This window comes from Anomaloglossus baeobatrachus, chromosome 12 (assembly GCF_048569485.1).
Source record: "Anomaloglossus baeobatrachus isolate aAnoBae1 chromosome 12, aAnoBae1.hap1, whole genome shotgun sequence".
In the NCBI taxonomy this organism is placed as follows: Eukaryota; Metazoa; Chordata; class Amphibia; order Anura; family Aromobatidae; genus Anomaloglossus; species Anomaloglossus baeobatrachus.
In genome coordinates, this window is record NC_134364.1 from 62549790 (window position 1) to 62610737 (window position 60948).

Sequence of the window (60948 nt, forward strand, 5' to 3'; positions counted from 1 at the left end):
GACCCCTCCTCATTACAGAGATGCACATCACCTGATTTACTTAATTGGTAGTTGGCTCTCAAACCTATACAGCTTGGAGTAGGACGACATGTATAAAAAGTATCATGTGATCAAAATACTCATTTGCCTAATAATTCTGCACACAGTGTACAGCTGTGCTCCGCTGCAAGACATGCATGCCAATTTATCTGCCATCATTTACAACACTTTTGTGGAGTAAATTATGATTGTCAAAAGTGCTTGGCCATGTCGCCTCCCAGTTCAGCTCCGACCACTTTTGAAAGAGTGTCTGCAGTTGGCCAAGATTGATTTTAACACATGAAAAATATACTCAGCTCTGGCATAACTTAAGAGACCACTTCCAAATTTTCAGTTTTTCTGATTTCTCTCTTTATTTTTTTGAGTGAAATGTAAATTGTTCTTTTATTCTATAAACTACTGACATTTCTCTGAATTTTCAAGCAATACATTTTGTATTTATTTTCTGAAAATGAGAAATGGTCAAAATAACAAAAACATGCATTACTTTCAGACCTCAAATAATGCAAAGAAAACAAGTCCATAATCATTTACAAACAACAATACTAATGTTTTACCTCAGGAAGAGTTCAGAAATCAATATTTTGTGGAACAACCATGATTTTTAATCATAGCTTTCATGCGTCTTGGCTGCTTTCCACCAGTCTGTCACACTGCTTTTGGGTGACCTAATGCCACTCCTGGTGCAAAAATGTAAGCAGGCCTCCTTTCTTTGATGGCTTGTGACTATCCATCTTCCTCTTTGCTTACATGCCAAAGGATTTCAATGGGGTTCAGGTCTGGAGATTGGGCTTCCTTTTGCTTAGACATTGTTCCCCAACTTTGAGGAGTGTTTTTTTCCAGCAGGACAATGCGCCATGCCACACAACTAGGTCAATCAATGAGTGGATGAAGGACCGCCACATCAAAACCCTGCCATGGCCAGCCCAATCTCCGGACTGGAATCCCAATGAAAACCTCTGGAATGTAATCAAGAATGAAAAACTGCTTAAATATTTGCACCATGAGTGGAATAAGGTCACCCAAAAGCAGTGTGACAGACTGGTGGAAAGCAGGCAAGACGCATGAAAGCTGTGATTAAAAATCATGGTTATTACACAAAATATTGATTTCTGAACTCTTCCTGAGTTAAAACATTATTAGTTATAATATGCAGTAGCGGTTTCTGCATCAAACCATGCAATACCTTGTCACCGGATTTATAGGTCAGCTTCAGTCCTTCTTATGGAAACAATGGTAATGGGTGCACACAGACAAGGAAAGAGAAGATCCAAACTGATGTCCAGAAAGTAGAAATCTGCGGCAGACACCATCCAGTATTCTAAAGTGCTTTATTCCGTCATAAAGTGCAGTTAAAAATAGCGGTGAGAGAGACGGGTGCAGGCCCCCTTATGGACGACGGCCGTTTCACACTTCCTTGTGCTTCAACGGGTCACAAGGAAGTGCAAAACAGCCGTCCTCCACATAAAGCACTTTGGAATACTGGATGGTGTCTGCCGCAGATTTCTACTTCTTGGACATCAGTTTAAAACATTATTAGTATCATTGTTTCTAAAGGATTCCGAACTTGTTTTCTTTGCATTATTTGAGGTCTCTAAGCACTTTGCATTTTTCTGTTATTTTGACCATTTCTCATTTTCAGAAAATAAATACAACATTTTTGCTTGGAAATTCTGAGACATGTTGTCAGTAGTTTATATAATAAAAGAACAATTCATGTTCCACTCAAAAATATACCTATAAAGAGAAAAATCAGAGAAACTGAAAATTTGGAAGTGGTCTCTTAATTTTTGCCATAGCTGTATGTATGTGTATATTATATACATATATATATATATACACACTAGAAGGTGGCCCGATTCTACGCATCGGGTATTCTAGAATTTACGTATTGTGTAGTTCATGTATGATTTTTTTTATATATATATATATATAGATGTTGTTGTGTGTAGTTACCAAGTGTTTGTGTAGGGCGCTGTACATGTTCTGGGTGTTGTCTGGGTGTGGTGGGGGGTGAGAGCGGTGTTGTATGTGTGTTGCGTGTGTTGCGTTGTTTGTGGAGCGCTGTGTGTCTGTAGCGTTGTGTGTGTGTGTTGCGCGGTTTGTGTGGGTGTGGTGTGTTTTGGGGGAGGTATGTTTTGTGCAATGTGTGTGTTGCGCGGTATGTGCGTAAATTTATGTATGCCGCGGTGTTTGTGTGTTGGGTGTTGTGTGTGTGCGGCGTTGTCTGTGTGTGTGGGTGTCTGTGTATGGCGGTGTTTGTGGTTCCCAGTGTGTGTGTGGTGTGTTGTGTGTGTGTGTTGGGGGGAGGTGTGCACCTCTCATCGTGCTCCATCCCCCATGCGGCGCACCCCCCATCGTGCCCCATCCCCCATGCTACGCACCCCCCATCGTGCTCCATCCCCCATGCTGCCCACCCCCATCGTGCTCCATCCCCTATGCTGCGCATTCCCCATCGTGCTCCATCCCCGATGCTGCACACCCCCCATCGTGCTCCATCCCCCATGCTGCGCACTCCCCATCGTGCTCCATCCCCCATGCTGCGCACTCCCCATCGTGCTCCATCCTCCATGCTGCGCACTCCCCATCGTGCTCCATCCCCCATGCTGCGCACTCCCCATCGTGCTACATCCCCCATGCTGCGCACCCCCCATCGTGCTACATCCCCCATGCTCCGCACCCCCCATCGTGCTACATCCCCCATGCTGCGCACCCCATCGTGCTCCATCCCCTATGCTGCACATTCCCCATCGTCCTCCATCCCCGATGCTGCGCACCCCCATCGTGCTCCACCCCCATGCTGCGCACTCCCCATCGTGCTCCATCCCCCATGCTGCGCACTCCCCATCGTGCTCCATCCCCCATGCTGCGCACTCCCCATCGTGCTCTATCCTCCATGCTGCGCACTCCCCATCATGCTACATCCCCCATGCTGCGCACCCCCCATCGTGTTACATCCCCCATGCTGCGCACCCCATCGTGCTCCATCCCCCATGCTATAATAGTTCTCCTATTATACTCAGAGAGGAATATAATAGGAGGACTATAATAGGAGGAGTAGTCCTGGGGGGAGAGGAGTATAATGCCGGCTCCCTGCACATGTGTACCGGGAGCCGGTGTACGCTGGTAACTATGATACACATCGGGTAACTAAGGGACCTTAGTTACCCGATGTGTATAATGGTTACCAGCGTTCACCGGCTCCGTCAAGATCCCAGCATCGCAAGGTTATGTCTGGCGCTGCTGGGATGCTGGGATCGTGACGGAGCCTTTGTACACTGGTAACTATGATACACATCGGGTAACTAAGGGACCTTAGTTACTCGATGTGTATAATGGTTACCAGCGTTCACCGGCTCCGTCACGATCCCAGCATCGCAAGGGTATGTCTGGCGCTGCTGGGATCGTGACGGAGCCGGTGTACACTGGTAACTATGATACACATCGGGTAACTAAGGGACCTTAGTTACCCGATGTGTATAATGGTTACCAGCGTTCACCGGCTCCGTCAAGATCCCAGCATCGCAAGGTTATGTCTGGCGCTGCTGGGATAGTGACGGAGCCAGTGTACACTGGTAACTATGATACACATCGGGTAATTAAGGGACCTTAGTTACCCGATGTGTATAATGGTTACCAGCGTTCACCGGCTCCGTCACTATCCCAGCAGCGCAAGGTTATGTCTGGCGATGCGTGCGGAGGGCCGGGGCGAGTGGCCAATCCATGCGGAGGGCGGAGCCAGGCCGAGGCGAGCGACCAATCCGTGGGGGGCGGAGCCGAGGCGAGCGGCCAATCCATGCGGGGGGGCGGGGCCATGGCGAGCCCAGCGGCCAATCAGCTTTGTGTCACCATAACACAATTTTGGAGCAAGACAGACAGACAGACAGAATAAGGCAATTATATATATAGATATATATATTATATATATAATATATAAAGCTGAATGTGTGTGTGTGTGTGTGTGTGTGTGTGTATGTGTATGTCCGGGACTGGCATCCGCACCGTCGCAGCTACAGCCACAAACTTTTGCACACTCACACGTATGGACCCCGAGAGCGTCATAGGCTATGTGCACCGTCGCAGCTACAGCCACAAACTTTTGCACACTCACACGTATGGACCCCGAGAGCGTCATAGGCTATGTTTCGAGGGGAAATTTTAACCCCACGCTTAACAGTTATTTGCCAAAAAACCTGCCTCCATTAAAGCGAATGGAGCTGGGAGCCACAGTGCAGCCAGAACTTCAGAAGAATGGGCAGCCACGCCCTAATATGGAATGTTGGCGTGTCACAATGCAGCCAGGGAAAGAGAGACACAAACAGGGAAAGAGGCAGACACAGACAGAGTAAGAAACAGACATAGACAGGGTAAGAGACAGACACAAAGAGACAGACAAAGAGACAGACTGACAGGGAAAGAGACAGACAGGGAAAGAGAGGGAAAGAGACAGACAGGGAAAGTGACAGACAGGGAAAGAGATTGAGACAGACGGAGAAAGAGATAGACAGGGAAAGAGACAGACAGACAAAGAGATAGAGAGAGAGACAGAGAGATATATACAGAGGGGGAGACAGACAGAGAATGGGAGAGAAACAGAGAGACAGTTACTATCCCAGGCAGCGCCGGGTGCTATGTTGTGAGGCGAAATTTTAACCCCACGCGTTCCAATTTACCAATCAATTTTGCCCCTATCTACATAATGGGGAAAAAGTGAAACGAAAAGTGTTGGGGCAAATTGACAGCTGCCAGATGTGAACTAGGGGGACTTCAAGAATGAGAGCGATGGCGCCAAAGAGTATATACCGTACAGTTGCTAAGGTGGGGCCCCGACATGGGATACTCACCACACTCGGGGATATGAACACACACACACAATGCGCCACACACTACCACGTGCTTGAACACATATACCACCCTCAGCAGACATCTCACCACACATACACCAACCTCGCCACATAATCGCCCTAAACACACACAAGTCTGGTATTATCCTTCAAAAATAAAAATCTGATTAATAAGCAGCCAAACTACAAGAACAACAAATGTACCATATAGGAAATACGGCAGCTGTCAGTCACATGACCTGTCTATATGTGTATGTGTGAGCTAATATATACTGTCAGTGGGAGGGCTTTCTGTTGCCTGGAGATTTATCAGGCTGCCAATAGAAACCAATCACAGCTTAGCTTCTATTTAGCTACAGTTAATTAATCTGAGCTCTGATTGGTTAATATAGGCAATAATTTAATAATTACATTTCTATTTGTTTTGTGGTTTTTGTGTGCAGAATACATTTTTGTTAATACATTCTATTTTGTTAACAGCGGTTATTAACCCGAGCGAAGCCGGGTACTACAGCTAGTATATATATATATATATATATATATATAGTAGTCCAAAGCTTTGGACAAAAGAAAAATTGGGGACATTTCGAGGCATTGTATGCCAGAAAACTGGTGAAAACCGTTTGATTAGTTGGCCCCATACACTTTAAAGGGGTTGTCTTGGAACAATTAATAAGCTATTAGGATGAGTCATCAATATCAAATCGGTGCGGGTCCAGCACCCCCCACTGATCAGCTGTTTGCAGCTCTTGCTGGGGCCATATCTGCACAGTGTAGGAAATCAGAAAAGCACAAAAGTATAGCGCCCATTCTCAGGCACTACACATCCTCTCCCATTCACCCCAATAGGAGCTGAGCTGTAGGTACCCCAGAACAACCGTTATTCAAAGCATAGCGCTGTGCTGCTCCAGCTCTATACACTGTGCACTTCAGGCGGCCACAGCGGTTATGGAGCTGTGCTGTTCCAGCTCTATACACTGTATACTTACAGTGGTAATAAGTCTTATGAAGCTGTGCTGTTCCAATTCTATACATTGTGTACATCCGGCAGCCAGGATGCATATGAAGCTATTCTAATCCATCTCTATACTCCTTCAGTGGCAGTGGTGGGTTCCAGCTCTATACCCTGTATACTTCCGGCGGACACAGCAGGTAATTAGCGGTGCTGTTCCTACTGTATACACTATATACTTTTGTCAGCCATAGCACTTATGAATCGGTGCTGTTCCAGCTCTATAGATTGTGTACTTCCAGCGTCCACAGTGGGTATGGAGTTGTCCTGTTCTAGCTCTATACACTGTGTACTTCCAGCCCCCGCAGCGGGTATGGAGCTGTTCTGTTCCAGCTCTATACACTGTAGTTTAACCGCCCGCAGCGGGTATAGAGTTGTTCTGTTCCAACTTAATAGATTGTGTACTTCCAGTGCTTGCAGCGGGTATGGAGCTGTTCTGTTCCAGCTCTATACACTGTATACTTCCAGTGCTTGCAGCGGGTATGGAGTTGTGCTGTTCCAGCTCTACAGTGTGTTTACCCATATCCTGTCCACCACCATTAACTTGAGAACGGCGGCAGCTATAGGCATAGAAGTGGTGTCTAGGTATAGTAAAGTAGTCATGTGCTACGCAATGAAACCACCTATAGCGTCACCTGGTGGAAAACAACGGAGTTAGCATTTTTATCTCAAAAACGGAATGCGATAGAGGAAGAAAAAGTGAAATACAAAGTTGTAGGGCATGATCAATTCAATACGAATCGACACCTTGCATACAGAAATGCTATGATTAGAACGTGTAAAACTCACAAGGCTACGGACGTGAAGTGATACCTCATGGAGACCTTCCTACAAGTCATTGGGTATGGTGGCTGCATGGCGTGGCCTCCACACTCACCTGACCTGACCCCATTGGACTTCTTTCTGTGAGGTCACATCAAACAGCAGGTGTATGCGACCCCTCCACCAACATTGCAGGACCTACGACGAGGTATCACAGATGCTTGTGCAAACGTGTCACCTATCCATATTGCACAACGTGCAGCAAGATACAGTATGCTGTGCAGAGTCCAGATGTGCATTGCAGCTGACGGAGGCCACTTTGAGCATCAAAGTTAAATGAGCGCCATATGCGTGACCAGCATTCAATGTTTTGGGGGGGTCATGGGTTTCATATCATAGCATTTCTGTATGCAAGGTGTCGATTCGTATTGAATTGATCATGCCCTACAATTTTTTAATTCACTTTTTTTCTCTATCTCATTCAGTTTGAGATAAAAATGCTAACTGTTGTTTTCCACCAGGTGGCGCTATAGGTGGTTTCATTGCAGTGTGCATGGCTACAGTACAGCCCAAAAATTTGGACACACCTTCTCATCTCTAAGAGGAGACTTTGTGCAGCAGGCCTTCATGGTAAAATAGCTGCTAGGAAACCACTGCTAACGACAGGCAACAAGCAGAAGAGACTTGTTTGGGCTAAAGAACACAAGGAATGGACATTAGACCAGTGGAAATCTGTGCTTTGGTCTGATGAGTCCAAATTTGAGATCTTTGGATCCAACCACCGTGTCTTTGTAGAAAAGGTGAACGGATTGACTCTACATGCCTGGTTCCCACCGTGAAGCATGGAGGAGGAGGTGTGATGGTGTGGGGGTGCTTTGCTGGTGACACGGTTGGGGGTTTATTCAAAATTGAAGGCATACTAAACCAGCATGGCTACCACAGCGTCTTGCAGCGGCGTGCTATTCCATCTGGTTTGCATTTAGTTGGACCATCATTTATTTCTCAACAGGACAACAGGACAATGACACCAAACACACCTCCAGGCTGTGTAAGGGCTATTTGACTAAGGAGAGTAATGGGGTGCTACGCCAGACCTCGTCTCCACAGTCACCAGACCTGAACCCAATCGAGATGGTTTGGGATGAGATGGAACGCAGAGTGAAGGCAAAAGGGCCAACAAGTGCTAAGCATCTCTGGGAACTCCTTCAAGACTGTTGGAAGACCATTTCCGGTGACTACCTCTTGAAGCTCATCAAGAGAATGCCAAGAGTGTGCAAAGCAGTAATCAAAGCAAAAGGTGGCTGCTTTGAAGAACCTAGAGTATAAGACATATTTTCAGTTGTTTCACACCTTTTTAAGTATTTCATTCCACATGTTTTCATTCATAGTTTTGATGTCTTCAATGTGAATCTACAATTTTTAGAGTCATGAAAATAAAGAAAACTCTTTGAATGAGAAGGTGTGTCCAAACTTTGTCTTTACTATACTTTACTATACCTAGACACCACTTTTTTCTTATAGCTGCCGCTGTTCTCAAGTTAATGGCGGTGGACAGGATATGGGTGGACACACTGTATACTTCCTGCGCCTGCAGCGGGTATGGAGCTGTTCTGTTCCAGCTCTATACACTGTGTACTTCCAGCGCTCACAGCGGGTATGGAGCTGTTCTGTTCCAGCCCTATACACTGTGTACTTCCAGCGCTCGCAGCGGGTATGGAGTTGTGCTGTTCCAGCACTATACACTGTGTACTTCCAGCGCTCGTAGCAGGTATGGAGTTGTGCTGTTGCAGCTCAATACACTGTGTAATTCCAATGCTCGCAGCAGGTATGGAGCTGTTCTGTTCCAGCTCTATACACGGTGTACTTCCAGCGCTCGCAGCAGGTATGGAGTTGTGCTGTTCCAGCTCAATACACTGTGTAATTCCAGTGCTCGCAGCAGGTATGGAGTTGTGCTGTTCCAGCTCTATACACGGTGTACTTCCAGCGCTCGCAGCAGGCATGGAGTTGTGCTGTTCCAGCTCAATACACTGTGTAATTCCAGTGCTCGCAGCAGGTATGGAGCTGTTCTGTTCCAGGTCTATACACTGTGTACTTCCAGCGCTCACAGCAGGTATGGAGTTGTCCTGTTCCAGCTCTATACACTGTGTACTTCTGGTGGCTGCAGCGGGAGCTGCAAACAGCTGACCAGTGGCGGTTCTAGTGTCGGACGTCAACTGATCAGATATTGATGACTTAGGCTACTTTCACACTTGCGTTGTTTTCCTTCCGTCACAATCCGCCCTTTTGGAAAACAGCGGAATCCGTTAACGGATTCCGCTGTTTCCCATAGACTTGTATGGATGACGGATTGTGCCAAAAGGACCTGTGTTGCTTCCGCTGGGCAACGCTCCGTTGCTTCCGCCCAGCGGGAGGAACGCAGCATGTAACTTTTTTTGAGCAGCGGAATCCTCAGGATTTCACTGCGCATGCTCTCTCTTGCTCCCTGCACCCGTATCCAATGTAAATATCGGGTAACCAAGCAAAGTGCTTTGCCCGATATTTACCCTGGCCACGTGTGCAGGGAGACCGACACTTCCCCGCTCGGCTCCGCCCCCTCCCGCACTCCACTCCGCATGTGTATATATACACACACACACACACACCTGTCCTCAGCGCCATGGCTCCGCCCCCTCCCGCACTCCACTCCGCATGTATATACACATGCACATACACTCACCTTTCCTCAGCGCCATGGCCCCGCTCAGCTCCGCTCCCCGCACACATTCTTGGTAGCCGAGCAATCAGCTGATCACCCGGCAACCGGCTGCAGGGAGCGATCAGCTGATCACCCGGCGGCCGGCTACTGGGAGCGATCAGCTCATCACCCGGCGGCCGGCTACTGGGAGCGATCAGCTGATCACCCGGCGGCCGGCTGCAGGGAGCGATCAGCTGATCACCCGGCGGCCAGCTACTGGGAGCGATCAGATGATCACCCGGCGGCCGGCTACTGGGAGCGATCAGCTGATCACCCGGCGGCGGGCTGCAGGGAGCGATCAGCTGATCACCCGGCGGCCGGCTGCAGGGAGCGATCAGCTGATCACCCGGCGGCCGGCTACTGGGAGCGATCAGCTGATCACCCGGTGGCCGGCTACTGGGAGCGATCAGCTGATCGTTCACAAATAGTCTGCCGCCGGTAAAACTGTAAAAAAAAAAAATCAAAACGGATTCCGTTGTTTTGCAGCATCCGTTGTGCCACTATATGCAAAACATCCGTTGCATCTGTCACACAACGCAATGCAACGGATACCGTTCAACGCAAGTGTGAAACTAACCTTATCTTTAAAAAAGGAAATCTACCGTGTTTTTCCAAAAATAAGACACTGTCTTTTTTTTTTTTTGCCCCCAAAAAGGCACTAGGGCTTATTTTTGGAGGAGGTCTTATTCTTGGAGAAACACGGTTGGGAGTCAGTTTACCCCCCAAAAAAGCAGACCCCCCCACTTCCCAGGAGACTCATACCAGACCAGGACGTCTGCGTGGCTCCCAGGTCCTCCCTGTGATCTCCGGTCGGTGCTGCACACCGTCCTACCCTGCTGCTAGCTGACACGCTGACACACACAGCAGATCGCAGGCACACACAGCGGATCACACACACAGCAGATCACACACAACATATCACACACACACAAACACAGCAGATCACACACACACAGCAGATCGCAGATATACACAGCAGATCACACACAGCAGATCGCAGGCACACACAGCAGATCACAGATACACACAGCAGATCGCAGGCACACACAGCCGATCACAGATACACACATCCGATGACAGATACACACATCCGATCGCAGGCACACACAGCCGATCACAGATACACACAGCAGAACGCAGACACACACTCACATCACATCCAGCACTTACAGCCGCAGGGAATGAGAGCAAGTCACATGTCCGGCCGCAGGTCCTGTTCGTTGCGCTCCACTGCACTGCCTCTCAGGATTCTGCCGGCGACAAGAGGTGAGTGTGTATGCGATCCGATGTGTGTGCGATCCGATGTTTGTGTGTGTGATTTGATATTTGCGTGTGATCCGATGTTTGTGTGTGCGATCTGACTGTGTGTGTGATCCGATGTTTGTGTGTGAGATCTGGTGTGTGTGTGTGTGTGTGTGTGTGTGTGAGCTGATGTGTGCGGGCGTGTGATCACTGCAGGTCCTGCCGCTCAGTGTCAGGTGAGTGTAATTGTCAGGTGCTGCTGTGTATAATGAAGTGTCCTGTAGTATCTGTAACTTTTTTAGCTGCACGGACACTTCATCATTGAACCGGGACTAGGGCTTATTTTCGGGGGAGGGCTTATATTTAAGCCTTTCTCCGAAAATGCTGAAAATCCCTGCTAGGGCTTATTTTTGGGGGAGGTCTTATTTTTGGAAAAACACGGTATACACAAGCACTTAGCACCCCCTGAGGAAAGGATCGCTGAAACGCACGTCAGGGCATAGCGGTAGACTTTGGATCATTTACAGACCACATTGAAGGTAAAGTTTCCCTTACAATTTAATACATCCTTACACTTTATTGTTTTATATGGGTAATTATACTATATCTCCATCATATACAACATATCACTTGGATATTTAACTTTGCTGTATATGATAAATGGATATTTTATAGTGGTCCTTGTACTAAGCACTTTATTTTCCTAGTAAACCGCTGCTATAATTTATGGGACTTTTTCCTGCCTTTTACGTCTATGGATTTGTAATGAATATTTATTTTAATCATTTAATAAAAATAATAATTTTAATATCAACTTCATCATCATTTCCTTTATTTATTGAATCCTTATGGATTTATATCTAAAGGTTTTTTGATATTTATTAACCCCTTCAGCCCCCGGGCACTTTCCGTTTTTGCGTTTTTGTTTTTTGCTCCCCTTCTTCCGAGAGGCGTAACTTTTTTTATTTTTCCATCAATCTTGCCATATGAGGGCTTGTTTTTTGCGGGACGAGTTGTACTTTTAAATGAAACCATACGTTTTACCATATAGTGTACTGGAAAACGGCAAAAAAATTGCAAGTGCGGAAAAATTGCAAAAAAAGTGTGATCATACAATAGTTTTTTGGATATTTTATTCACTGTGTTCACTATATGGTAAAACTGAGGTATCTATGTGATGCCGCAGGTCGGTGCGAGTTTGTAGACACCAAACATGTATAGGTTTACTTGTATCTAAGGGGTTAAAAAAATTCACAAGCTTGTCCAAAAAACGTGGCGCACGTTTTGCGCCATATTCCAAAACCCGTAGCGTTCTCATTTTTCAGGATCTGAGGCTCAGTTATGGCTTATTTTTTGCGTCTCGACCTGATGTTTTTAACGGTACCATCTTTACGCAGATGCTACGTTTTGATCGCCTGTTATTGCATTTTGCGCAAAATTTGCGGCAACCAAAAAACGTAATTTTGGCGTTTGGAATTTGTTTGCCGCTACGCCGTTTACTGATCAGATTCATTGATTTTATATTTTGATAGATCGGGCATTTCTGAACTTGGCGATACCAAATATGTGTGTATTTTTTATTTTTTTAACCCTTTAATTTTCAATGGGGTGAAAGGGGGGTGATTTGAACTTTTAGGTTTTTTTATAAAACTTTTTTTTTTTATTTTACTAGTCCCCCTAGGGGGCTATTGCGATCAGCAATCCGATCGCTTTGCACTATCTGCAGATCTCAGCTACAGAGCTGAGAACTGCAGATTTGCTGCTTTACTTTCAATGCCGGCTGTATTCCGGCATTGAGAGGAAGTGAGTCATGTTAGCTACAGGCGTCATCACATGACCCTGTGCTACCATGGCAACCGCCGAAAGTCACGTGATCATGTCACGTGACTTCCGGTGGGGGCGGGGTAAGTGACTGTCATGGCGGCGCCCATATACATATCGCTGCCAGATTTTGGCAGCGAAATGTAAGGGGTTAATGGCCGCGGGTGGAAGCGATTCCACCCGCGGCTAGCAGGCACACATGTCAGCTGTTGATAACAGCTGATATGTGCGCGGATCGCTGGCGCCTGCCGGCGGCAGGGGGCGGGGCTTACCGGCACACGATCCATGACGTACCCAGTACGTCATGGGTCGTTCTATACACAAGGCCTGATAATTAAAGAATCAGAATGTATCCGGCCTCTTCTTTATCAAGCAAAGGCTGCCATTTTTTCCAGCAGTCACATGGAAAATTAATGGAGCAATAATATATATAAAATACTGGAGCTGATGAGTGTGGGTGATCATGAGTAGCTAAAATTACACAGAGGTTCAGATTCAGGATCTCTAGCTGAATGGAAAATCATTTTTAAGTCCTTGTACAAAACATAGTAGAGGGAATTTACTGCCAAACCTTGGTTAGCAGCTTCCCCGCTGTTCAGAATTATTCAGGAGGAAATGACTAATTAGTCACAGAGCAGAAAACATGACAGGCAGCGAACGAGTAAAAGAGAAAAAACAGCAGATTAGGAGAAATGTAATGACGGCCGTGTAATTATCTCATGTACGATACACGATTGTCATCAGCTATTATCATCGCTGTCCTCTGCAGATTTTATATGCATCAATCTGCATGGAAAATCTGCTGCATTTCTGTTACGTGTTCATTTACTAATTCATGTGTTAGCGCACCAGTTTGTTGCTGCGCTTCTTTCCATCTGTAAATATTGTAAAACAGTAACTGCAAAATTGGACTGCTATGGAGTTCTATATAGAAACTATATTTTTTAGCATTATTTTGTATATTTCCGTTTTCCAGGAAAACACATCTTGCGGTTGGAGTTTTAAAAGAGAACAAATTGTGCTATACTCACCCTCTCCAGGTCCAGCGCTGTATCTATGCAATTGCTCCTGGTGCCTGTTGCGTGGTTCGCTGACATCATGTTGATAGAGCTGCAGTCAATCAGTGAGATCAGCAGCTCATGCCGTCTACATTGGCAGAGCAGCTGAGCTTAGGGATTGGCTGCAGTGCTGTCAATGAGACGTCAGTTTTCCAGACAACAAAAGATACCTGGTTAGTGGCACAGACTCAGCACTGGACCCCAGTAAGGGGACTAAAGCACAGCTTTCATTTTTAATATTTTTTTGTTTAAACAAACTGTATACAATGTAAAGAGTTGGAACAGTTTGTAAGGACAAGGATATACGGTACTCTTTATAAATATAAAGCATATTATACAGCGGGGGGGGGGGGAGTATTTAGTCAGCCACCAATTGTGCAAGTTCTCCCACTTAAAAAGATGAGAGGGGCCTGTAATTGACATCATAGGTGACCACAACTATGAGAGACCAAATGAGAAAACAAATCCAAAAAATCACCGCGTCTAATTTGTTTTACAAATTATAGTGGAAAATTGTCATCTAAAAACATGCAAGATTTCTGGCTCTCACAGACCTGTAACTTTTTCTTTAAGAGGCTCCTCTGTCCTCCACTCATTACCTGTATCAATGGCACCTGCTGTTTGAACTTGTTATCAGTATAAAAGACACCTGTCCATAACCTCAGTCACACTCCAAACTCCACTATGGTGAAGACCAAAGAGCTGTCGAATGACACCAGAAACAAAATTGTAGCCCTGCACCAGGCTGGGAAGACTGAATCTGCGATAGGCAAGCAGCTTGGTGTGATTAAATCAACTGTGGGACCAATAATAGGAAGATGGAAGACAAAGAAGACCACTGATAATCGTCCTCGATCTGGGGCTCCACGCAAGATCTCACCCTGTGGGGTCAAAATGATCACAAGAACGGTGAGCAAAAAATGCTATAACCACATGGGGGACCTAGTGAATGACCTGCATAGAGCTGAGACCACCGTAACAAAGGCTACCATCAGTAACACACTACGCCACCAGGGTCTCAGATCCTGCAGTGCCAGACGTGTTCCCCTGCTTAAGTCAAGACATGTCCAGGCCCGTCTGAAGTTTGCTAGAGAGCATTTGTATTATCCAGAAGAGTTATTGGGAGAATGTCATATGGTCTGATGAAACCAAAGTAGAACAGTTTGGTAGAAATACAACTAATCATGTTTGGAGGAGACAGAATGCTGAATGGCATCCAAAGAACACCATACCTACTGTGAAGCATGGGGGTGGCAACATCATGTTTTGGGGCTGTTTCTCTGCGAAGGGACAAGGACGACTGATACGTGTACATGAAAGAAGGAATGGGGCCATGTATCGTGAGAATTGAGTGCAAACCTCCTTCCATCAGCAAGTGCATTGAAGATGAAACGTGACTGGGTCTTTCAGCATGATAATGATCCCAAGCACACACCGCTAGGGCACCAAAGGAGTGGCTTCGTAAGAAGCATATGAAGGTCCTGGAGTGGCCTAGCCAGTCTCCAGATCTCAACCCCATACAAAACCTTTGGAGGGAGTTGAAAGTCTGTTTCCCAGTGACAGGCCCAAAACATCACTGCTCTAGAGGAGATCTGCCTGGAGGAATGGGCCAACATAGCACCAACAGTGTGTGCCAACCTTGTGAAGACTTACACAAAACGTTTGACCTCTGTCATTGCCAACAAAGGATACAGTACATCACATATTATTGAGATGATCTTTTGTTATTGATGAAATACTTATTTTCCACCATAATTTTCAAAAAACATCTTTGAAATCAGACAAGGTAATTTTCTGGATTTGTTTTCTCATTTTGTCTCTCATAGTTGTGGTCACCTATGATGTCAATTACAGGCCGACCTCATCTTTATAAGTGGGAGAACTTGCACAACTGGTGGCTGACTAAATACTTTTTTACCCCACTATGTGTGTGTAATATATATATATATTATATATAGTGTCTCGTGGGGCAGCTATATTTAAACCATATTTTGTGTATAGCTGCCCCCCGAGACACTATATATAATAATATATATATATATATATATATATATATATATATATATATATATATATATATATATTATATATAGTGTCTCGGGGGGCAGCTATATACAAAATATGGTTTAAATACTTATCCCGGAGTATCTATGAGCTGACGGTGAAGCAATGCGCGCCACTACATAAGAACATACCACCGACAATGATACCTGTAGGTTTCTAAATTGCATTTAATAAAAATTGTAATACAATTTGGCTAGTTCCCTCGAATCTTCTTCAGCGCTCTTTGCAATGTGACTTTTCCCATAAGGAACGTGATTGTAAAATTCCTCTTGTACCATTCTCTGAAAACAAAAAGAAGGAAAAAAAACAGACTTCAATTAGTATAATAAATACTACACCTTCAGTATAATATTTTACTGCTAAATATGAAATCTGCCTCTACCTCTAGGTCTGAGGTGCTGTATAAATTATATAATAGCAGTCTTACTGCCAAGAATCCACAGATCGGTAATGTCTACCATAAAATCTCTATAAATACGTTGCGTTGTAATAGGAATCTAAATATACATCAGCAGAAAGATAGCCTGGCAAATTGTGAACTCTGCTGGTACTCTGCTGCCCGGCTAATCCACCTGTCCCCCCGCTACTCCCCGACCGCTCCTCCCTGCTAATCCCTGCACTGGCTTCCCATTGCCCAACGACTCCAGTTCAAAACCCTAACCATGACCTACAAAGCCATCCACAACCTCTCATCTCCATCTATGTCTACATCTGTGACCTAGTCTCCCGGTACTTACCTGCATGTAACCTTCGATCCTCACAACATCTCCTTCTCTGCTCCCCTCTCATCTCCTCTTCCCACCATCTCATTCAAGATTTCTCCCGTGCCTCCCCCATACTCTGGAATGCTCTGCCACAACACATCAGACTCTCTCCTACCTTGACAAGCTTCAAAAGGAACCTGAAGACCCACCTCTTCCGACAAGCCTACAACCTGCCGTAACCCTCAGTCTGATACAGCGCTGCACTATCAGCTCTACCCTAACCTACTGTATCCTCACCTATCCCCTGTAGACTGTGAGCCCTCGCGGGCAGGGACCTCTATCCTCCTGTACCAGTCTGTGCCTTGTATTGTTTATGATTATTGTACTTGCCCCTATTATGTATATCCCTTTCACATGTAAAGCGCCATGGAATAAATGGCGCTAAAATAATAAATAATAATAATAATAATACTCACATATGGGAAGAAATAATGCTAAGGACAATACAAAATATGAGAAATTTATAGAGCAATAGTGTTGCTATGGGTATTACTAAACATTTATAGCTACAGTGGTGTGACACAAGGAACAACTGAGGCAGGAGGGGTCAGCACACAGCAGTACAAGGGTGAGAATGGTCCAGCACACAGTAGTACTAGGATAGGCCTCATCTGGCACACAATACTGCTATGGTAGGAGTTTTCCTGCACACAGCAGTATGAGGGCGTGATTGTGCAGTGTACAGTAGTATGAGGGTGGAAGTGGTCTGCCACATAGTGATGAATACTAAGGCCCTGTGCGCACTTGCCGTTTTTTGCCGCAGATTTCCTGCGGTTTTGCTGCATGTTTCGCTGCAGAAAATGTTCATAACATCTCTGCAGTGAATCACCAGCAAAACCTATGGAAAAAAAAATGCTGTGCGCACTATGCGGATTTTGACAGCTGCATGTTTTGCTGCGGGATTCCCGCAGCAAAAACAATTGCACATCGCTGCGGGATTTCACTCCATTGACTGCAATGTAATCGTGAAATCCTGCAGGGAATAACGCAGGCAGCAAATTCTGTGCGGTTCATTGCGGTTTCCTGCGTAATTCCCTCCGGTATTTCGCGGTTTACCTGCGGTAATGTACAGTGCTGCCTGCAGTTTGCAGGGAAGTGATGTCATTATGGCAGGAAGAGGAAGCGGAGGAGAGTAAACACACACATCACATAGACACATCACACTCACACACACACAGATCACACTCACACACAGACAAATAGAATACACATAGAAAGCAAACGGACATATAGAAAAAAAAACACGTGGGCTCCGCCGTATTTTTAGCGTCCAGCCAAGGTAAGCACACAGCGGCGGCCCGGTATTCTCAGGCTGGGGAGGGCGAGCGGCAGGGTTAATGTCCCCCGCCTCACTCCCCGCTCCCGCAGCCGAGAATATCAGCCGCAGCTGCCCCGGGACTGTCGCATCCATTATGCGACAGTACCGGAGTGTCCCCGGCTCTTCCTGCTGCCGTGATGCTGTGGCAGTCAGGGTAATAGAAGGAGTTAATGGCAGCGGATCGCCGGCACTAAGTCCCGGCTTGATCATAGCAGCGTCTGTGTGACAGCTGACATGATCAACCCGTAAGTAAAGTGAAAAAACACACACCGAAAAATCCTTTATTTTAAATAAAACACAAAAAAGCTCCTGGTTCACCCGTTTATTAACCCCCCCCGAAACACACAGGTCCGGCGTAATCCACGTCCTGCGATGCTTGCATCCAGAAGCGAGTGACACTGACACAGCGCTGAATGCAGCCTCGCAGCGAGACAGCAGAGGTAATTACCGGTCATTTCCCACGGCCGGTAATGTGAACACACATTACTGCTCGGGAGAAATGCAGTGATCTGTCCTCTATCTATCTATCTATCTATCTACCTATCTCTCTATCTATCTATTCTTCTATCTATTCTTCAATCTGTCTATTTAGCTATCTATCTTGGAAGGAAATGACTTTTTTTTTTCAATGTGCTTTATTGCATTGAATGCATTAAAGTACATGTACCAACCCGCACGCGGCAAAACCACGGCAATACCGCGGTAAAACTGCAGCAAACCGCATGCGGTTTTCATGTGCGGTTTGCCGCGGTTTTTTACGGCGGGTGCGGTAATCTTTCAGATCCTGCGGAATTTTCTTGAGAAAATTCCATTTTCCAGTGCGCACAGGGCCTAAGGTGGGAGTGATCTGGCACACAGTAATACTAAGGCAGGAGTTGTCCGGCACACAATTATACTAGGGTGGAAGTAGTCCAGTAATGATACAAGAGCGAGAGTAGTCTGGCACGCAGTAGTGCTCTGTAAAACGAAAACCAGAGAAAAACACTGAGGTGGGATGAAGTATCCCAACATAAGGAGAGTTGTAGACGGAATAATGTAATAGGTTGGGGAGGTGGGGGATAGTTTCCAGCAAATACACAAAAGAGGTGGGAATAAGACGTTACTCAAAATAAAAGCCTCACAATACAGAACAGTTTTGTATATCATCCTCCCAACTATCAGACGGACATCCCATAATATACTATAAACTGTGTGCTGCCGTCTTACAGTGGGAATAAGTGATACAATTACCTGTTATACTGTACATGTTGTGAAAAGTTCTTGCTGAGGAAATTCTTATAAAACTCCGCCATCACTTCTGCATCCAGTGTCCTCTTCCGTCCTGTGAAGGGCAGAGAAGATGTTTGGCACGGACGGTACATTGGCCGAGCACCATGTATTAATCATCATGATGAGACAGCGACGTGCGGAGAGTCATCAGACGTTATGTTCAAGATGGAGAGAAACACATTCCTATTGCCTTGAATCAGCAATATTCAACCTGTGGATCCACCACTAGTGCAAAACTACAACTCCCAGCATGCTATGTGAGCTTGATCTGCAACATTTGGAGATCTGCCATGTACTTGTAGTAACACTGCTTGTGTAGAAATAAAACCATAAATTGCCTTCTGCATACAAAAAAAAAGTTAGGTGATAAATGTCTGATCACTGAGAACCCCAATGCATCGTGACCCAGCGATCTCTAAAGCAGGGGGGTATTCAGCATTTAAATTGAGGGTGGAGAGTCACACATGCACCATGATGGACCAAAGTAGCCAAACTCTGCCTTATTATTACAACTTGTCCCCTTAGAGCAAAAGTCTGCTGGGGCTGAAGACATCGGCCGTGCTCCATGCTACCAGGTAATAGAACTCAGCATGTTCCAATGTAATGTCCCCTGATGAACTCAGTTCAACTTTGCAAAGGAAAACTGACGGGACAACTACGTAAAGACACAATGACTGGTATGACTATTGGTACATTGGTACGACTATCGTTATGGGACATACGTAATTTACTGCTGGGGATTTTAGTCTGTTTTATGACTGGGTAAAATATAAGAATAAAGTTTTGACGACTCCAAAATGGTGGTCAATCAATTATAATACCCAAAATCAGAGATCACCTAGGGCATAATAAGGACCGTCACCAGATCCCAGACTTATTTCCTTGGAGAATCAAGGAGAAAAACATGAATGGCCCAGTGACCAAAAACTAGAACAAATTGTCATGGCTAAACGTACGGATTCGATCCGGTGACCTGTGGTGTAGTGGTTGTTTCCTGTCTGATGGGCTATTGCCTTTTCTTGCCTGTCTAAATGCTGATGGTTCTTATGGTCTTTGCTTTCCTATCTTGGTTCGCTCCTCTCCAGGTGTTTCTCATTTTCCGGTTACTGTTTTCCCTATCACATTCTGGGTTGCATTATATACGTTCACCCCTCATTGCTGGCTATATCTTTATGTACACTTGTATCTTGGAGTTCCAGCCCTTCAGAATAGAAGTTTGCCTTTTAACCATACACCAGTTAAGTGTCTGCTGTAATATTGTGTTTTCTTTCCCAGCCCCTAATACTTTCCCCTTACTGGAACTTGTTTCAGCTTATCTCACACTGGGTTGCTATTTTTTCCTGCAGATCTTTTGCCCCCCATTGTACACAGTGTGTGGCGGCCTCCCCTCTAGTCTTTCAGGAAGTACAAGAAGCCCCTTTGGCAGCCTTTTAGGTAGCCAGGTACGAGGTGGTGCGGTTAGTTGTGTGGCTAGGGTCCTTTAAACTGTACAGGGACCAGTTGGGTGCAACCACACCTTCCCCTTTCTCATAACCCATCTGTGCGAGAGTGATTTATGTTCATAACACATATACCGACCGAGTCATCCCCCAAGAAGTCTCACCTTCCTCATCTCTCAGTCCCAAACCCAAGGCATCAAGTTTTGAGATGATAAATTCTTCTTTTTCCTGAAACAAATAAAAAACAAACAAACACATTCAATAATGAGAATGGGATTACAGCCTGCAGTATAATCCGGCCATGAGTCTAATAGGAAGATAGTTCCCGTCTGGACTGCAGGGTGTCTGACTATCAATATCAATAACTAATGCACTAGAGAAGAATAGGGAGAGAATAGAGTTATAGTTAGTGTTTATATATATATATATATATATATATATATATATATATATATATATATACACTAGAGGGTGGCCGATTCTAACGCGTCGGGTATTCTAGAATTTATTGTGTAGTTAATGTATGATTTTTGTTATATATATAGATGTTGTTGTGTGTAGTTGCCAAGTGTTTGTGTAGGGCGCTGTAAATGTTCTGAGTGTTGCCTGGGTGTGGGGGGGGTGAGAGCGGTGTTGTTTGTGTGTTGCGTTGTTTGTGGAGCGCTGTGTGTCTGCAGCGTTGTGTGTTTGTGGTGCTGTGTGTGGTGCGCGGTTTGTGTGGGTGTGTGTGTGTGTTTTGGGGGGGAGGTATGTTTTGTGCAGTGTGTGTGTGTGCGTGTGTTGCGCGGTGTGTGCGTATATTTGTGTGTGCCACGGTGTTTGTGTGTTGGGTGTTCTGTGTGTGCGGCGTTGTCTGTGTGTGGGGGTGTCTGTGTAGGGCGGTGTTTGTGATTCCCAGTGTGTGTGTGGTGTGTTGTGCGGTGCGTGTGTGTGTGTTTTGGGGGGAGGTGTGAACCCCCATTGTGCTCCATCCCCCATGCTGCACACCCCCCATCATGCTCCATCCCCCATCGTGCTTCATCCCCCCATTGTGCTTTATCCCCCCATGCTACGCACCCCCCCTCGTGCTTCAACCCCCCATCGTGCTTCATCCCCCCATGCTGCGCACCCCTCAGAGAGGAGTATAATAGGAGGACTATAATAGGAGGAGTATAATAGGAGGAGTACTCCTGGGGAGAGAGGAATATAATAAGAGGAGTAGTCCTGGGGGGAGAGGAGTATAATAGGAGTAGTCCTGGGGGGAGAGGAGTATAATAGGAGGAGTATTCCTGGGGGGAGAGGAGGATAATAGGAGGAGTAGCCCTGGGGAGAGAGAAGTATAATAGGAGGAATAGTCCTGGGGGGAGGGGAGTATAAAAGGAAGAGTAGCCCTGGGGAGAGAGAAGTATAATAGGAGGAGTAGTCCTGGAGGTGAGGAGTATAATAGGAGGAGGAGTCCTGGGGGGAGAGGAGTATAATAGGAGTAGTTCTGAGGGGAGAGGAGTATAATAGGAGGAGTAGTCCTGGGGAAAGAGGCATATAATAGGAGTAGTTCTGAGGGGAGAGGAGTATAATAGGAGGAGTAGTCCTGGGGAAAGAGGAGTATAATAGGAGGAGTAGTCCTGGGGGGAGAGGCGTATAATAGGAGTAGTCCTGGGGGAGAGGAGTATAATAGGAGGAGTAGTCCTGGGGGGAGGGGAGTATAATGGGAGTAGTAGTCCTGGGGAGAGAGAAGTATAATAGGAGGAGTAGTCCTGGGGGAGGGGAGTATAATAGGAGTAGTAGTCCTGGGGAGAGAGAAGTATAATAGGAGAAGTAGTCCTGGGGGGGCAGGAGTATAATAGGAGGAGAAGTCCTGGGGGAAGAGGAGTAGTCCTGGGGGGAGAGGAGCATAATAGGAGGAGTAGTCCTGGGGGGAGAGGAGTATAATAGGAGGAGTAGTCCTGGGGAGAGAGGAGTATAATAGGAGGAGTAGTCCTGGGGGGAGGGGAGTATAATAGGAGGAGACGTCCTGGGGAGAGAGGAGTATAACAGGAGGAGTAGACCTGGGGGGAGAGGAGTAGTCCTGGGGGGAGAGGAGTAGTCCTGGGGGGAGAGGAGTATAATAGGAGGAGTATTCCTGGGGAGAGAGAAGTATAATAGGAGGAGTAGTCCTGGAGGTGAGGAGTATAATAGGAGTAGTAGTCCTGGGGGGAGAGGAGTATAATAGGAGTAGTTCTGGGGGGAGATAGGAGTAGTCCTGGGGGGAGAGGAGTATAATAGGAGGAGAAGTCCTGGGGAGAGGAGTATAATAGGAGGAGTAGTCCTGGGGGGAGGGGAGTATAATAGGAGGAGTAGTCCTGGGGAGAGAAGTATAATAGGAGGAGTAGTCCAGGGGGGGGAGGAGTAGTCCTGGGGGGAGAGGAGTAGTCCTGGGGGGAGAGTAGGATAATAGGAGGAGTAGTCCTGGGGAGAGAGGAGTATAATAGGAGGAGTAGTCCTGGGGGGAAAGGAGTATAATAGGAGTAGTCCTGGGGGAAGAGGAGTATAATAGGAGGAGTAGTCCTGGGGAGAGAGGAGTATAATAGGAGGAGTAGACCTGGGGGGTGAGGAGTATAATAGGAGTAGTAGTCCTGGGGGGAGAGGAGTATAATAGGAGGAGTAGTCCTGGGGGGAGAGGAGTATAATAGTAGTAGTTCTGGGGGGAGAGGAGTATAATAGGAGTAGTCCTGGGGGGAGAGGAGTATAATAGGAGGAGAAGTCCTGGGGAGAGGAGTATAATAGGAGGAGTAGTCCTGGGGAGAGAGGAGTATAATAGGAGGAGTAGACCTGGGGGGTGAGGAGTATAATAGGAGTAGTAGTCCTGGGGAGAGAGGAGTATAATAGGAGGAGTAGTCCTGGAGGTGAGGAGTATAATAGGAGGAGTAGTCCTGGGGGGAAAGGAGTATAATAGGAGTAGTCCTGGGGGAAGAGGAGTATAATAGGAGGAGTAGTCCTGGGGAGAGAGGAGTATAATAGGAGGAGTAGACCTGGGGGGGGGTGAGGAGTATAATAGGAGTAGTAGTCCTGGGGGGAGAGGAGTATAATAGGGAGAGTAGTCCTGGGGGGAGAGGAGTATAAAAGAAGGAGCAGTCCTGGGGGGAAAGGAGTATAATAGGAGTAGTCCTGGGGGAAGAGGAGTATAATAGGAGGAGTAGTCCTGGGGAGAGAGGAGTATAATAGGAGGAGTAGTCCTGGGGAGAGAGGAGTATAATAGGAGGAGTAGACCTGGGGGGGGGGGTGAGGAGTATAATAGGAGTAGTAGTCCTGGGGGGAGAGGAGTATAATAGGGAGAGTAGTCCTGGGGGGAGAGGAGTATAAAAGAAGGAGCAGTCCTGGGGGGAAAGGAGTATAATAGGAGTAGTCCTGGGGGAAGAGGAGTATAATAGGAGGAGTAGTCCTGGGGGGAGAGGAGTATAATAGGAGGAGTAGTCCTGGGGGGAGGGGAGTATAATAGGAGTAGTAGTCCTGGGGGGAGGGGAGTATAATAGGAGTCGTAGTCCTGGGGGGAGAGGAGTATAATAGGAGGAGTAGTCCTGGGGAGAGAGGAGTATAATAGGAGGAGTAGACCTGGGGGGGTGAGGAGTATAATAGGAGTAGTAGTCCTGGGGGGAGAGGAGTATAATAGGGAGAGTAGTCCTGGGGAGAGAGGAGTGTAATAGGAGGAGTAGTCCTGGGGGAGAGGAGGATAATAGGAGGAGTAGTCCTGGGGGAAGAGGAGTATAATAGGAGTAGTAGTCCTGGGGGGAGAGGAGTATAATAGGAGGAGTAGTCCTGGGGGGAGGGGAGTATAATAGGAGTAGTAGTCCTCGGGGGAGAGGAGTATAATAGGAGGAGTAGTCCTGGGGGAAGAGGAGTATAATAGGAGGAGACATCCTGGGGGAGAGGAGTATAATAGGAGGAGTAGTCCTGGGGGGAGGGGAGTATAATAGGAGTAGTAGTCATGGGGAGAGAGAAGTATAATAGGAGGAGTAGTCCTGGGGGACGAGGAGTATAATAGGAGGAGTAGTCCTGGGGGAGAGGAGTATAATAGGAGGAGGAGAAGTCCTGGGGGAGAGGAGTATAATAGGAGGAGTAATCCTGGGGGGTGAGGAGTATAATAGGAGTAGTAGTCCTGGGGGGAGAGGAGTAGTCCTGGGGGGAGAGGAGTATAATAGGAGGAGTAGTCCTGGGGGGAGAGGAGTATAATAGGGAGAGTAGTCCTGGGGAGAGAAGAGTATAATAGGAGGAGTAGTCCTGGGGGAGAGGAGGATAATAAGAGGAGTAGTCCTGGGGAGAGAGAAGTATAATAGGAGGAGTAGTCCTGGGGGGTGAGGAGTATAATAGGAGGAGTAGTCCTGGGGAGAGAGAAGTATAATAGGAGGAGTAGTCCTGGGGGAGGGGAGTATAATAGGAGTAGTAGTCCTGGGGAGAGAGAAGTATAATAGGAGGAGTAGTCCTGGGGGGGCAGGAGTATAGTAGGAGGAGAAGTCCTGGGGGAAGAGGAGTAGTCCTGGGGGGAGAGGAGCATAATAAGAGGAGTAGTCCTGGGGGGAGAGGAGTATAATAGGAGGAGTAGTCCTGGGGAGAGAGGAGTATAATAGGAGGAGTAGTCCTGGGGGGAGGGGAGTATAATAGGAGGAGACGTCCTGGGGAGAGAGGAGTATAACAGGAGGAGTAGACCTGGGGGGTGAGGGGTATAATAGGAGGAGTAGTCCTGGGGGGAGAGGAGTAGTCCTGGGGGGAGAGGAGTATAATAGGAGGACTATAATAGGAGAAGTATAATAGGAGGAGTACTCCTGGGGAGAGAGGAATATAATAAGAGGAGTAGTCCTGGGGGGAGAGGAGTATAATAGGAGGAGTATTCCTGGGGAGAGAGAAGTATAATAGGAGGAGTAGTCCTGGAGGTGAGGAGTATAATAGGAGTAGTAGTCCTGGGGGGAGAGGAGTATAATAGGAGTAGTTCTGGGGGGAGAGGAGTATAATAGGAGTAGTCCTGGGGGGAGAGGAGTATAATAGGAGAAGTCCTGGGGAGAGGAGTATAATAGGAGGAGTAGTCCTGGGGGGAGGGGAGTATAATAGGAGGAGTAGTCCTGGGGAAAGAAGTATAATAGGAGGAGTAGTCCAGGGGGGGGAGGAGTAGTCCTGGGGGGAGAGGAGTAGTCCTGGGGGGAGAGTAGGATAATAGGAGGAGTAGTCCTGGGGAGAGAGGAGTATAATAGGAGGAGTAGTCCTGGGGGGAAAGGAGTATAATAGGAGTAGTCCTGGGGGAAGAGGAGTATAATAGGAGGAGTAGTCCTGGGGAGAGAGGAGTATAATAGGAGGAGTAGACCTGGGGGGTGAGGAGTATAATAGTAGTAGTTCTGGGGGGAGAGGAGTATAATAGGAGTAGTCCTGGGGGGAGAGGAGTATAATAGGAGGAGAAGTCCTGGGGAGAGGAGTATAATAGGAGGAGTAGTCCTGGGGGGTGAGGAGTATAATAGGAGTAGTAGTCCTGGGGAGAGAGGAGTATAATAGGAGGAGTAGTCCTGGAGGTGAGGAGTATAATAGGAGTAGTAGTCCTGGGGGGAGAGGAGTATAATAGGAGGAGTAGTCCTGGGGGGAGAGGAGTATAATAGTAGTAGTTCTGGGGGGAGAGGAGTATAATAGGAGTAGTCCTGGGGGGAGAGGAGTATAATAGGAGGAGAAGTCCTGGGGAGAGGAGTATAATAGGAGGAGTAGTCCTGGGGGGTGAGGAGTATAATAGGAGTAGTAGTCCTGGGGAGAGAGGAGTATAATAGGAGGAGTAGTCCTGGAGGTGAGGAGTATAATAGGAGGAGTAGTCCTGGGGGGAAAGGAGTATAATAGGAGTAGTCCTGGGGGAAGAGGAGTATAATAGGAGGAGTAGTCCTGGGGAGAGAGGAGTATAATAGGAGGAGTAGACCTGGGGGGGGTGAGGAGTATAATAGGAGTAGTAGTCCTGGGGGGAGAGGAGTATAATAGGGAGAGTAGTCCTGGGGGGAGAGGAGTATAAAAGAAGGAGTAGTCCTGGGGGGAAAGGAGTATAATAGGAGTAGTCCTGGGGGAAGAGGAGTATAATAGGAGGAGTAGTCCTGGGGGGAGAGGAGTATAATAGGAGGAGTAGTCCTGGGGGGAGGGGAGTATAATAGGAGTAGTAGTCCTGGGGGGAGGGGAGTATAATAGGAGTCGTAGTCCTGGGGGGAGAGGAGTATCATAGGAGGAGTAGTCCTGGGGAGAGAGGAGTATAATAGGAGGAGTAGACCTGGGGGGGTGAGGAGTATAATAGGAGTAGTAGTCCTGGGGGGAGAGGAGTATAATAGGGAGAGTAGTCCTGGGGAGGGAGGAGTATAATAGGAGGAGTAGTCCTGGGGGAGAGGAGGATAATAGGAGGAGTAGTCCTGGGGGAAGAGGAGTATAATAGGAGTAGTAGTCCTGGGGGGAGAGGAGTATAATAGGAGGAGTAGTCCTGGGGGGAGGGGAGTATAATAGGAGTAGTAGTCCTGGGGGGAGAGGAGTATAATAGGAGGAGTAGTCCTGGGGGAAGAGGAGTATAATAGGAGGAGGAGACATCCTGGGGGAGAGGAGTATAATAGGAGGAGTAGTCCTGGGGGGAGGGGAGTATAATAGGAGTAGTAGTCATGGGGAGAGAGAAGTATAATAGGAGGAGTAGTCCTGGGGGACGAGGAGTATAATAGGAGGAGTAGTCCTGGGGGAGAGGAGTATAATAGGAGGAGGAGAAGTCCTGGGGGAGAGGAGTATAATAGGAGGAGTAATCCTGGGGGGTGAGGAGTATAATAGGAGGAGTAGTCCTGGGGGGAGAGGAGTAGTCCTGGAGGGAGAGGAGTATAATAGGAGGAGTAGTCCTGGGGGGAGAGGAGTATAATAGGGAGAGTAGTCCTGGGGAGAGAAGAGTATAATAGGAGGAGTAGTCCTGGGGGAGAGGAGGATAATAGGAGGAGTAGTCCTGGGGAGAGAGAAGTATAATAGGAGGAGTAGTCCTGGGGGGTGAGGAGTATAATAGGAGGAGTAGTCCTGGGGGGAGAGGAGTATAATAGGAGGAGTAGTCCTGGGGGGAGGGGAGTATAATAGGAGTAGTAGTCCTGGGGGGAGGGGAGTATAATAGGAGTCGTAGTCCTGGGGGGAGAGGAGTATAATAGGAGGAGTAGTCCTGGGGAGAGAGGAGTATAATAGGAGTAGTAGTCCTGGGGGAAGAGGAGTACAATAGGAGGAGGAGACGTCCTGGGGGAGAGGAGTATAATAGGAGTCGTAGTCCTGGGGTGAGAGGAGTATAATAGGAGTAGTAGTCCTGGGGGAAGAGGAGTACAATAGGAGGAGTCGTCCTGGGGGAGAGGAGTATAATAGGAGGAGTAGTCCTGGGGGGAGGGGAGTATAATAGGAGTAGTAGTCATGGGGAGAGAGAAGTATAATAGGAGGAGTAGTCCTGGGGGGTGAGTAGTATAATAGGAGGAGGAGAAGTCCTGGGGGACGAGGAGTATAATAGGAGGAGTAGTCCTGGGGGGAGGGGAGTATAATAGGAGGAGTAGTCCTGGGGGGTGAGGAGTATAATAGGAGGAGTAGTCCTGGGGGGTGAGGAGTATAATAGGAGGAGTAGTCCTGGGGAGAGAGGAGTATAATAGGAGGAGTAGTCCTGGGGGAGAGGAGTATAATAGGAGGAGTAGTCCTGGGGGGAGAGGAGTATAATAGGAGGAGTAGTCCTGGGGGAGAGGAGTATAATAGGAGGAGTAGTCCTGGGGGGAGAGGAGTATAATAGGGAGAGTAGTCCTGGGGAGAGAAGAGTATAATAGGAGGAGTAGTCCTGGGGGAGAGGAGGATAATAGGAGGAGTAGTCCTGCGGAGAGAGAAGTATAATAGGAGGAGTAGTCCTGGGGGGTGAGGAGTATAATAGGAGGAGTAGTCCTGGGGGGAGAGGAGTATAATAGGAGGAGTAGTCCTGGGGGGAGGGGAGTATAATAGGAGTAGTAGTCCTGGGGGGAGGGGAGTATAATAGGAGTCGTAGTCCTGGGGGGAGAGGAGTATAATAGGAGGAGTAGTCCTGGGGAGAGAGGAGTATAATAGGAGTAGTAGTCCTGGGGGAAGAGGAGTACAATAGGAGGAGGAGACGTCCTGGGGGAGAGGAGTATAATAGGAGTCGTAGTCCTGGGGTGAGAGGAGTATAATAGGAGTAGTAGTCCTGGGGGAAGAGGAGTACAATAGGAGGAGTCGTCCTGGGGGAGAGGAGTATAATAGGAGGAGTAGTCCTGGGGGGAGGGGAGTATAATAGGAGTAGTAGTCATGGGGAGAGAGAAGTATAATAGGAGGAGTAGTCCTGGGGGGTGAGTAGTATAATAGGAGGAGGAGAAGTCCTGGGGGACGAGGAGTATAATAGGAGTAGTCCTGGGGGGAGGGGAGTATAATAGGAGGAGTAGTCCTGGGGGGTGAGGAGTATAATAGGAGGAGTAGTCCTGGGGGGTGAGGAGTATAATAGGAGGAGTAGTCCTGGGGAGAGAGGAGTATAATAGGAGGAGTAGTCCTGGGGGAGAGGAGTATAATAGGAGGAGTAGTCCTGGGGGGAGAGGAGTATAATAGGAGGAGTAGTCCTGGGGGAGAGGAGTATAATAGGAGGAGTAGTCCTGGGGGAGAGGAGTATAATAGGAGGAGTAGTCCTGGGGGAGAGGAGTATAATAGGAGGAGTAGTCCTGGGGGAGAGGAGTATAATAGGAGGAGTAGTCCTGGGGGAGAGGAGTATAATAGGAGGAGTAGTCCTGGGGGGAGAGGAGTATAATAGGAGGAGTAGTCCTGGGGGGAGAGGAGTATAATAGGAGGAGTAGTCCTGGGGGAGAGGAGTATAATAGGAGGAGTAGTCCTGGGGGAGAGGAGTATAATAGGAGGAGAAGTCCCGGGGTGAGAGTAGGATAATAGGAGGAGTAGTCCTGGGGGAAGAGGAGTATAATAGGAGGAGTAGTCCTGGGGAGAGAGGAGTATAATAGGAGGAGTAGTCCTGGGGGGAGAGGAGTATAATAGGAGGAGTAGTCCTGGGGGGAGAGGAGTATAATAGGAGGAGTAGTCCTGGGGGGAGAGGAGTATAATAGGAGGAGTAGTCCTGGGGGGAGAGGAGTATAATAGGAGGAGTAGTCCTGGGGGGAGAGTAGGATAATAGGAGGAGTAGTCCTGGGGAGAGAGGAGTATAATAGGAGGAGTAGTCCTGGGGGGAGAGGAGTATAATAGGAGTAGTAGTCCTGGGGGGAGAGTAGGATAATAGGAGGAGTAGTCCTGGGGGAAGAGGAGTATAATAGGAGGAGTAGTCCTGGGGGAGAGAGGAGTATAATAGGAGGAGTAGTCCTGGGGGGAGAGGAGTATAATAAGAGGAGTAGTCCTGGGGGGAGAGGAGTATAATAGGAGGAGTAGTCCTGGGGGGAGAGGAGTATAATAGGAGGAGTAGTCCTGGGGGGAGAGTAGGATAATAGGAGGAGTAGTCCTGGGGAGAGAGGAGTATAATAGGAGGAGTAGTCCTGGGGGGAGAGGAGTATAATAGGAGTAGTAGTCCTGGGGGGAGAGTAGGATAATAGGAGGAGTAGTCCTGGGGGGAGAGGAGTATAATAGGAGGAGTATTCCTGGGGGGTGAGGAGTATAATAGGAGTAGTAGTCCTGGGGGAGAGGAGTATAATAGGAGGAGTAGTCCTGTGTAGAGAGGAGTATAATAGGAGGAGTAGTCCTGGGGGGAGAGGAGTATAATAGAAGGAGTAGTCTTGGGGGGAGAGGAGAATAATAGGAGTAGTAGTCCGGTGAGAGAGGCGTCTAATAGGAGGAGTAGTCCCAGGGGGAGAGGAGTATAATAGAAGGAGTAGTCTTGGGGGGAGAGGAGAATAATAGGAGTAGTAGTCCGGGGAGAGAGGCGTCTAATAGGAGGAGTAGTCCCAGGGGGAGAGGAGTCTAATAGGAGGAGTAGTCCTGGGGGGAGAGGAGTCTAATAGGAGGAGTAGTCCTGGGGGGAGAGGAGTATAATAGGAGGAGTAGTCCTGGGGGGAGAGGAGGATAATAGGTGGAGAAGTCCTGGGGGGAGGTGTATAGGTGCCTAATGTGTGCGGGGCCGAGTGGCCGTGTGTCAGGGCCGAGCGGACATGTGCCGGGGGCGGGGCCGAGCGGGCAACGTGTGCCGGGGACGGGGCCAAGCGGGCAACGTGTGCCGGGGGCGGGGCCAAGCAGGCAACGTGTGCCGGGGGCGGGGCCGGGCCGAGCGGCCAACGCGGGCCGGGCCGAGCGGCCAATGCGACGGTTGTCACTGTAATGACGTCATTTTGGAGCAAGACAGACAGACAGAATAAGGCAATCATATATATAGCTAGCTTTACAGCACACACTATGTACACTCTCTGCAGTACACATATACATAATACTGCTGCATACACACTCAGCTCTGCTGCATGCAAACGTCTTAACTTCATCAACACACATAGCTCAGCTACAATACACAGTTCCGCTGTGTACAATATACACTGATGAGTAAAAGGGTAACAATGTTTTGCACTGTTGACTTTCAGTCTCCATATCTCACCATGCACTACAGCTTCAAGCGTAAGGCTACCTTCATTTTATAGACAATCATCTTGGCTATCTCATACATAAATGTGACTTGCAGCTATTTAGCATATAACTAGTTATGCAGATTCTTGTCATGTCACTGCATTGTTACTGTTTTTCTTCCTGTAGAACACAAATTACAACCTGTTCTCACATTCCCTAAAGGCTCAGTGTTTTGTTAGGTTAAATCCCAAGCGAAACGTCACTGGTTCGAATTGAAGAGCAGCCATGAAGAAGACTTCCCAAGAAAAGAGAAACCGCATCATCCAGTTCATCGATAGCGGTCTCTCAGCCAAGACAATTGCCAAACTGCATCATGTGAGGCCATGACAGTAGGAAGAATATGAAATGAAGCTAAGAGGTGACGTACAGGCAAAAAAACAAAGTCAACAAGTCGCTCATCACAAGGTCTATCGGTTCTAGCGCGACAAACCCGGTAGTGAAGGCATCCCGTATAGTTCATAATAGTGAGATCACAGACATCCATATAAGCACCGAGCGACGCACATTACACAAGTCTGGAATGGTGGCCCGAAAAAAGGCGAAGGTGAAGCCTCAAGTTCAATATCGTTATAAGAAGCGTCGTCTCGAGTTTGCAAAAAAGTACGAAAAAAGAACAGTAAAAGATTTGAAATGGGTGATGTGGAGCGATGAGATGAAAGTCAATAGACGGTTCTGATGGGGACAAATGGGTCTGGAAGAAACAAGGGAAAAAGGGGCCAACGGATCAAGAAATTGAAGGAACTGTTAAGTTCTGTGGAAAAAGCCTGATAATCCGGGGTTGTTTCACAGTAAAAGGCGTTGGATACTTGACCAGGATCGATGGTGGTCTCAATGCTGAGATATATGTGAGCATCCTACAAGACCAGTTACTTTATACACCCGAGTGCTATGGGGATGAAAAGGACGATATAGTGTTCCAGCAGGACGACGACGAAGAATACGTCGAGATTGGCAAAGCAATCCTTGAATGACAATGACATAGAGGAGATGGATTGTCCCCACAGTCCCCAGACCTCAACCCAATCCAACACTTGCGGGTAGAGGTGAAGACAAAGCTGTATACAAACCCAAGAGAGCCGACCAGTATGCACCAACATTGGGAACGTGTAGAAGAGACCTGGGATCAGATTTCGGTAGAGACATGGATGAATCTGATAGAGATGCTGACAGCCAAAGGTGGATTTACAAAATACTAACAAAATCATACAGGCATAAAAATATTTACATCAATTTTTTTTGGCTAACACTGTACCACAATATAATTTTGTATTATACATGAAACAAAATCATAAAAATTGCAATTTAGATTTTTAGAAGAAAAAACAGAAATAAAACAGAGACACAACAAGAATCTGCATAACTAATCATATGCTGAATAGCTGCAAGTCAAATTTATGTATGAAATAGCCAAGATGATTGTCTATAAAATGAAGGTCATCTCACGCTGAAAGCTATAGTGGATGGTGAAATATGGAGCCTGAAAGGCAAAAGTGCAAACCATTGTTACCCTTTTGCTTATCAGTGTACACAGTGCACGGCTACAACACACAGACACAACAGCTAAAAAACACCATACGCAGAGCTCAGCTACAACACACATATTACCACATTTTTTGTTCCAGGCATGTGACTGCTAGTCCTTCAGCTAGTCAGGCCCTGCCACACCTGTGCAGCTTCAGTGATGTGCAGGTCCTAGTAACTTTCCCCCCTGCTCTGCACAGATCAGTGTTGGGCAGAAGGAGAGAGAACTGTGCAGCTGCTTATATCTCTCAGGGGCCTTTCACACTGTATTCCTCTCCACGTTCAGTAGCCCCATCTAAACTTCCCACAAAACGGGTTTCGAACGTATGCACCGACGGGGGCCATTGACAATAATGGTGCAGATGGAGTTACCGTGTGCTCTTTCATGCACCATTTTTGGAAGTATACACTTACTGGAGATGGACACTCAGACACCAAAAAAGCACTAGGGCTTATTTTTGGAAGAGGTCTTATTCTTGGAGAAACACAGTTGGAGGGTAAATTTACCCCCCAAAAAAGCAGAACCCCCCCTTCCCAGGAGACTCATACTCACCAGACCTGGACATCTGTGCAGCTCCCAGGTCCTCCTGTGATCTCCGGTGGTATTGCACGCCGTCCTCCGCTACTGCTGGCTGACATGCTGACACACTGACACACACAGCAGATCGCAGACACACACAGCCAATCGCACACATACACACAGCAGATCGCACACACACACACAGCAGATCGCATACACACACACGCGCGCACATCACATCCAGCGCAATCGGCCGCAGGGAATGATGGGAGGAAGTCACGAGTCTGGCCGCAGGTCCTGTTCTGTAGGTCCTTGCGCTCCACCGCACTGCCTCTCAGGATTCTGCCGGCGAGAAGAGGTCGGAGTCGCTGGATGTGGTGAGTATGTGTGCGATCCGATGTTTGTGTGTGTGATTTGATGTTTGTGCATGATCCGATGTTTGTGTGTGCGATCTGATTATGTGTACAATCAAATTTTTGTGTGTGAGATTGGATGTTTGTGTGTGAGATCGGATGTTTGGTGTAAGATCTGGTGTGTGTGTGTGAGAGATCTGATTGTGTGTGTGTGCGATCACCGCAGGTCCTCTGCTCGGCGTCTGAGGAGTATGATTACAGGGTGCCTGCTGTCTATAATGAAGTGTCCTGCAGTATCTGTACCTTTTTCAGCTGCACGGACACTTCATTATTGATCCGCGACTAGGGCTTATTTTTGAGGGAGGGCTTATATTTAAGCCTTGCTCTGAAAATGCTGAAAATCCCTGCTAGGGCTTATTTTTGGAAAGACACGGTGCATCTGGGCGTCCACCTCCAGTAAGCGTACACTCCCAAAAATGGTACACGGTGACTCTGTCTGCACCATTATAGTCGATGGCCCCGTCAGTCAGATGCAATATTTTTTATTGTATCTGGAACCTTTTAAGCTGTACTAATAAATTGAAGTTTTTATATCCAAATGGTTGGATACCTTTGTTTGTCAGCCGTCTCTTCAATCAGAGGACGCTGCCTCGGGACTATAAGATGTACACACTTTTGAGCAAGATTTTTTTTCTTGTTAAAAATTGAGTCTTATCTAACATAAAAAATTTATTCCAATCTTATGTTTTCCTGACACAATTGCTTGAGTTTTCTTTCCAAATAGATTTGTTTACAAGTCAGGCCATCCTGCTTGAATAGGACATGCAAGATCAGTCTGTAATGTCTGCTGCGTATCCAGCACATGTAGCTCTATTTATATGGCTAAATGGCATATAGCAAGCGATGAATGCCAAGTAATAGCATCTTCTGTCTGAAGTATCAAATTATACTAACCCTGTAACAACTATTTCACAAAGAGGAGTTATACCTTAAGGAAAGTCAAGTTTTGATTTTCCCAAAACTTTTGATTCCACTCTTGGGTTTCCTGACGCAATTCCCGAAGTTTTCTTTCCAAACGAGACTCGTCTGCTGGGGCAAAGTATTTTATAGGTCGAAGATTGGAATATCTATCGGGAGGACCAATCCAGTCATATTTGGAGTCCACAGGTGGGCAGAAGCTGATAGCCTAAAAAGAGAAACAAAAATACATATAACCTATATAAGTAAAAAATTTACAACAATTAATATGGCTGTTCACCATAGGAATTTTTCTTTTTCATCCTAAAGCCTTGTTCACACACTGCGTTTTTACCACCTTTTTTTGTGGTTTTGCTGCAGAAATTTCTTGAGAAAATGGTTGTAATCTTTCTGCAGACATTCCCCAGCAAAACAATAGATGTGCGCGCACTGCGTTTTTTTCTCAAAAACATTCTTTCTGCAGAATTTTTTGAGAAAAATAATGTGCATGTCACTTTTCTGCAGGTACCTGCGTTTTTTTGCCATAGATAATGGTAAAAAAAAAAACGCAAGGACCAACCCGCGGTAAAAACGCATCAAAAACGCACAAAACCGCGGTAAAAACGCATATGGTTTTCGGTGCATTTTTTACTGCAATTGCACTAATCTTTCAGACTCAAGAAATTTGAGAAAAATCTTTTTTTTTTTTTTGTGTGAACAGAGCCTAACTATGATATTGTATATACTTTTCCATCAGGTTCACTAGAGGTTTTACGGTCTCAAAGTTCTATCAAAGGCTATAGCAACAGTGCCGCCTGCTGGAGAAGGCGTGCTATAACACACGGGAAGAATAAAAGGATTTCATCAAACGCCAGCAGCAGTTTACATTTTCTATATAATAAGGTGAGCACTGAAAAGTTAGAAGAGGAGACAACTCTACACCAGCGCTGCCGCCCCTTCAGTCTAAGGATTGGTGGTTGGACAGCCACCATACTATAGTTCCGTAGCTTTAAAAAGACTTGGGTCCATCAAGTTCAACCTTTCTCCATCATTCTACATTCTTTGTTACTAACTTATCTATAACCCACAATGACATGTGTTTGCTGAGTAAATCATCCAGACATTTTTTTTTAGAAGCTGTTATATTCCATAGTTTAACTGCTCTAACCGAAAAGAACCCTTTCCTATTCTGGAATCATCTATCTTTCACTTGCAGTGAATACCCCCTGGTCCTTAGTATTGTCTTTGGAAGGAATAAGGCTATGTGCGCACTAGAAAAGTGATTTTTCTCAAGAAAATTTCTTGAGAAACTTCTGGGAGTTGAAGATTACCGCACCTGTCAGCAGTATCGCGAGAGCCCGTGACGTCACCGCTAGTGACAGTCTCGGGCCGCTCGTGAGACAGGCATAGACAGCAGTGATCGCGGTGACGTCAGGAGGCAGGAGATCGTCATAGCAGGTAATGATCTCATCTCACCTCTTGACAGCAGCGCTCGGCATCCCCGCGGCTGCACGCACTGCTGTGTGTCAGTGTCTGCCTGCGCTGCAGCGTGAGAAGCAGCTGATACTGCGGGCAGACACTGACACGCTGCAGTGCGTGCAGCCGCGGGGCTGGAGCAGGACACAGACTGCACGGGCACCTGGAGATCACACGGAAGTGCTTCTGTGCGGCGTCCAGGGAGTGTGACGTCTGTGTTTACTCTGCTCCACTTCCTCTTCTGTCATAATGACATCACTTCCTGCAAAACCGCAGGCAGCGATGAGCATTACCGCAGGTAAGTCGCGGCTATACCGGGGGTATACCACACATCATTTGCTACCTGCAGTATACCCCCGGTATTTCGCGATTACATTACAGTGAATGGAGTGAAATACCGGGGATATTCCGCAGGTAGCTGCGGAAAAGAAGTGACATGCACATTTTCTCAAGAAAAATCTTCACAAACAATTTTCTTGAAAAAAAAACGCAGCGTGCGCACAGCTATTTTTTTTTTCCCATAGGTTTTGCTGGGAAATGTCTGCAGAAAGATTTCAAACATTTCTCAAGAAATTTCCGCAGCAAAACTGCGGGTAAAACGGCCTAGTGCGCACATAGCCTAAGTCATGCCAGTCCTTTATATTGACCACACATGTATTTGTACATATGAATGAGATGTTCTCAGATATCTTTTTTTCTAAGCTGAACAAATCGAACTTTTCATATGCACTGCACTCTCTTGTTGATAAAATGAAGACAAAAAGTTTTTTTCTTTGCAAAAAAGTGATTATTTATTTGATGGCGACAAAAGATGGTGGACGTTTCGGCCCAACGGCCTTTATCATGTATAGTCGCTGTGAAGTGAGAAATAAAGAAATCAATATTTACATATATTACATAATATACAACTATATACAATAGATACCATGTCTGAGCGTATTATAAAGTATGAATAGCTCACAGTATATCACGGTTACAGTCGGAATATAGGGGTAATACATTCTCGCATACCTCCACAAGAGGGCTGTTTCAGAAGAGAAGAAGATAATGGAGCAGGATGGAAGGAGTACCACCAAGAATAGTTTATGATACAAGATTTTCCAGAGGATGAAGTCTGCAGAGGAAGGATATGTGTTAATTGATTATAAATGACAAGTTTATTGTGTATACAGATAAGGAACCTTTATCATTGATTTTAGGAATAATATTTCAATCAGTGTTATATGGGATTGTTGGAGCACCGGCGATTTCAAGGGGTGAATATCGCAAACAATAGGGAGCATAGGCTTATTTATAAGCCTATGAATTAATAGTACTAAAAAATGCATGATCTATTCTAATTTTAGCTGGAAATCTCTTCCATTGGAATACATGTACACAAATTCCTTCCAGCCAAAGGAAATCTAACCTGCTTCTAGGTATGTGCATAGAGGCTGGAATATAGTAAACATTGATGTCTTTTTATATATATTTTTTTAAAAAATCCATTCAAGGTGAATGTAAAGAAGATCTATTCAATCACTGCTCCCTATTGTTTGCGATATTCACCCCTTGAAATCGCCGGTGCTCCAACAATCCCATGTAACAGTGATTGAAATATTATTCCTAAAATCAATGATAAAGGTTCCTTATCTGTATACACAATAAACTTGTCATTTATAATCAATTAACACATATCCTTCTTCTGCAGACTTCATCCTCTGGAAAATCTTGTATCATAAACTATTCTTGGTGGTACTCCTTCCATCCTGCTCCATTATCTTCTTCTCTTCTGAAACAGCCCTCTTGTGGAGGTATGCGAGAATGTATTACCCCTATATTCTGACTGTAACCGTGATATACTGTGAGCTATTCATACTTTATAATACGCTCAGACATGGTATCTATTGTATATAGTTGTATATTATGTAATATATGTAAATATTGATTTCTTTATTTCTCACTTCACAGCGACTATACATGATAAAGGCCGTTGGGCCGAAACGTCCACCATCTTTTGTCGCCATCAAATAAATAATCACTTTTTTGCAAAGAAAAAAACTTTTTGTCTTCATTTTATCAACAAGAGAGTGCAGTGTCTATTACATAATACGTTCTGGGACTATTGACCAGGGCTGTGGAGTCGGAGTCGGAGCTCATTTTGGTGGAGTCGGAGTTGGAGTCGGTATAAAATGCACCGACTCCGACTCCTAAAATATATAATAAATTGGGGACAGGAGTGCAATGCAGAATGTGCTGAATATTTTACTAAATAATAACATTTAGTATAATGCTTATATTTAAGTGAAAAATTTATTGTAGTATAATGTGAACATCAGACATTTAATTGTTTTTATGATACAATAATCAAGATATTTGGATAGAACATAAAATATTTATTGGATACAACTTTAGAACACAAAAAACTAATAAATTGTAAATATGTAATATTATATATATACACAGTGTATATACACACACAAGATATATATGTAATCTACTGTATATTACATAGTGTATTACATATTTACAATTTATTACAGTTTTTTGTGTTCTAAAGTTGTATCCAATAAATATATTTTATGTTCTATCCAAATATCTTGATTATTGTATCATAAAAATTATTAAATGTCTAATGTTCACATACACATATTCATGTACTACAATAAATTTTTCACCTAACTATAAGCAATATATGTAGGAGTCGGAGTCGGAGCCGGAGTCGGAGCCGGAGTCGGTGCAAGAGAATTTGAGGAGTCGGAGTCGAAGGTTTGGCTTACCGACTCCACAGCCCTGCTATTGACCCCACACTAGCACCTCTAATGAAACCATACTCTAGCTGAGTGCACACCAATACCCTATAACTTTGAGAACTTTTCATATGGGCGGCCTCCTTCCCATGGAGTAATCTAGTTGCCGCCTTTGCACTGATTCTAAATTTAAATATCCTGTTTAAAATGTGGAGCCCAAAACTGGATCCCATATTCCAGATGTGGCCTTACAAGTGATTTATAGAGGGGTAACAATACGTTGGGATCACGGGATCTAATCTCTCTTTTTATACACCCTATAAACTTACTTTTGCAGCTGCTGCCTGACATTGAGTGCTGCTGCTCAGTTTATTTGTAACCAGATTCCCCAAGTCCTTCTCCTGTTCTGTAGTCCCAAGTTTACTTCCATTTAATGTATACGCAGTTATAGGATTACTCCGTCCTAGGGGTATTATTTTACATTTATCAACATTAAATCTCATTTGCCAACTGTCTGCCCATTCTGACATCTTATTCAGATCGTTTTGTAATATTGTACTATCAAGGTCAATTTTTAATATCCTACATAGTTTGGTGTCATCAGAAAAGACTGACACTTTGCCTTTAATCCCAATACATTTTCTCACTTTCTCTGTAAAGAAAAGCGAAGTCTGCTGCTTTTTCCTACACGGTCAAATGAATGGACTATAAATATACAACACACACAAAAGGAACAGCCCTGTTAAGCAAGGCGAGAAGAGAATGCACTGGCTTTTTTGGAGAGTCATTTGAGCGGTATTTGTTCCCTAGCCAGTTTTTAGATATGTTTTCCATGGTGCGAAAACACAGCTGATATTCTGCTGTGTATTCGGTTGCGTTTTAGTGCCATTGAAGTGCATGAGATATTAAGAAATCTGAAGAGCGTGCTGCGAAATACATTCACAGGGCAAACTGACAAGAGCTGAAGTTTTGATATCCGCAGCATGTCAATTTATACTGCAGATACAAATGAGTTTCACCTTTTTCTATGCAAAGGATGAAATGTGCAGCTTCTCTGCCTCTTTTTCGCCATGTCTGTAGTAGTGAATACAGCTCCCAATATCACTGTGACACCTCTGCTGCCAGATATACACAGCAAATACGTTCCTCGGGAGCATAGCCTTACTTTGAAATGTTGCAACGTTTCAGAGTAAAACCTACCTAGTGTCTGGGCAGCAGGTATCAGCGCACAGGCGTTGTCTCAACTTCATGAATATGTACAATTGCAAAGTGCATGGAAAAACAAGCAGATTTCCTATTTACCTCTTAAAAATCCTAGCTAGAATATAATGGAAACCAAATCGTACCATGATTTCTCATGGTGTTTTAACGAATCAGAGAGGTGAAATACCAAAAGTATTAACCGGAAGGATTTCAAGAAGAAAACTAGAACTAGGCTCAAAGCACCATCCAGAGGAATTCCTCAGGGACATTAGGTCTCAAAAATGAGCACATACTCGTGTGAAGAGCCCCTTCCCATATTTTGATTGGGATATAGAGATCTTTCCGTGAGCAGTTAGTTATTAATCTTCAACACAAACCATGACAAAATATTCTCCGCTTTGTGAAGGGTCATCGAAGATCATGGGTCGGTTGTTAATATTAACTCTTAGGTGAACTGGATAGAGTAGCTACAATTTGTGCATATTGCAGAAATTGATATATCTTGGAAGATGAGGATCTTGTGTTCTTGTACTTTTAATTCCTTAAGTCTTCTGTAGAACCCTTAAGATCTGAAATTTGTCTTGAAAGTGGCAAAAACGAGCTATCAAGGGGTGATATAAGAGTGGCTGGTTCACTTTCTCGGAGCCAAGACTGTTGGCAAGTTCAATAGCTATATTGGAAATCTCAAAATGAAGACAATAGCTATACTGGAAATCTCAAGATGAAGTCTATAGGGCACTTTACACGCTGCGATATCGTTACCGATATCGCTAGCGAGCGTACCCGCCCCCGTCGGTTGTGCGTCACGGGCAAATCGCTGCCCGTGGCGCACAACATCGCTTACACCCGTCACACGGACTTACCTTCCGTGCGACGTCACTGTGGCCGGCGAACCGCCTCCTTTCTAAGGGGGCGGTTCGTGCGGCGTCACATGGCAGCCGTCCAATAGCAGAGGAGGGGCGGAAATGAGCGTCCGGAACATGACGCCCACCTCCTTCCTTCCTCATTGCCGGTGGAGGCAGGTAAGGAGATGTTCGTCGTTCCTGTGGTGTCACACACAGCGATGTGTGCTGCTGCAGGAACGACGAACAACCAGTGGCATGCACCACAATTGATATTATGAAAAGGAGAGACGTGTCAACAATCAACGATTTTTGACGTTTTTGCAATCGTTGATCGTTGCTCCTAGGTGTCACACGCTGCGATGTCGCCAACGGCGCCAGATGTGCGTCACTAACGACGTGACCCCGACGATATATCGTTAGCGATGTCGCAACGTGTAAGGCACCCTTAAGGGTATATGCGCATGTTGCGTTCTGCCGTGTCAAATATTCTGCAGCGTTTTGTCACTGCATGTGTTTCCAAAACACTGCGTTTTGGATGTATTTTGAATGCAGAATGGATGCAGAATTCATGCGTTCTAGATGCTTCCTCTGCCATAGACAGAGTGGGAAAAGCATCCAAAACGCACATAAGAAGTGACATGTTGCTTTTTAGAACACATCGATTTTGTAAAAAATTTGGCATGCAAAACGCTGCGTTTTAAAACGCAACAAGCACATGGAATTTGCTAATAGACTTTGCTGGGAACCCAGAATGCATGCATTTCCGCTGAGTAAACGCATGAAAAAACGCATGAAAAAACGCAACGTGCGCACACAGCCTTAAAGATGTTGGGAGGTCATTTTAAAGAAAATGGCCAGGAATATCTGTAATGAGATGTAACAGTTTGGGCATCTTTCTGGTCAAAATTACAGTTGTGAACAGTTAAGCAAGTTGAAGATGAAATGACAAAGGTAGAAAGTTAAAGATGACATATTTCCTCTGTATTTTAAGCAAAAAAAATATTTTCATCTTTTAAAATTTTTATAATTAACAAAAAACAATAATGGGCAGATACAAAACTTTGGGCACCTTGCATGTTTAGAACCGAGTAGCACCCCCTTTGGCAAGAATCACAGCTTATAAAGGCTTTTTGTATCGAGCCAAAAATCTTTCAATTCTACTGTAGTTTGAGGGATCATCATCCATTCTTCCTTGGAGACGTTTTCCCATTCTGTGAGATTCCTGGCCCATCTTGCATGCACTCCTTTTCCTTGGAGACGTCTTCCCGTTCTGTGAGATTCCTGGCCCATCTTGCATGCACTCCTTTTCCTTGGAGACGTCTTCCTGTTCTGTGAGATTTCTGGCTCATCTTGCATGCACTGCTTTTCCTTGGAGATGTCTTCCCGTTCTGTGAGATTCCTGGCCCATCTTGCATGCACTGCTTTTCCTTGGAGACGTCTTCCCGTTCTGTGAGATTTCTGGCTCATCTTGCATGCACTACTCTTTTGAGGCCTAGCCACATATTTTAATCATGTTCAAATCAGGGGCCTGTTGGGGCCCATTTTAAAACCTTCAGCCTGTGCCTTTTAAGGTCATCTATTGTGGATTTAGGATCATTATCCATTTATAGAAGCAATCCTCTTTTCACCTTGTGCTTTTTTTTTTACAGGTGTTATGTTTGCATCAAGAATTTGTAGAAATTTCATTGACTCCAGGATTCTTTTCTCTACCCATGAAATGTTCCCCTGTGCCATTGGCTGCAACACAACCCCAAAGCATGATTGATCCACCCCCATGCTTAATGGTTGGCGAGATGTTATTCTCCACACATTCCTTTGATCATTTTGGCCAAAGAGTTCCATTTTAACCTCGTCGCTCCACAGGACTTGCTTATAAAAATCCATCAGGCATGTTCAGATATTCTTTTGCATACTTCTGACACTGAATTATATGGTGAGGAGGCAGGAGAGGTTTTCTTCTGATGATTCTTCCATGATGGCCAAATTCGTGCAGGTGCCTCGGAACAGAAGAATAATGTACCACAACTCCAGAGCCTACTAACTCTTCCTGAAGGTCTTTTGCAAAACTAAAAAATGAGAGCGCAGATAGGGTCTTACCAAAAATTAAAATGCAGTGTATATGAAATAACACTCGCCTGGCAGGATTGTGGAAGTCACAACCCCTATGAAGGCTTAAAGAGGATAGCGATTGCTCCCACGTGGGTTAATATTCAGTGCTGGAGAGAAGCGGTGTTAAAGCCATGCTACCGCCAATAAAGAAAGGTTGTTGATTAATAAATTATTTTATTCTACAGGTCTACGCGTTTCAGGGATCCAGTCCCCTTCTTCAGGACCAAATAAAAATCAACATTGATTTTTATTTGGTCCTGAAGAAGGGGACTGGATCCCTGAAACGAGTAGACCTATGGAATAAAATAAATTAATCAACAACCTTTCTTTATTGGCGGTACCACGACTTTATCCCCGCTTCTTCTCTCCAGCACTGAATATGAAGGTCTTTTGTAGTCACACAGGGGTATGGATTTGCCTTTCTAGCAATCCTACAAGCAGCTCTCGCAGACATTTTGCATGGGCTTCCAGACCTTACCTTGACCTTCCTTGTTCCTGGTAACAGCCATTTCTTAATCACATTTTTAATTGAGGGAAGGACAACTTGAAAACATTTTGCTATCTTCTTATAGCCTTCTCCTGCTTTGTGGGCCTCCACCATTTTCATAGAGCGAGGCAGCTGCTTAGAAGAAGACATGGCTGATGTTTATTAGCACAACGTTAAAGTAGGTTGGGTCTTTATAAACCTGTGAAATTTGTATCGATGATAGTGAACAAGCCATAACCCTAACAGCTAATTAAGGTCTGAAACCTCAGTCATCATTATCTGAGCACACAAATCTCCGAGGGTGCCCAAACTTTTGCATCGGCCCATTTTCCTTTTTGTAATTTTTAAAATGCAAAAAAATAAACATTTTTTTTGCCTAAAATACAAAGGAAAAGTGTTATCTTTAACTTTATGCCTTTTAGAGATCATTTAATCTTCATCTTGCTTAACTGTTCACAATAACATTAATTTTGACCAGGGGTGCCCAAACTTTTACATCCCACCGTACTTTACTTTCTGGTATTCAATAGTGTAAATTATTTTGGTGGCGTTTTCTAGGTCTTCAATTTTTTTCTTGCATTTGATGAAAGAACTGGGATAGTTGTAATCTTTCTCCACCGTCTTTTCTCTAGTGGACATTCTTCTTTTATGGCCTCTTTCACGTCAGATGTGTTGGTTAGTGAGAAGGTTATAGAGGTGGCGGTCTGGATCACCAGTAAAATGTGGCAATTCAGGACGGCCCCTCGTTTCGGAGTCCGCGGTATGTAATTTCCCACAGAGATGGACTCACAGCTACACGGCTCAGTACATGCACCACGTAGGAGACCCCTACACTGCTGTGAGCACGGTGTGGGTGACATAACTCCACACACTACCTCAGAGACAACTGAAAATTAGAGAAAGAGGCAGCAGGAGAAAACTGACAAATACAAGACACATAATGGCCAGAAAAAGAGCCACATAACAATTGCTGTGTTAATAAAACGCAGTTTGACGCAAACACGCTATTTATGAGGGTTCATCGTCTGTTTTATGGCCAGCGCCGTGTACTGACAGTGTGCGGCTGAGGCAGTGCTGGCGCCTCTCTGACAGGAATTGGCGCGCACACTCGTGCGCTCTGCAGCGTCAGCCTCGTGGCCGCACGGCATTCTGGGAGCTTTGCGCAAACCGTACAGGACAGGGATGACGCAGCCAGTTCATGACGTCACCTTGGCAGTCACCGCTCGTGCGTCACCGTCTCCGGAGTGCAGAGTGCGGGAGCCCTGCAGCTGTGCAGTGCGAGGGTGAATACGGACCAGCCGGGCACAGACGAGCCGGGTGTAGGCCAGCCGGGCACAGGACGCCGCCATTATAGCTCCCTGTCAGTGATGGCGGCGCCGGCGGATTTCCACGCAGCTTTACGGCAGGGCATCACTTCCGTTGTCGCTATGGCAACGTGGGAGTGCTAAGAGACGGCATCTACTACCAGCGAGGCGGCTGGGCCATGGTGAGCCGCCACTGACAGGAGCCCGGAGAGGGGCGGTGAGACCCGGGAGCAGCCCCCACTGCTGGGGAGACAGGTACAGCCGCTATCTTCTCATTACCTGCCATTGCCATGTAGTGGTGAGACGTAAGCCCCTGTGTATGTGTGTACTGCCATAGTGTGACCATCTACTACACTGTACATGCTGCCATACTGTGCCCACATAGTGCCCATCTACTGCCCCACACATACTGCTATACTGTGCCCATCTACTATACTGTACATACTACCATACTGTGCCCACATAGTACCCATCTACTGCCCCGCACATACTACTATACTGTGCCCATCTACTATACTGTACATACTACCATACTGTGCCCACATAGTACCCATCTACTGCCCCGCACATACTACTATACTGTGCCCATCTACTATACTGTACATGCTGCCATACTGTGCCCACATAGTGCCCATCTACTGCCCCACACATACTACTATACTGTGCCCATCTACTATACTGTACATGCTGCCATACTGTGCCCACATAGTGCCCATCTACTGCCCCACACATACTACTATACTGTGCCCATCTACTATACTGTACATGCTGCCATACTGTGCCCACATAGTGCCCATCTACTGCCCCACACATACTACTATACTGTGCCCATCTACTATACTGTACATACTACCATACTGTGCCCACATAGTGCCATCTACTACACTGTAAATGCTGCCATATTGTGCCCACATAGTGCCCATCTACTGCCCCGCACATACTACTATACTGTGTCCATCTACTATACTGTACATACTACCATACTGTGTCCATCTACTATACTGTACATACTACCATACTGTGCCCACATAGTGCCATCTACTACACTGTAAATGCTGCCATACTGTGCCCACATAGTGCCCATCTACTGCCCCACACATACTGCTATACTGTGCCCATCTACTATACTGTACATACTACCATACTGTGCCCACATAGTGCCCATCTACTGCCCCACACATACTACTATACTGTGCCCATCTACTACACTGTACATACTACCATACTGTGCCCACATAGTGCCATCTACTACACTGTAAATGCTGCCATACTGTGCCCATCTACTGCCCCGCACATACTACCATACTGTGTCCATCTACTATACTGTATATACTACCATACTGTGCCCACATAGTGCCCATCTACTGCCCCGCACATACTACTATACTGTGCCCATCTACTATACTGTACATACTACCATACTGTGCCCACATAGTGCCATCTACTACACTGTAAATGCTGCCATACTGTGCCCACATAGTGCCCATCTACTGCCCCGCACATACTACTATACTGTGCCCATCTACTACACTGTACATACTACCATACTGTGCCCACATAGTGCCATCTACTACACTGTAAATGCTGCCATACTGTGCCCACATAGTGCCCATCTACTGCCCCGCACATACTACCATACTGTGCACACATAGTGCCATCTACTACACTGTACATGCTGCCATACTGTGCTCACATTGTGCCAATCTACTGCATCAAACATACAACTATACTGTGCCCATTTACTATACTGTACATGCTGCCATACTGTGCCCACATAGTGCCATCTACTGCCCCGCACGTATTACTATACTGTACCCACATAGTGCCATCTACTACACTGTACATACTACCATAGTGTGCTCACATAGTTCCCATCTACTGCATCACACATACAACTATACTGTGCCCATCTACTATACTGTACATACTACCATACTGTGCTCACATAGTGCACATCCATGCATATACTACTATTCTGTGCCAACATAGTGACATACTACTATTCTGTGCCAACATAGTGACATACTACTATTCTGTGCCAACATAGTGACATACTACTATTCTGTGCCAACATAGTGACATACTACTATTCTGTGCCAACATAGTGACATATACTATACTTTACATACTACCATACTGTGCCCACATGGTGCCCATCTACTGCCCCGCATATACTACCATACTGTGCTCACATAGTGCCATCTACTGCATCACACATACTACTATACTGTGCCCATCTACTACACTGTACATACTACCATGCTGTGCCCACATAGTGCCCATCTACTATACTGTTCATACTACTATACTGTGCCCATCTACTGCCCCACACATACTACTATAATATGCCCATATAGTGCTCATATACTGCATACAGGACACAATAACACATTACATAATGCTGTGCCCAGATTGTCTCTGATTCCATGTATATACCACCAGGCTGTGTCCAATGAGTGTACAGAGAATAATATTGAATATATTTATAGCCAGATTACGCCCAGAATAATTTCCTCTTGGAGTTTGTTCACATGTTGTCATTTTTTTGCAGATTTTCCTGTACATTTCCCACAATTCACCTAATACTTTTTTTTTTCTGCTGTAAATTAAAAATTTGCATTGTAGAGGGGAAAAAGTGCATTAAATACAGCAAATCTGGGGATCTGTACTATGCTGTCCTGTAAATCTGCATAGGACCAGAGGGTCAGCTTGTTCTTTTTCCAGATTCTGTATATAACTATATCATAAAGCGGGTGTTTAATCATAAAGTGTCTAGTGATGGGTGATCCTGAACTGTAAAGGACCCCGAACACAGGCTACACAGGAAAGTCCGTGTTATTGTTCGGGATTGGCCACCCGAATAAAAATTAAAACGCAAGCTACATAGGGAATAAAGCAGGACAATTATACTTACCAAGTTTCTGTGCGGCGGTCACACTGCTTCCGGATCTGCTCATTAAATCTCATGAATATTCACTGGTTCCCCCTCCACGCTCTGTGACACGTCTGTAATTGGTTGCAGTCAGGCTGTCGGCGTCTGTGATTGGTTGTCCTCACGGTAGCTGTCTGGGTCTCGAGGTGTAGTGTAACAAGAAATAAAGAATTGGAAAAAATGGCATAGAGTCCCCTGTATTTTGATACCCAGTGCAGATGGCTACAGGTTGCAGCCCCCAGCTGTGTGTGTTATCTTGGCTGTGTTTAAAAATACAAAGGACCCCATGCAGCTTTTTTTTAAAATAATATGAATTATTTTTAAAAACGGCATGTGGTCCTCAAAAATTTTGAAACCCAGTAAAGATAAAGCAGACAGCTTGGGGCTGATATTCTCAGGCTGGGAAGCCATTGGTTTTTGGGCCCTTCCCAGCCTATAAATAGCACCCAGCAGCCGCCCCAGAATTGGCGCATCCATTAGATGCTCCAATCCTGGTTCTTACCCGGCTCATCCTGATTGCTCTGGAGCAATAGAAATCAGGGTAATAAAAGGGGTTAATGACAGCTGTAATTTTGTAAAAAAGAAAATCACAACTGTCATGAAGCCCAAGGTTAGTACAAGATAGGGGTCTATGAGACTTTTCCCATTACTAATCATGGTCTATCCAAAGGAAAATGAATACGGGATCCAAAAAAACAATGGATTAAAAAAAATAAATGAACCCCTATAAAAGATACAAACTTTATTTAAAATATTTAGCAATTACAATAAGAGACTACCAATGATACCCTACCAGAACTCTTGTTTGAGATGTTATGACAAGGGTAAGGTAGGTGTAAAAAGGGCAAAAATATCACACAAGGGCCCACTGATAAGGTATAGCCCTAAATTCGCCCTGTTACTGTAACCTGCCTTATAACGGGGGGTATGACACCCTACTGTATCTTGGTGCCTCCGTTCAATGTCGTTTGTCCCTACCAAAACCCTAACAGTCACCTATGAGCAAAGAAAAACAGTACAAAAATGTGTCAAATCAGCATGTGCAAATGTTCGATATACCGTAACCTTCCACACATGCCCAAGCTGAAATACTCATGAAAAGACACCAGCAAGAACCATAAATGTAGTGTTAAGAATAGCTAAAAAAAAAAATACATTAGATACAGTGCGTATAAGGATAAGTTGGACACTGCAAGTAAGCTATTGCCTACTCCTGACTTATCAAGTATGACAATGTGGTTAAACCAAAAGGACATCATACAGTGAGAGCAAAGAGAGCAGTGTTATATAAAGTAAATACCATGCTAAACCCTCTGTCTGATTCCTACAAACACATAAGGTGTCCCAACATGAAATGCAGAATGAAAAAGTCGGATACTCACATAATATGCATTGTGCTAATAATCACTACCACCGGGTGCAATCATAATACAGTGCCTACAAGTAGTATTCAACCCCCTGCAGATTTAGCAGGTTTACACATTCGGAATTAACTTGGCATTGTGACATTTGGACTGTAGATCAGCCTGGAAGTGTGAAATGCACTGCAGTAAAAAAGAATGTTATTTCTTTTTTTATTTTTTTTTTTTAAATTGTGAAAAGTTTATTCAGAGGGTCATTTTATTATTCAACCCCTCAAACCACAAGAATTCTGTTTGGTTCCCCTACAGTATTAAGAAGTATTTCAGGCACAAAGAACAATGAGCTTCACATGTTTGGATTAATTATCTCTTTTTCCAGCCTTTTCTGACTAATTAAGACCCTCCCCAAACTTGTGAACAGCACTCATACTTGGTCAACATGGGAAAGACAAAGGAGCATTCCAAGGCCATCAGAGACAAGATCGTGGAGGGTCACAAGGCTGGCAAGGGGTACAAAACCCTTTCCAAGGAGTTGGGCCTACCTGTCTCCACTGTTGGGAGCATCATCCGGAAGTGGAAGGCTTATGGAACTACTGTTAGCCTTCCACAGGCTGGACAGCCTTTGAAAGTTTCCACCCGTGCCGAGGCCAGGCTTGTCCGAAGAGTCAAGGCTAACCCAAGGACAACAAGGAAGGAGCTCCGGGAAGATCTCATAGCAGTGGGGACATTGGTTTCAGTCAATACCATAAGTAACATACTCCACCGCAATGGTCTCCGTTCCAGACGAGCCCGTAAGGTACCTTTTACTTTCAAAGCGTCATGTCAAGGCTCGTCTACAGTTTGCTCATGATCACTTGGAGGACTCTGAGACAGACTGGTTCAAGGTTCTCTGGTCTGATGAGACCAAGATCGAGATCTTTGGTGCCAACCACACACGTGACGTTTGGAGACTGGATGGCACTGCATACGACCCCAAGAATACCATCCCTACAGTCAAGCATGGTGGTGGCAGCATCATGCTGTGGGGCTGTTTCTCAGCCAAGGGGCCTGGCCATCGGGTCTGCATCCATGGGAAGATGGATAGCACGGCCTACCTGGAGATTTTGGCCAAGAACCTCCGCTCCTCCATCAAGGATCTTAAGATGGGTCGTCATTTCATCTTCCAACAAGACAACGACCCAAAGCACACAGCCAAGAAAACCAAGGCCTGGTTCAAGAGGGAAAAAATCAAGGTGTTGCAGTGGCCTAGTCAGTCTCCTGACCTTAATCCAATTGAAAACTTGTGGAAGGAGCTCAATATTAAAGTCCACATGAGACACCCAAAGAACCTAGATAACTTGGAGAAGATCTGCATGGAGGAGTGGGCCAAGATAACTCCAGAGACCTGTGCCGGCCTGATCAGGTCTTATAAAAGACGATTATTAGCTGTAATTGCAAACAAGGGTTATTCCACAAAATATTAAACCTAGGGGTTGAATAATAATTGACCCACACTTTTATGTTGAAAATTTATTAAAATTTAACTGAGCACCATAACTTGTTAGTTTGTAAGATTTATGCATCTGTTAATAAATCCTGCTCTTGTTTGCAGGCTCTAACTTATTTGCATCTTATCAAACCTGCTAAATCTGCAGGGGGTTGAATACTACTTGTAGGCACTGTATATGTGCAAAGAGCCATATAATAACAATTTTTGGAAATATTTTCTTATTTCTTTTCATGGGACAACACTGAATATATGACACTTTGATAAATTGTACAGTGTCAATGTGCAGCTTGTACAACAGTCTAAATAACACAACCATAAGGCTATGTGCCCACGGGAGCTCGCACCTGCGGATATATCCGCAGGTACAGCTGCAGGTTTCCCGCAGCTGCTCGCCAGAATCCGCAGCTATTTGTAGCTGCGGTAGTACAGCAAATTAGCTGCTGTAAACCTGCGGACATTCCTGCGGATTACCTGCGGAAGTCCCGGCCCTATCTCCATAGTGGAGGGTCAGGGGAGTACATCCTAAGTGAAAATGGCCAAATCGTGCCCAATTAGTAGTTTTCCCTCTCCGGTGTCTTGTGACTCAGTGTTACAAGATCTCAGGTGTGAATGGGAAGCAAGGATGTTACATTTGGTGTTATCTCTCACACACTCTCATACTGGTCACTTGGAAGCTCTGCATGGCTCCTCATGGCAAAGAATTCTCAGAGGATCTGAAAAAAAAGAATTGTTGCTCTACATAAAGATGGCCAAGGCTATAAGAAGATTGCCAACACCCTGACACTGAGCTGCAGCACGGTGGCCAAGACCATTTAGCAGTTTAACAAGACCGGATCTTCTCAGAAAAGACCTCACCATGGTCAACCACAGAAGCTGCTTGCAGAGGTTGTCATATCAAAATTGGCATAGGAGAGCTGCCAGCATTGCAAGGTCTGTAACATTCACCAGCTGCATGATGTCGTCATGGAGGATGGAAGAGGATCCAGCGGCTCCTGTGAAGCTCTAGTGAACTGAGGACCCAAGAGAGTGGGGTAATTTTTTGTATAACTCTTCAAGTTGATAATTTTATACAGCTTGTGAATGATTTTATAAATATCCAAATGGCCCTTGGAAAATATAGGTTCCCCCACCCCTGACTTAGCTGATCAATGGGAATGCTTTCTATTTGCTTCCAATACTCTTTCCATTGATGATGCAAGGTACACGAGCAGCAATGTGCCGGTCGGTGTTCCTCCAAGGAATTAGGAGGTCTGAATGTCAGCTTTCCAGTATGAAAAATTAGCTGTATGTAGAGAATGCTGTACTATTAGGTGGTACAATAGGTGACAATACAAGGCAGGGAGTTCCCAAGCTCCTCCACCAATAATAACGTAACCACATGTACATCTATCAATAGTAATACTCTTCATACCCCGCCCTGATGGAGGATCCACCCTGATGTGATAATACAAGTTCTTCTACCCGGAATTAGGAAATCATTGCTTTCTTATGCTCACAGGAGGAATTACACTGAGGTAGGTCCTGTCCAAACACACAGAGCTCACGGGTAGGATGGGGAGCGAATATCTACATGACCTTTTTTCTTGACTTGACAGCATGTTCATATAATTCAGCACATTCCAGCGCTAGTAGCATCATGTTATTTGTGCGCAGAGCTGATCTTAATCCCTAAATATGGTGTCTATGAGAGGAGGCATCCTAATGGGGAGTATCGGGACACCCCAGACAGTAGGTGACCAGCCAGTCCTGCTGTTAAAAGCCATTTCAGATTACTTGAAATGTTTAGGACAGGGCTAGGCAAGTCTCAGAAATAGGTAGTCAATGTGCCTTGAAGTTTTGGCTTGTTTTCTATTGATGTCTATAAAAGCTCCGAGTAGCCTTCTGCTAAAAATAAAACTTATCCAACCACGTCTAAACTCCACACCAAAGGAGTTGTTTTCTCTATCGATATTGATGATATATCCATAGGATCTGTCATTGAAATCCCATTGGTCATTCCTCAAAAAGCAGATGGGCAAACAAAATTGCAGAAATTGTGATTACCGTATTTTTTTGTTTCATAAGACGCACTGGATTATAAGACCCACCTCAAATTTAGAGCTAAAAAAAAGGTAAGAAACAAAAAAATCTGGGAACCATTTTATAAACTGGTGATGTCTTACCGGAGGGGGCAGCAACGGTGATGGGGGGGGGTCACAGGAGGCAGTAGTGGTGGAGTAGGTCCATGCTGCGGGCGGTGCAGAGGAAGGCTCAGAGACTCACAGCAGAGCTGTGCTGGGGCAGCCGGCGCTGCTGTGTGCTGTGGCGGCCAGCACTGCGGCGTGTTGGGGCGGCCGGCGCTGCTGTGTACTGGGGCGGGCGGCGCTGCTGCGTACTGGGGCGGCCGGCGCTGCTGTGTTGTGGGGCGGCCGGCGCTGCTGTTTGCTGGGGCGGCTGGTGCTCGTTGCGGGCAGAGATGCATTGGTCATTCTGAAGATGTTGGCGGTGCAGGCTTCAAAGAAATGACGGCCGGAGTTGGCACTTGCGTTGATGACAGCTTGAGCCGAGAGCTCCATCTGTGCACGCGCCGACTCTGGGTGCTATTATCTGAAGAACTTACCACTGACATGTTCAGAATGGCCAGTGCCTCTCTGCCCGCAGTAAGCACCCGCACAGAGCAGCGGCCGTACAGAGCCTCGCTGCCCGCCCGCCTGCTGCACAGCATTGTCCTGCCTCCTATGACCCCTCTATACCATCCACCGGTAAGGCTAAGTTCACATTTCCGTTGTTTTGTATCAGTCACATGCGTCGCTTGACGCATGTGACTGATGCGCTGTACAACGGATGACAAAGAACAGAATTCTTTGTCGGATTCCGTCGTGTGCGGGGGGCGGAGTTCGGGGGGGGGGAGGTGAGCCGAGCGGGGCCGTGGCACTGAGGACGTCAGTGCCGCAGGGACTGCAGGACAGGTGAGTGTGTGTGTGAGTGAGTGTGTGTGAGGGTGTGAGTGTGTGTGTGTGTGTATACACATGCTGAATGCGGGAGGGGGCGGAACCGAGCGGGGGGCGGGGCCAGGCGCTGAGGATGTCAGTGGAAGTGCTGCGGTCTGCATGGCTGGGGACAGGTGAGTATGTGTGTGTGTGTGTGTGTATGTGTGTATGTATGTGTGTGCACATGCGGAGTGCGGGAGCGGGCGGAGCCGAGCGGGGGGCGGGGCCAGACGAGGGTGTCAGTGGCAGTGCTTGTCTGCATGGCTGGGGACAGGTGTGTGTGTACATACATGTGCGGAGTGCGGGAGGGGGCAGGGCCGAGCGGGGAAGTGTCGGCCTCCCTGCACACGTAACCAGCCTAAATATCGGGTAACAGCAAAGCACCCGATGTTTACCTTGGTTACCCGATATTTACCTTGGTTACGGGCCTACACCGCTTAGCGCTGGCTCCTTGCACCGTAACCAGGGTAAATATCGGGTAACCAACCAAAGCTGGTGACGTGTGCAGGGAGCCAGAGAGCATGCGCAGCGAAATCCGACGGATCTTGCTGCTCAAAAAACGTTACATGCTGCGTTCCTCCCGCCCGGCGGTCAGTCGTTCCACGACTGATCAGTCGGACGGAGGGTGCAACGCAGCATCATCAGTCACAATCCGCTGATCATACAAGTCTATGGGAGCAGCGGAATCCGCTAAACGGATTCCGTCGTTTACAAGAGCAGCGGATTGTGACTGATGCATTTTAGCGGAAATGTGAACTTAGCCTTAGCTACATTTGGATTTTAAGACGCACCCCTCATTTTCTTTCCAAATTTTTGTGAGAAAAAGTGCGTCTTACAATCCGAAAAACACGGCAACTGCTGACAAGAACAGGTCATCAGTCGGGATTCGGCACAGAAGCCGATATCCACCTGCCAGGAGAAGGGGCAGAAGTCTGAAAAAATAAGGATCAACACTGTGAATATTGAGCCTTTGCATAAACTTGATGTTTTTGTCAATAAAAAGTTTAAAAACTTATGAAATGTTTATAATTGTAATTCAGTAACCATAGAAACATCTGATTAAAACATCTAAAAACAACTGACGGTTTGTGAAAAATCAAAATTAATCCGTCTCAAAACTTTTGGCCACGACTGTACTTTGAGAATCAATATCTGAATGGCTGATATTTATATTTTTTGTGAATTCCCAGCCTTTATATTGAGCATTTTAAGGGTTTTTTTAGCTTCCAACACTGGGGTTTTATAGAAAGATATTTAAATTTGTGTCCTCAGTGCTTGATACTTTTTTAATGGCTAACTGTAAACATGGTAATATTATCTTTTCAGTTTGCCATTAAGACCGGGTACACATATCCGGCTTTTTGACGGTGCAGCGTACGCCATTACAGTATGATACAGTACACTGGCAGCGCCGCAACTTCCGGGTCACATGCTCCGGTCACATGACAGCATGTGACCGGCGCTTGTTGCGCTGCCAGTGTACTGTATACACTGTACTGGCGTGCGCCGCATCCGGCGAAAAGCCGGATATGTGTACCCGGCCTAAGGCTCTCCAATGTTAATATTTTTCCATCTACTGGCTAACACAGTACAAAGATATATTTCCCGGGATTATATAGTCATTCTAATATGGACAAAGTATGATAAGTACACCCACATCATCAGGTCTGTTAGATCTATTTAATAATAAATGATGCTACATTTCTCTATAGCTCGAATTTCTGTCATTTTGCCACATATGTGAACGAGCTACACCCTGCAGAAATAATATTTGCTTGTTTAGGCTTCTTTATTTTACAAGTAGAGGTGGAATATATTAGACATTATGAGAGTCTGTGAGGCAGAGAAATGTCCAGGTCTGCTGCTATAAAGCCTCCTGTCTGTGCTCGGAGTCTACTTGCAGCAGGAGACGTTTGTGTCCTGGCTTGTTGGGGGAACAGCTGTTGTCGGTGGATGCTGTGCGGTTCAGCACAGGGGTTTCTGTCCTGATATATTCCTAGCCGCAGTCCTAGCCTGCAGATTAAGGGCTCATCGCTGCAGCGAGATTCCAGGCACGCGCACCCTCTGCATTACAGCACCGGCAAGTCGGCTGCGGCAGATGGATGTGCGCTTTGTGGCTTTTAGTTTTTGTGATTTAAACCGGAAGATAAATTTAGGGAGTTTACTAAATCCAATCTCTTACGATTATAGAAAAAACCTACTGTCAAATTAAAGAGAAGTGTCCATAGCTGTTCATAGGTCCCATGTATTTCTAGAATGAACAGATGGAAAATGATCAAGCGGTCACATTGTATGTCACTAGGAATCGTACTTTTCCCTCCAAGCACAGCCCTACAGATATAAAGGGTTTCCTCTTTGGAAATTATGTGTTTTTTCGCTGTTGTAACGTCCTCCAGAACCATGAAGTTCATGGGATTTTTTTCATTCCTAACCAGCTTCACAAAATCACTTTTCAAAGCCAAAGTTTTTTTTTTTTTTTTTACTCTTCCCAGGTCCAGCACCAAGTGTCCGCCGCTGTCTGTTATTGGCTGCAGCGCTTCCATTACGTGGCGGCACTGCAGCCAGTCAGCAAGCTCAGTGGATTTTCACAAGTAGAGAACACAAGCCACTGAGCTCACTGACTGCGGCATAGTTAGCGTGACATCAGCACTGCAAATAAACAGACAACAGCAAGGACTCAGTGCTGGACTCGTGAAATGTGAAAAAAGCTGTTTATTTTATTGTTTTAAAATATACTCGAACTTTGGAAAGAGATTTTCTGAAAGCAGAAAACCCCTTCTGGTTTCACACATCCATGTTTCGGTTTCATGCATGATCCGACGAAGAAACTGATACGACGGATCTGGCGAAAAAACGGATCTGTCACATCAGTTTTTTTCCATTTGTTCCTTCCGTTTTTTGACGGATCCGTTGTGATACTCAGCATGCTCCGTTCAAAAAAACGTATCCGTCGTTGGATTCCATCATATGTCGGATGACGACAGATCCGGCGCCCATAGGCTTCAATTATATAACATGCCGGACGGCGCCGGATCCAGCGTGGTCAAGTTTTTTGCCAGAGACAAAAAACACTGCATGCTGCGTCCTTTCCAGCAGCTGGAAGAAGAAATTTCACCTGATCCGGCGGACGCCGCATGCAACGCAAGGCCATCTGGCCCTAATACAAGTCAATGGGGAATAAAACGAATCCGGCGCCGGATCTGTTTTATCCGCATTTCATCTGATTGTGCCTGACGGCAAAAAACAGGTTTGTGTAACCAGCCTTCGGGTATGTGCGCACATTGAGCATTTGATGCAGACATTTTCTGCACAAATCTGCATTTTGTGGCAGAAAACGCAGCAAAAACGTTGTTTTTGGTGAATTTTTTGCTCATAATGAAGCCAATGGGTGGAAGGGCTGTAAAACGCACCAAAAATGTACATGCTGCAGATTATTTTCTGCACCAGATCTTCAAGGAAAAAATGAGCAACATGTGCATAAAACTTTAGAATTCTCATTGACCTTGCTGGCATAAGGATAGGCATGCATATTTGTGAAAATCTGCATGGAAATGCATAAAAAATACAGTGTGTGCACATTTTGTCTTTAATGTAGCAGTCAAGAGAAATCTATCCAACTAATTTGTTTTTTCTTATGCGGTCTAGAGGTCACCTGACCACTGGCGTGATTTGGACACCTCATTGCCCTAGATGAGCGCATGCCGATCATCTGAATCCGTTTTATATAGCCAGGTTACATTAATATTTTGCATCTTAACGCGTTATGCAGTCCCATGAAATCTTATATAATATACTAAAAGGAGTAATTCTTACCTGACCAGTCCCATCCGTTCACCCGGCTCTCAGCAATAACATTAATACCGCACATAACTGCTACAGCCTATCACTGGCCATAGTGGTGGGGATGCATTTACAGCCCATGACTGACTAGAATGGTCACAAATCAACACCACATACCATCCTGGAACCCGGTAATCCAAGATCAGTGGGAAGACGGAAATTATGTGCACAAGAAATAGCAGGTGATCGGTAAATTATCAGCGGAAACTAGTTGACATCTGCTGCAAACCTCTAGAACAAGTGATCTTCTTCTAAATTTACAGATGCTACAAACTAATCAGACATGTTATCGGAATAGCTATAGCTGCCTCCAGTTCAGGCCCATCAGCTCCCTCAATATCCAGAATGAGTTGTCAGAACCAGGAATGTTAACCATCTTTACAGGTGAAAACATTCTTATTGAAGGTGCCTGAAATGCCCCATCAGAAAGTAGCTTTTGCCGCCCATGCACACCACCTGTTTATTCATTGACTATAGAACTGACTGAGCACCATACTCCACCTTCAATCCATCCCAATAGGGCAATTCAGAGCCCATTTCTTGTGGGTCCCAGTGACAAGCTTGATAGTTGATAACTTGCAATATTGAGAATAACCTTTTAACATTGAGATAGTAAATGCATAGTACTATGTCATGTGATTGACATATTGCTGAAAACTGTTATTTTTCTCTTCCAGTTTAGATAATAAACAAAGGATTATCAGAGAATGGATATGGGTAATCAACATGCTTCAATCACAGCGCTTCAGGAGATCCAGCGGAAGGTCAAAGATCTTGAGCAGTATGTGGCTAGCTTCAGTGGCTTACAAAGTGACCCTGACTACAAGAAGCTAGAGAAAGCTCTGACCAAACAACTCTTCGAGATTGAATCTATAGACACAGAAGGAAAGGGGAACATTCAGCAGGCACGGCGGAGAGCAATTGAGGAAGTGGAAAGACTTCTGAAAGAACTGGAAAAGACTGCAAACCATCCGTGTCGACTGGAGATCGAGCTGATTTTCAAGGAGGTTCAGAATTTGGTAGGTCAGCAGATAGGGCCTTTGTATGGAGGAAGAGGATGTATCACAGAGGAGTTCGAAGAAGGCATTCAGAATATTCTTATGAGACTTACACAAGTCAAGACAGAGGGAAAAGCCTCCTTAAGAAAAGCCAGATATCGCACTTTAACTAAAGTTCTTGCTATTCAAGACATACTAGAAAAGTGTTTGAAGCAGCAGGTTCTGGCCCTTCCCCTCTCCACCGACGCTCATCCATCCATATCTAAGATTAACTCCATTATGTGCGAAGTCAACAAGGCCCGCGCCAATCTGATTGCTCTCCTTGCTGGCGTAAATGAATGTGAAACATACAGACACTTATCTTGTGTCCTCTCCGGGTTCATAGCAGAACTGGACGCTTTAGACGTTTCCGGCCACGTAGAAGTGAGGACATACAGGAAAGAGGTAGTTGAAGAAATCAACAGCTTATTTAAATATCTAGACATCGAAGAGGAAGCCCACTTCACCAGCGCTTATGACCTGGCCAAGAACCAGTCCATAGTCCAAATCGAAGTGATACGCCAACGACTGGCCGAAATAAAAGCCACTCTGTTGGAAAGACAAAACAATGTGTCCGAAATTCACTTAGGGACCAAATCTGAACTCCAGAGTCTTATAGCCCAGTTGGACGAAGTGAGTGTAGAGAAGAATCCATGCATACGAGAAGCAAGAAGGAGAGCGGTAGTGGAGGTCCAGACTGTCATCACGTACACTGACCTCAAGGAAGCTATTGAAAGGAGGCACAACATCGGCGACCAAGTCAATCCAGAGCACCCGTCTCACATCGCCGTGTGGAGAGTTCTCGGGAGCCTCTCCGAGCTACAGAGAGAGGTCCTGTCCTTTGACGGCAGCAGGGCAGATAGAAATTACATGCGGCTAGAAGAGCTCCTCACCAAGCAGCTGCTCGCTCTCGATGCCATTGATTCACAAGGCGACGAACGGTCTAAAACAGCAAGGAAACAAGCCGTAAAGTTCGCCAACAATATCCTGAGCTATTTGGACATGAAAACGGATCAATGGGAATATTAGCACTTGGTTTACCTAAACTTGCACAAAATTAATGATTGTAGGAAAAAGAAAAATGTGGAGATGCGTTTTTACTATTTGGTGCACCAAAGTGTTGTGTAAAACAGGAGGGTTTTGTTTTTTTTCTGTCTTTATGAGTATTCTTCCAAAGAAGCATTCCTACACATACAAGATTGAGACGCTCAATGATGACATATCCAAAGCTAGTGACATAACCGCCTGTGTACTGGCTCTTGGCGTGAGGCTTAGTAATTATTGGGTTCTAGCCAATAAGCCAACAGTTTCTGAAAGTTTAGTGTTGTCTGATATTGGATCAGTTGCTGTAATTTGCGGCATAATTTTTTTGTTTTTTTATGCCCGCACTTTAATGATTTAAATGTTTGTCCAATTCTGTTACTCAGTAGCTGATGGAAGGGAAAAGACGTCTGTCTCATATTAAAGAGGCTGGCTTTGAGCAATCCCTTTTTTTAACTTACTGCAATCAGTGATCAGATGTGATCCTGATGGCAAGTGATCAAATCCCAGACAGTGCCTCCGGAGGGGAACTAAACCATTACATTCTTCTATTATTTATTATTCTTTATAATATTGTTTAGTTTTATGTACAGTATTAAAGGGATCCTGAGAGCTGATTCATGCTGCCCATTTAATAGGCATAATTTGGCGTCTGGTGCCATCATTTCAGCCAGCTATGTTTTACTTTGCAGTGTTTTAGAGAAAGCTGAGCAATGACTAGTTCAAGAGGGCAATCTCCAGCAGCTACTCCCCGTCCCACTGCCTATGATTGCAGGTCTCTTCCTACACGTATGTAGGAATCGACTGTCAGGTTCACTTTAAATTGGTTGTTCGGGGATAATTATCATTAAAATAAAGCATAGTTGCACCCGCCAATCCTGTGCAGGCTCCGTTCTGATGCTGCCTTGTCACTGGTGGTTTGTGGTTCCTGTATCTTTGAAGATGGAAATACACCTTTAAAGAGCTTGACTACTACTTTAGCATTGATGGCATATCCTTAGGATAGGTCATGAATGTCTGATCGGCCGTGGTCTGACACCTAGCACTCCTTCCAATTAGCTGTTCTGGTGCCGGAGGATGGAAATTGTTGTGAATGTCATCCGAGTGGGTACTGGTGTGAACCCCCCTCTGGTGGCGAGGAATGGTGGTGAAGCTGAGTCTGGTTCTATGACCCAGACAGGTGTTGGAGTTCATTGGGAATCCAGGAAATCCTATTGCAGATCAGTCTAGTATATTTATGAGAGCATTTTCTGCCTAGCGGCCGCCGGTTATGGTGCTTCCTGCCTGCTTCTGAAGACGTCTGGGAGTTTTCCCTTCAATTTCTCCCATTTCATCTGTGCCTGAATCTACTCCAGATAAGTTTGCTAGTTTCTGTGCTTAATTGCTGAATTTGCAATTAAGAATGCTTTACACGCTGCAACATCGCTAGCGATCTCGTTAGCGATGTAACACGCCAGATCGCATCTGCGATCTGCCGAGATCGCACATGTCACCGGCGCTATAAAAACGACCTATGTGCGATCTCGGCAGATCGCATCTGCGATCTGGCGTGTCACATCGCTAACGAGATCGCTAGATATGTTGCAGCGTGTAATGCACCCTTTAAGGTTGTTTCTGCTTATTCCATTTGCTTCTGTGTTTGGTTTCTTGTATGTGAGAATCTGTCTTTCTGCTTCTGTAAGCAGGGCAGTTCCTCCATCAAGAAAGGGAGCTTGCTCCCTGTTCATGTTTGGATTATTTGCACTTGAATATTATTTGTTTTGTGATTTTGTTCCTTCCCATTATATCTGCAGTTCTTTCTAGTGTCTGGCACAAGAGTACCTAATATAGTGGGGGAGAGACCGTGTGGTCT

General features: G+C 45.6%; 2 protein-coding genes and 1 long non-coding RNA gene across 3 annotated transcripts; 2 read left to right on the plus strand and 1 right to left on the minus strand.

Moving 5' to 3' along the window:
• Positions 1–15725: 15725 nt before the first annotated feature.
• On the minus strand, positions 15726–44534 carry COA8 (cytochrome c oxidase assembly factor 8). The gene is given in 6 exon segments (XM_075331049.1): positions 15726–15857; positions 18889–18979; positions 20531–20594; positions 34306–34503; positions 44332–44486; positions 44489–44534. Coding segments are annotated over 6 exon segments (642 nt in total). The 3' UTR covers positions 15726–15769.
• Positions 37095–37836, plus strand: LOC142258224 (uncharacterized). Its single transcript, XR_012727725.1, has 3 exons — positions 37095–37168; positions 37441–37543; positions 37701–37836. It is a non-coding gene; the product is annotated as an uncharacterized LOC142258224 (long non-coding RNA).
• BAG5 (BAG cochaperone 5) lies at positions 44321–60556 on the plus strand. The gene is made up of 2 exons (XM_075331048.1): positions 44321–44682; positions 57696–60556. Exon 2 carries the CDS (start codon positions 57726–57728, stop codon positions 59082–59084), a length of 1359 nt encoding a protein of 452 aa, XP_075187163.1. The 5' UTR covers positions 44321–44682; positions 57696–57725; the 3' UTR covers positions 59085–60556.
• The last annotated feature ends 392 nt before the right edge of the window (positions 60557–60948 follow it).

Bases quoted from the DNA above. Each gene is read 5' to 3' on its own strand.
- BAG5 (XM_075331048.1), top strand. From the start codon at position 57,726: ATGGATATGGGTAATCAACATGCTTCAATCACAGCGCTTCAGGAGATC.